We start from the raw sequence: 57,848 nt of genomic DNA on the forward strand, positions 1-57,848 counted from the left end.
TTCAATAAAATATATTTATAATTATAAATTAATTAATATCAAATGATTAGATAATAGTTAACCTAAATAGTGTGCCAATAAATAAAAAAATGGATATTGTATAGTAGCATAATTATCTTTAATATGTCTTGTCACTGTAGCAACCAAATAAATTAGTTATAATCAATCCTTCAAATTAATGGGTGTAAAGGAAAATATTAGTGCCATTTACTAGCCTATGTCCAAATATAACTAATTCCATGACTTATAAATTATTTACATAAAGTTTAGCCTCATATTTTGTAACTAAAATATAAACACACATAGATGAGTCTTTAACTTGTTTAGGAGAGTAATCACAGAGCTAGTTGTATTTGGACCACTTAAAAAAATTAGTTGATACAATGTCATGTGAAGTAGAATATATATATATATATATATATATATATATATATATATATATATATATATAGTCGGTTGATATCCATTAGTTAACCAAATAGAGCCATCTTAAAATCAACATGTATTGTATAGCTTACAGTAAAAAGAAACTACTCAAATATATGATCCAATAATAAGATATTGTTGCTTACACATACACTATACATCCCATTATAGTTGCATATATGAAATTAAGAGGGAGTGTATGACAAACATGTATATTAGATAAATACTAGTTATAAATCTTGACCTCATATAATTATAATTATAGTTCAACTGTAAATTAGGATTATTCATTATAAAATTATGTGATGGGATAATCTGTAACCATAATATGATTAACCTAAACAATTCTAACATACAAAGCAAGGGTAATTGTTAACCTTTATAATTTATTTTGACAAGTAAAATATGTACATAATTAAAATAAAGCCTCCATCAATAAAATAATAATACAAATGATTCACAGTAATTATTTGACCGATCCAAATCCATCTGGCAACAAAATCTCTAGTGTATAACCGTTCTATTTAGATAGATGCATGAATAGCCATTTGCTAGACTAAACCACATAGTAGCCAGATACGTATCTCATTCATACTACATTGGCTAGCTCCTAAATAGACCACCATGATAACAGAAAGATTAAGAAACTTTAGCCCTTAGCATGTTGGAACCCATTAGCAAGCGCGAATAATATGAGCAACCTTAGGTTCAACCTCAACAAATATATTTTGTTTGTGTATATTTGATTGTTGCTTGAATATTGGTTTTTCTCGCGTATTATAGACTTTGTGTATTGGTTAGTCGTGAGGCAATATCAGCAACTTCCAGGAGGTGAAGGTTGATCAAGAATTATATCAAGAATAAGGACTATCCTGAGCAAGGCAAGTCATCACTATTCCTTGAACATGTTGATCCCAATTGCGAAATTGTTTTGTTTACAAATAAAATTGCATGCAATGATGAACATCCCACTTGTGATTATGCCATGCCTTGATTATTGTTTACCCTTAAATCTTTGTAACCATGTTTACGTATGAGTCCCTAGTCAACTATGACAATTGCTTAGAAATGCTATTCTAGAATCATGCATACTCATATTTATCAAATGCTATATGCTTGGGCAATTACCTTTGGGAAGGTAATTGAGATGCGGCATGTGGAGACATGAGCGCCACATTGCCATGATGTTGATGACATGATTTGTGAAAGGAGAAATAAAATTAAACAACTGTTTTCGACTGGGGCGGACGGAGGATTTGGGTGGTATCTGGAAAAGGCTAGTACCGTCCCCGGTCAATTAAGGACCGAGCCATGAAGTTAAGCATGAAACGACCCCCGTACAACCGCACTTCTCGTATGGGTATAGACCTAGCGGATTAGATAGCCGAGCGGAGGCAGTATCCCTGCATAGATGGTTCACCCCTGAGTGAGGCAGGTGCGCTACGGTGGGACAGCCGTTGAGGTAGGGCCGAGAGGCGTGCCCTACATCGGTGTCGCCATTGGTAGGACTGCCATGAGTGTGTGAGAGAGAGAACTTAACTTGAACCATAATTTAATATGTGTGTGAGACTTCTCTTTCCCGGGAGCGCCAAAACTCCTCTCACTGCTAGAAACATGGACGCCTAGAGTGCATGAGGATTTAAGTTCATGGAGCGGGTACTGCCAATGCGAGGTTATCGAAAAGCTTTGCCGTGACGCGTCTCATGTGTTGGGACGAGGCTCATGTGTTGGGCAGTCGCGGAGTGCGGGTAAAGTGTACATCCACTGCAGTGTGAGTAAACCAAATCTATTCGAATAGCCGTGCTCGCGGTTATTGAGCACCGGGACATGTATTACACTTGGCTAGACTCTAAATTCTTAACTTGTGGGGGATGGGATATTGCATGATGAATTTTATGCTGATGGAGCCACTTCCCGAGAGGAGGGAAGGTGGACATCCTCAGAAAACCATGACGATTCAATGGCGGGAAGCTATCCTTGGAATCACAATGGATGGTAGACAGAACCGTCGTTGTTTAAAGTGAACACTGGTACTAAAATTTGATTAGTCTATGCTAGGTTTTAGGCTTGTGAAAAGAATTGTAAAATTAGCTTTATGCAAAAGAATCTGAAGCCATTCCTTGAAATACCCTCTATCATACGCATTGTTGTTGTGGTGGCTTGCTGAGTACGGTTGGTACTCACCCTTGCTATTCATATATCTTTTAGGAGAGTGTTGAAGAGAAGCCCTTGTCGGTACGCTTGCGTATCCAACAAGATGATCGGAGTGCGGTCTTGTTCTAGGTCTCGTTCCCCGGTCGACTGCCTGTGGCATGTTAACCGGGCCCTTATATTATTTTGTCTTCCGCTGTTGTTCTCTGATAGTTGTTGGCCTACCTGGCCCTAATGTAAGTATTTAACTTTTTTAGCCTGAATTCATTCGTGATATGTTGTGATTCAACTATGTATGTGTGTACCAACTACTGATCTAGAGATTGGTACGGATAAACACAGATGATTTCCGATTTCCAAAATCGGGGGTCCACAGTTTGTTAGCCTTGCAAGGAAACGAAACAAAGGTAGTCCCAAGTTTTGGAGCCACACTGTTTTCTGTTTGGAAGATCGTTTGTATCATGCGCTTCGTGCTCTTCGTTTCCTTTGCATTCATCCGGTGCTCCCATCATGCTATGAGATTCTCAGAAAGGTTTTGAACAGATGAGAATTTACGCGTTTGTGAACTCGCCCCGTTCCTTCACACTCCCTCCGTCCTGAAATATAAAAGATTTTGGTTAGATAGGATATATCTCATTCAATCAGAATCCCTTATATTTTGGAGGAGAAATTGACACCATTAGCCACAAAACTATTGCAACTTTGATAACCAATAATTTTTAATGATTAGATTATAGTAAATAAATGTTTAGTGCTTATGTATAGTATGTATACACAGATAATATGACACTTATTTTTAAGTATTTAGATTTTTTTAAAAAAAATACAATGGTTAAGAGTTTAAATATAAATAATGCTTGGTGACAAATTATAAAGAAACGGAGGGAGTAATTAGCAATCTTTACTGTTCTTGATATATTCAATTGAGATGCCAAGGAAAATTGTTGTTATACTATCTTAATATATTCTACCCCTGTTCGGGAAAAATGGTGGCAATACAAATTCAATTGAGCACACATCGCGTGACCTCAAATAAAACCTTCAATTGAGCGCACACGTGGACTCCGAGTAGCGTTTGCAAGTTGGGAGAAGAAACTATAATGTTCATCAACATTTATATGCGTTTTCATCAGCGAGAAATTTTGACTGAACTTTTTAAAAAACAAAATAAGCAAGGGCACTAGTTTCACGGAAACAAGTATTTGCCAGCCAGCTGCCAGCTTGAGAAGGTAAACAAACAGAGCTGGCTCTCATATATTCCAGAGACATGGATGATCATATGCAATCTAACTGGTACACCAAATGGATTTGAGAATCTCTTATCTGGGCACAGATAGATCTGATTCGTGCAATCCATTTAGACCTCACTGACATCTTTTCAATGACAACTAGCTAATGCAATAATGACAGTTTAGACGGCCCATGAGAGGAGGGGCTTAACGTCTCCAGCAATTTTTTCATGGACATGCTTGCCGTGCCAAAAAGCAATACACAGATTTGCGACAAAGTTCAGGAGATTCTCACCTTGGTCTGCTTCAACAACCAACATGGCATGTCGATGCGTTTCGGAAAAGCTTTGTCTGAGGTTTTCTGAAACAGAAAAAGGGGAATTGCAAGGCATGTCCCACAAATTTTTGAGGCGCAAGTCACTTTATTCCCATCACTAGAGATTTGACAGCCCAATGTTAAGACTACTATTACACTAGAAAAAATATATACGCATACACAGAAACCTGATAGTCTATAATGCTATCTCAGTGAGTTCTTATATGGTATCCACGGTGCAATCTATCTTCTTTTGCTAAAGTTTTATATGACAAAAGTAACGAAATTCAATGTGAAAATAAACAGGCTAAAATTCAAGGTGAAAACAGAAGACATAGAGGGTGCGCGTACTACCTTGATCGCCAGTCGCCAGCTCTCTGGCTCATTCAGGACAGCAGCTTGGAGCATCTCCTCATTTGCTCTTTACAGGCTTACTCTGGTTCAACTTTATCCCTGCACTCCAGGTAACGGCTGCAAGAATCCTTGCAGGGCACAATGAGCTCCGCTATCTGTTTCCGCAAACCCAAAGAGAATGCAAGAATTCATTTTCAGCTTGCTGTAATTCAAGTTCACGAGTTTGCCATCATGGAGTACTCAGATACTGATCAGGTCTAGCAATGCAATTCCTGTTGTGTTTTGCTTCAGTTCAAGTGAAACCTTCGTCTGAGGCTCTGAGCACACCTGCAATATGAATGAACTTAGACTTGAGACAAATAATGGCAATTGGCAAAAGCAAACAAAGTAATTTCCTGTTCAGTTGTCTAAGATCTGACAGTTATTCTTTTTTATTTCAAGTCTATTCTGTACTACCACCTAAAACTGTGAATTGAAATATATTTATGGTACATTCCTTGTAAGCCACTAGAATTTTGCTCAATGCCTTATTTGCCAATTTAGCTCAGGTCATATCAGTGGCAAATAAGATGGTAGCGTGAAAGCAACTCTACTAAACAAGAATTGGTCCACATATATTCTATGCTGTTGAAAGCATAACCCTCTCAGTCTCAGGTGAAACCTCCATCTGAGAAGGCCTGCAATATGAATGAAATTAGACTTGTGACAAATAATGCTAATTGGCAAAAAAAAAAAGCAACCAAAGTAATTTCCTGTCAGGTGCTCGGGTTGTCTAAGATCTGACAAGCTCTTCTTTTATGACAGACTATATAGCACATCTGAAATTGTGGAAATATATTCACGATAAATTCCTCGTGAGCCACAAAAATTTTGCTCAATGCCTTCTTTGCCAATCTATTCTCAGGTTATAATGGTTATCATGCATGTCTTGCCCACAATAATTGCTACTTCTCAAAATGTTTTTTCTTAATGTAACAATTAGTCCACAGAGAATGCAACTGCATCCTAGAGATAAAAGATCTTATTTGAGGACACTACAGTTGTATGAATTGTGATGAAGATAATTTTGTAGGATCAAAGTAAATTTCCAGGCTTCCAACCAAAGAAAAAGAGTGCGTTTTGAATAGTGAGCAATAAAAGCTTTTCCAGTTTCTCTATGCTCCAATATACTCCATGACAACACTAGATCAACAGGAGAAACCCAGGAAATAACAGTCAAACTCAACATGTTCTATTTCAGCCTTTGTTTTTTACAGGAAAGGGGGAATTCTAATGCATAAAGTGGAAACTAACATATCAGCTTAGCATCTAGGGAGGCACTCGAGAATTAAGACATCCTACATTGACTTCTCTTCTAAGTCTCAACATATATATGAAAAAATTGTGCTCCCTGTATTACATTGTATCCCTTATCTATTACGGGCTTTATGGTAACAACCAAAACACATGTCCAACAGAATATCTCGCTAACAGTCTGAAACTTGACACCCCCAAAATGATTCAACCATGACAATAAAGCAATGGTAATAAAATTTATAGGTGGTACTGAAGTAACATAGAATCCCTTTTGCAAGAATCAGTTTATCCTGCACGTAACAAATAAAGATCACCATCTAGCAACAAGGCAAAAAGAAAAGGCACGATTTCCAAGGGAGGTTACCATTCTGAAGTCGGAAACACAAGAGAAAAAAACAACTGTGTCATGTAATTTATTGAGGAGTGCTGCAGCAAATAGTGTGTACATCAGCTGTAAGGTGAAACAGGCTAGTGCTAAATGTCTGAGTCAGCAATGCACTCATCTTCACACAAGTATCTGAAACATCATTTGATGTCATAAAACTAAGAGAACATGCAGTTAATGACACCTGATAAGCGATACTGCATATGGTTGCAGAAAAAAATGCACATATATACTTCTGCTTTAAATACTGAGTTCTGACACAGTCTGAGTTACTACGGCAGGGGTCAACTGTTTATTGGACTAATGGCTTCGATAAAGAGATGTCAAAACTAAAGATGACAGTATAAGAGGACAGATATAGCACAGTTTTTAAATATCTTTGATCCACATAACATGATACTCCAATATATTCTGTATTTTCTTTAAAATCGCTCACTGAAAATAGTGGCAGTCATACCAGTAGTGTCAAGTAATGTGAATCCAATTAAGAGGTATTCCACCACATTCATGTCAACATTTCTTGATGTGGTCAACAACCATTCTGTGCTTTCATGTTTGTTTAAATGGGAATAAAAGAGCATGGGACCTGACACCACACAAATTGAAGCTCCACACACATAACTTTCTGATCACGGAAAGTGCAGTAATACAAACACAAAACGTAGTTCTAATTCAAAGTTTCTCTTATATCTATTGAAGAGGGGTTATGTCCCTTTAGGTATGTCAAAGAGACATGTCCAGTGGAAAGTTGACAGTAATACCAATAAGCAGCAACTACCAAATATAATTGCTAGAAGTAAACCCAGGAGCACAATACCTGGTACAACTAACATGTGCAAGGGCGCTGTTCCAAACTTTGTCCTGAAAAAAAAATGTGAAAGTAAAGGTTGTGAAGAAAGGAAAATATTAAGTAGAGCGAAGAGGAAATTTCACCGAAAGGATGTCATCCACTGAAGTCCAGAGAGGTTCAAACGGCCAATCCGATACACTCCACTGAACTGTGTACTGAGAGTCACGCATTTTTGTCTCCAGGATGCACAAACCAGTTAACCACTTCGACAGAAGGCACTTGGATGGTACAAAAATGCCAATGAAAGGCAGAAACATAAATAGATATCCACAAGCTTCAGTTCAAAATTAATTGATTGATCATGTTTAAATGGACCTCATACAGGCATAATGTCCATTGAAAAAAGAGTGCAACGAGGGGGGAAGTAAATATAATAAATAAAAAAAGAACAGCCATAAAGCTGTAAAACAGTGATTGTGATCTACTACCGATATAAATATTTACAAACGAAAAGAAGAAAATTGTAAAGTTAATCTGCAAATCCCTCCCAAGTGCACGATTTCAGCTTTTCTGTGGCTTGAGCACAGATGCAGAAGCAGAACAACAAGCAATGCTGTCAAGGTAATCCTGTGTCAAATAGCAGTGAGCCTTATGATTCAATTCCAGGCTTCCAGCATGGGTTTGCTTTCCCATTCAATCATATCTGAAAGGATTTTTATTATCTTCTTTAGTTCCACGAGGCAAATCCACACCCAGCTGCCTCCCGAAGCCCCTGTCAAATCTCCGAGGGCTTCCCCTTCTTTGGGGTTCTGGGGATCTGGGAGCCGAAATACATGGACGAAGTTTATCTCCTGTATGATTTCTGAACTGCTTTGTGGCACCATTCCTGTCATATGGCTTGGCAGAATGAGTTTCATATCTATCAGCATACTCCCTTTGATCATCACCATTCCCATCATGCCTATTTCCCCTCCCCCTTTCGAAGCCATAAGGAAGTCTTCCCTGTGTTGGGCGATACAACTCTCCAGACCTTGGCCGTCCATGGGAGTCCACATCAAACCTGTCATTTCTTGAGGTAACTCTCAGGGGTGGGCTCCTCCTTGAATATCGCTTTTTATGATCAGGAAGATCAACAGTTGAGCAGTTCCTCCCATCAGCCCATGTAGAAGCATGTTGAGAGTAAGCACGATCTCTTGATGAAGGGCTATAACGCATAACTCGATCACCAAATCCAGGTTGTCTAGAAGGCGAAGTCATTCTTCCCATTCTAACTTCAGTCATGTAATTAGGCGGAGATCTACTTCTACTATGCCTCCATAAACTTGAACTACCATTCACCATAACTTCCCTTCTGTTCCTAGGTGATGTCCAAGCATGCGGAGATCGAGACCTTGAACCAGAAGGGGATCGGCTGTGAGCACGTGATAGGTTAAGTGAGGCTCTATGTTGCGGGAACCTCCTTTGTCTACTGGCCAGTGAGCAACGAGCTGAGCTCATATTTACATTAGCATGATCTTTATCCATATCAGGCCCATATCTAACAGATCGATTACCACTAGTACTGAAGCGTCTTTCTGGGGATGCTTCCCTAGCATGTGCAGGACCTCTAGACACCCCACAACCTCCATCTCTGTCAATTGGAGAACCACGTCCAGATAAAGGGCGGTATGAGCTACTCAAAGTGTTGTTTCTCACCCTCCTAGCCATTTTACTAGCATTTGCAGTATCAACCGCCTTTACCAAGGTGCCATCAGGTGCAACAACAAAGCCATTGCTCTGCATCTTTGCAACAGCAGCTTCTGCAGCATTCCTTGGACCAGGCAGTCCGTAATTATAATAATCAGGTGATTTGCGCCAGGTAGTGCGAGAATTGTTTGAATTTTCCACCCACTGTTCCACCCGGCTGCTACCTTGAATATGTCGTGATGCTCCACCTCTTTCATGTGATTTACGAATATCAATGGTTCTTTCAGCCTTTGAACCTGAGCCATAACCATCATCAGATCTGGATGAAAAAAGAAAAGGGGTCATAAGATTAGTAATTGGGGACATGATAATGGATCATCAGTGTCGAATTACCAGCAAGATGACAGCTAAAAAAGTTCACCAGTAACTTACCTGCATAACTCATTTATGTGGGCTCTGTCAAATGATCTTGGCCGATCAGCTCGTGGTTGCATATCTCCACTTGATAACTCCATATGGCGCAATGATTCACCACCTCCAGCTGTATCTGATGTGCTCAAAACACACCGGTTAGATGAATCAACTGTGTCCCTTGAATCATGTTGAGAATGCCGCTGATCTTCAGGTAACATATCCCATCCTGTGGGCTTTGTTCTCAGACTTGAAAGATCGTCCCCTAAACCATCATTGACCCTTTCAGACTGGTTGACTGTTGCGGAAGATCCAGCTATTACATGGCCTGGATTCATCTCATACATTCGAGTCTCCCCATTAACTCTCAAGTGAACACTAAGAGCCTTTTCACCAGTGCTTCCAGCACACATCGTTCCAGATCCATCATCTATGCAGGTAGTTGACCATGAACACTTCAATGCGGCTGGTGAAACATCACCACCTCCATTCCTGGAATGTTTTCCATTGAAATTAGCAACTCGATCACCTGTATTCTTTGACATGGAGCCAAGAGGGAAGGGAGAAATGCCTGGGGCATCACTCTTGCAATCTAACACCTGGTAATTGGCAGGTTTAACTTCTTCATAACAATCATCTCCCCAATACTCGCCAGATTCCCTTAGTTCCCCATCCTCATATTGAGAATCATCCTCTTCAGCAACAATATTTCCAGTCCCAGCAAGATCTTTAATAATATGAGGTGCCTCCGTTTCATTACAGTGCTCCATAAAATTATTCGATAGAACCTTCCCGAGGTAGCTTTGTTCTGCAGATTGTGAATCGGCAATGCTGTCCATGTCAGTAGTTGATGGTTTTATGCATTCTGAATTGATAGGGGGAGCTACACAGGCACCATCTATACGACATATTAATGCATTGCTACTGTCAGTACAGGTGAGATTATTACTAATAGTTGCATCAGCACCCTCTTCTTCATGGGCATGGGACATACCACGATCAGAAGAACCTGGGTTGTCATTCATATGAGAATCGGAGAGGTCCAAATCATCATCTACATCTGCAGCTTTCTTGGAGATGCTCAATTCATTGGTGACATGTTCAACTTTGTCGTGACCTGACTGTCCAATTTTACTAGTTCCAGAATCAACATCCAAAAGATCCTGGTTCTTCAATTCAGATATGCTTTGTTGAGATGTTTGCCCAAGTTTATCATTGCTCCAGCCAAGATCAGTAGAACTTTTATTGAAAACAGTTACTGTTGCAAGGTTTGTGCTTTCCTCAGAAACTAACCTACTTGTGAAAGGCTTCACTCTGGATCCCAGTTCACTCATTTGAACTGAATTGATCCCATCACAGCCATCTGTAGAAACCATCTGGGACAAACCTACACAATCAAGGGCTGAGGCATGTGAAACATCAAGTTTCTCCTCAATTACGGTCAAAGCAAAACGTTCAGTCATAGGAGGCAAAGAGCTGCAATCAGGATCAGACCCTAGCTGTGATTTTACTTTGGAGATATCATTGTTATCAGGCAACTCCTTTGTTCCTGCAGATAAACCATCGCATTCTAGCGGTCTCGATTCTAATACTGGTACATTTTGCGGAGACAGGCTGCACAAAGGTTGAGATGAACCGTCACCAGCAAAATCACTTTCGCTCTTTGTAGAAGCATCTTTTGGTGCATCAATCACAGGAGTTTTGTCCTCTGAAAGATCAGGAATGTTACCAGCAATTGTTGAGTCAAAAGGAGCTTGACACACCTGCAGCTTGTTCAACACATTTTCAGCATCACTACAACTGCTTATAGCAAAAGCAACAGGATCAGGATCAGCCGCATCAGGAACATCATCACCACCACAGTCAGTGTCCCATGCCTCCATTGCAACATTAAGATCCCAGTGCAATCTTGAGTCACGGGTGCCATTGGAATGCTTAGTTTCCACAACTGCATCCTGCAAGCCGCCTACAGATTTGTCTGGATTACTTGCGTTGATTGACATGGTAACACCTGAAGACTTCGTGTCAGAAGCAGTTGAAGAATCATCTGCTTTGTTTGCACTGCTCAATGCAGAAAAAGACGCGGAACAGTCCTTCTGAGTGTGTGTAGATTCAACAAGATTTTCACAGTTCAATCTAGTGGCAACCACAGGCTTCGTATCAGGAACAGATTCAGACGACTCCAGCAGCGGGTCTGATTTGCAATTTGAAGCATCCAGACTATTTAGCATGTCCTCCTTGATGTTATTTAGGAAATTCAATTCAGAACTACCAGTGATATTTTCTGGTTTCCTTTCAACACAGTGGGCTGACTTCGAACATTCGACATTCAACGTGTCATCATCCAACTCGCTCGTGCAGGCAGCAGCCGCAAGTATTGATATGCCAGAAAAATCATCTACGCCAAAATGCTCTTTTGTTTCCTCCATGTAATCAAGTCTAGGTGTTTTAACCTTATGATGCTTTCCATGTGACGAGATACCTCCACAGGATCTGCTCAACAGTTTTTCATATGGATCCACTAGCAATGGAGTGGGTGGAGGTGATGGAGAACAATCCATAAGAAATCTTCTCTTTTTTATTGGAACATTTCCCACAGGATCACTAAAGCGCCGACCAAGAATAGATACCCCAAACTGCAAAGATGTCATTAAATAGTTCATAAAATTGGCATTCAAGAATTGAATTGACTCTTACTTCATTGTACTCTAAAGGAGAAAAATAAGAACCTTCTCAGACTCAGAAACAGGAGCATCATCTTGTGCCAATTCTTGATTAGTAGCATTGCCACATGCATAGAAAGATCTAATTTCATCCCTTATTCTGTCTTCTCCAGAGAAAGAGGTCCTTGCTCTCCTTGCAGCTCTTTGCCTTCTGTTTACGGTCTTCCATCTCACCTCAGGATCTATAGGCCTTGGAAGCTCCAAGCCCATGGTGTTGAGCTTGCTGCTACACGACGGCCCAGCTCTGTCTGTTGTTGATTCACCACCACAGCCTTTGCAGGTCATTGAAACACCTGAGTTATTAAGATTACGAAGTGATGATGGCCTTCCAGTACAGGTGCACAATCGAATCTGCCAAGAGAACCAAACTAGTCAAAAGATCCATATCCAGTACAGTATCAGTAAAAAAAAGTTTAGGCGGAACATCAACCCATAGCAAACTGAACACAATGATAGGCTTTCAACTTGGTTGGGAATACAAGCAGAGCATGAACAACATAAGCATACCATGAAACCAGGCCTTCTTCCTGTTGCTCCCAAAGAAACAAGAGACTGTTTCACATCAACTGCACCCTCAGGTCCAATAGATCCCTTAAAATCCTCTGGAAAACAAAAACAACATAAGGTTCCGGTTGAGCACCACACCACCAAAGCGTACGATACTGCTTGAAGAATAATAGCATCACAATCCACATAGCATGTTCGAAAGCAATAGGAAAAAACTAAACGACGCTTCTGCAGCCATGCCGCCACCGCGCGCCAATTATATCAGAAAATAACTTGAACCCCTCCTGTAGCAAAATTTTTAGGAAAAACTTTGAACTCCCCCGCTCCAAGGCTACTTGAGCACATATGGGAGTGGAGCACCAGAAATAATGGAAAACCAGAAGGCTTTTACTTCCAGGACTGAATCCCCTATGGCATCAACACGGAACAACAGCTCAGTCAACTGCCCTCTTCCATCAGCATCCGCACCAACGAGAACATCTCCTTCCTAGAAAATCGATCCCCATGAAAAAGAAGAAAAGCAGGCAGATCTGGGGAGCTGGACGAATTCCTGGCGAGCACCGCACGACCACCTCCATCCCAGATTCCACAACACGCAGAGAGAGAACCAGATTGGTTGATTGACCCCGAGAAGTCCAAATCCTTCAGACAAGGCAGATCTGACAACCGAACCTGTTCCTCCGTACCCCAGGCGCCAACACGGCGAAACACACGGCGATCTCCCCAGCGGCGACTGGCGGCGGAGGCCAAGCAGAGACTACTAAGTCAGATTTCTTAAGATCTAGGGTTGCGTATACCTTTTGCTCCTCCGGCCTTCCTCATCAAACCCCAAGGGCAAAATCTCTCCCTCCTCTCTTCCCACCTGCGCGCGCGCCGCCGCCGGGGCTCAGCTTTTTCAGTAGAAATCGCGCCGCCCCATCCGCTCTTCCGCTTGCCCTTCTCCTCCTCCCCTTCCTCGACGGGGATTCCTTGCGTGCGCTGCTCTCCTGCGCGAAGAAGGAATTCTTCCCCCCCCCCCCCCCCCCCCCAACACGGCTGTGGCTGATGCTGCTCCTGCTGCTGCCTTTTCCCTTCCCCCTCGCCTTTTGACTCCCGCCCTCGCCGGGGCGGGACCCGATCGGTGGGCGGCGCCGCCTCCCCCTGCCTTCCGTCCGTCCGGTCGCCGCGAGCCGCGTCGCCGCTGCCGCCGCCGCCGATTTTTTTTTTTTTTTTTGGTTTTGGACCCTTTCCTTGTGCTACTTCGCCGCCTGCGGAGGCTGGGAGGGGGAGAAGACCAAGACCATATTTTTCCGTGATTTTTAGGGTGCGCTCGATTTACTTATATATAATAATACTCCTATATATATATAAGTATTTTTTTTCTCTTCTCTCCATGGTGGTGGTGGTGGGTGTGGAGCTATATAGGGACGGGAATCAAAGCCTTTGGTCGATTTACGGGATTGCCCCTGGTGTGCGGTGTGTTGGGGATGAGAGAGGTGGAGGCTGGTTTTGCTTTTACTCCTAGATTGTTTTAGCTGGGGTGGATCTCGGCCGTCGGATCGCATCGGGATTGACCATAATCAGCTTCAGCGGTAGTCTCTCCTTTCCAAATTAATCATCATATATGTTTTTTTTCGAGGAATCATTATATATGTTTATTATGCACCAACACCAAGATAATTTAAATAACATCAATCAAGATATCATACACATATTCTCCCACAATGAATATATCATTCTATTACATGATGATTAATTTGGGAAAGAGGGAGTAGTTTTTTAAAAGAATTAAAACAAGGGTACCTTTAATGGAATTGTAAAGTTTTAGGCCACTTCTAAAAATAAGTTGTGAATCGGTACTTATAGTATGAGAACATGTATGATGATATTAGACAATAGTGTACTCTTTTTGTTCCATAAAAACCCGGATATGACGCATTCTAGTATTACGAATTTATAGAATGGAGAGAGCAACAGTGCATGATTTTCTCGATATGGGCTTTGTACTTAGACCATGATAGGCCAATGAATGAAGTTTGTGGCAAATAATTGGGTTGGACTCAGGCTTTTGAATTTATGAACCCATAAAACTTTGCCTAACCTAAGAGATAACATATATGCCTCATTAATAGGTCAACATCGAAGACCCAATGATCTTAACATAGGTGGTGTTTGAATCTTCTGAAGATGAAGATAAAAATTAAGTGTTTCATGTAAAACGAGGTGGTAATAATGAATTAATATGATATTTTAGAGCAACTTTCATATAGAATTGTTTCGCACAAAACACACCGTTTAGCAGTTTGAATAGTGTGCCATGAGTATCCAAAATTTAATCCAACTTTTGTTGGAGAAAAGAAGAGGGCCTAGTTTCTTCTTAATAAATCTACTTGTTGCACGGTGCTACTTGTTGTGTTCTTTCCCATTAGTTCCCAACTCATATCCATCGTTTTCCGCGTGCACGCTTTTCAAACTGCTAAACGGTACGCATTTTACAAAAAGGTTATGGATGTGTTTAGTTCCACGCCATAATTGGAAGTTTAAATAAATTAGAACGATATGATGGAAAAGTTGGAAGTTTATGTGTGTAGGAAAGTTCGGTGTGACGGAAAAGTTGGAAGTTTGAAGAAAAAAATTAGAATCTAAACAGGGCCTATATAGGAAAGTTGCTTTAAAAAATCATATTAATTTATTTTTCAAGTTTTTTATAGCTAATACTTAATTAATCATGTGTTAATCTATCGCACCGATTTGCGTGCATAGGGGAGGGGTTCCCAACCCCTCCAAAAGCACTAGCCCATGGCCCACTGCTCTCCCACCACATCGGCCATGCCCCACGACTCTCCCCTGTGTGGTTCTACCCATCAACTAATAACCCAACATAAGCCTCCGTTGGCTGTAGCTTTGTAGCTTCTTGTACCCCTACTATTGGGAGGATGCTACGCGTCGGACGTCCAATTTTTCGTAAATATCGGACGCCCAACCCCTGACTGCCGCACGCCTACGCATGCATGCACAATCTCTACCGTTTCTACTCTAGTTGATTAGCACATGTAAAAAGTCTATATGCTTGCGCATGCATGACTGCATGGTTCAGCACTTATCTCAACCCCACTTTTTATTTCTTTAAATTAAATTTCCTTCTAAATTAATTATCCGATTTATGATTCGATTTCACCATTAAACTCCTTGCAATTAAATCTTCACAACAAGATCTCGCACGGTTATATTTTGATGAGAAAAATCGAACTTTGTTTCACCACTTATAAAAAAAATGTTTCACCACTAGGTCAAAATGTTCCAACTCACTCTAAAAAATGTTTCAGAGAAATGCAACATTCAAGTAATACTAAATGCAACACCGATAATATCGGTATGAAACATTGACTCTCAATGAGTGAGACATAAAAATCTTGCTCAAATGTTTCAACTCAGTCTATAAAAATATTTCAGAGAAATGTAACATTCAAGAAATACTAACTGCAACACCGATAATCACAATTAAATCTTTACGACAAGATCTCACATGATTATTTTTATAATTTAATCATAAGGTATTAACAATTGAAACATCATATAATATTTGCTGAAACATGATACCGTGTGCAATATTTTTAATTAATTAATGAATACTTATTGAAACACTCAATCAACACATATGCAACATTTATAAATAAACTAGTGAAACATAATAAACTACTTACTGAAACATACAAATAGCACCATGTGATGCATTAAAGAAAGATATATACATTGCGACAATAATTAAATATGTGCAACATAATAGAATTTCAGTTGAAACATCTTATTCTCACATGTGAAACATTAAATTTAATTGGTTGAGACATATGTGTGTTTTTTATTATAATATAGTCATGTGAGATCTTGCTGTAAAAATTTAATTGTAACGAATACAATGGTGTAAACATATCGTAGATTGGATGAGTAATCTGGAAGAAAAATCATTTTCAAGTTTGCTAAAAGGGTGTTATGTACATGCAAATAATCTTGTATCCTCTCTCCTCCATGCATGCCAATGCTAAGTAAGGGAGCATATGTAACAGGTGTGAAAAGAAAGTATCTGACAAAAAGAATACGAGGCTGCATGCAGCAAAACCACAATGAGACGCGTCCGATTTTTTTCAGGAGATTAGACAACCGGGTGGAAGCATTTTCCCTACTATTGGCCACATTTGCCCATGGCTTCACCATTCACCAACTTTGCATGTGGTTGTGTCCTAATTTTTTATACTTGCAATTTGATCTCTGGGATTTATAAAACTAAGTTATGCCAAGTTTTTAGTGTAGACTTCAAGCTTTTGGTCCATTGTGCAAGCCAGGTTCACATATAGAAAATGCAACCAAAAAAAAGCATGGCTAAAGCCGGTCTCAATTTGGTTCAAAGATCCCATTTTCTTATAGAACTTGCTTGGAATTTGAACATGTCAACCTAGCACCTAACAATAAGATAGGTGAATGTATGATTTAAGGAGGTTTGAGGATTTGAGGGTGTGAAAGTCTCATGTATTACTAACAGCTATATGTTTTAACCAAGAAACTATGACAAGTATCTATCTTGAAAACAAGAAGAGCTGGATATGTTTTGATCATCTAGCTTTTCCTTGTATCATAGCAACCATGAAGAGAATGTGTAGAAGTAGAAGTGATCTATACTTTTTGATTTCAAACCATGTCATGTCAGTGTATTGGTAAATAACATAATTTAACAATGAGCATGGTTATTTAATCCTGTAGTAGCTTGTTGCCAATTTCACTAGTTCAAATTTGTTGTCTCGTAAAATCTTTGACGATATCAAATTAGTTCCACAACTTCGTTCAAAAATCTGTTCCAAAACCAACGCTGACTTTATTGGCTAGCCATGGATGACAGGCCAACTGTTTCGCTTATTTATATACTCCCTCCATTTCAAAATATTTGACACCGTTGACTTTTTAGCACATATTTGACCGTTCGTCTTATTCAAAAATATTTGTGAAATATGTAAAACTATATGTGTACATGAAAGTATATTTAACAATGAATCAAATGATATAAAAAGAATAAATAATTACTTAAATTTTTTGAATAAGACAAATGGTCAAACACGTACTAAAAAGTCAACGGTGTCAAACATTTTGAAACGGAGGGAGTACTTATTTGAATCGCTAATTAGTAAATAAAAATATTTATAAGTAAAACTTTTATATGCGTATTCTTAGTGACTCAAGAACAAGAACAAATGTTATAAAATAAACTATGATAAAAAATCAAATTATAAAATTTAAAATTTCACTATATAAGCCTAATCACCATGAGCGAAACAAGTTTGCGGACCAAGTGGACCGTCGAATGAATTTTACCGACCAAAATGTACCCTTAAGTACGGATGTAACTGGGTCGATCTACGAACCCACTTGTAAACAAAACTTAGTGGGTAACCTATTAATTTGGTATATATTACCTCCTTTTTTAATATATGATGCCATTGACTTTTTGTCACATGTTTGACCATCTATCTTATTTAAAAAAATTACATAATTATAATTTATTTTGTTGTGAGTTGTTTATCACTCAAAGTATTTTAAGCATGATTTATATCTTATACATTTGCATAAAATTTTTGAATAAAACGAATGGTCAAATGTTTGTTTAAAAGTCAACTACGTCATCTATTAAAAAACGAAACGAAGGGAGCAAGTGGATTCACGGGTTGACCCACTTATATCCTTAAGTACGACAAACCGGGCCATAACGCGGGAACCAACGAGTTACCTACTTATTTAACCTGTAAGAACAAGTTTTGTAATAGAGGTGATTGTCACATAAAATATTATCCATATCATCGACTAATTTATAGTGGGCATCTCATACACCACATTACCTCTAATGTACTAACCCTAATGCAACATAACTATTTATTTTATCCACTCTCATGCAATCAACCTCATTCTTTTCTCTTTCTTCCTTAAAGTTTGTGATGAGATTACCCTTGCATGATGGTGGCTCATCCTGTTAGTGATATGCCCTAAAGGCAATCATAGAGATGATTGTATCACATACTATGTTTACATATTGATCCGACTTTGTTCCTTGAAATGGACAACTCATTATTGGTTAATGAATATGTGATTCTTTCATGAGACTCTTTATGTTGTTTGTTACTATTTCTAAAGGATCCCTGATCAAATATCATATATGGAACAAATATGTTTAAATGATCAACACATGTATTAATTGATGATCATGTCTCATGGATCATGGTATATGTCAGGGTTATGGATATTACATACCCAATAGTAATCGACTAAGCTCGGCAGGGCCCACCACATACCATGTCTTATACGGAAACAAACCTCGTATATAGAGGGAGTTCCGGATAAGGAAGGACAAGAAGAGTTATATATGGAAATGATAAGGACTACTCGGATTGTATCCATATTTATCTCCCTAGTCTTACTTGGACAAGGGGGCAACTATGAGTATAAATACAAGCTCCCCTAGGAGGAGAGGGGACACACCCACCACAATATACAAAGCCATAAGCCAATACAAGCCAATACGCCGCCGTATATTGACATCAGAGATTAGCCTAGGCATACACCATCCGGCACCTATAGGGGCCGGCAAGAGGGATCTAGCACCATCTCTGATCTCGCCGAGTACGGATTCAAGGAGGAAGACTACCTTGTCGTCGACTATGAGTTAATTATTTAGTCGTCAAGTCGACGACGGATAGATAGATTATCCCAGATATTATATTTGTGTGATCCAGATGAATAAAGAGCAACACCGGCTTCGGCCAACAGGATGTAGGGCTATTACCTGTAAGATAAGGGGCCCAAACCTGTATAAAAATCCATGTCTCCATCTTTTTTATCTCAATCTCGCATATACCCTGGTACCAATGATCCCCATACCATCCAAATATCGTAGTCGTGATATCAAACGTCGACAGTATAGAGATACCAAATTAATAATGTGGACACATGTTGGGGAACATGTTATTGGATAGACCCAACATGAGACACTTCAAAAGCTATATGTGTTGTGTCATCAGTGATCTCATTTAGTGCTGGTGTTGAATCCTTAGACCTAAGATTATCATGATTCCCAACATGTGTAGTAGCTTACCTAGGGACTGCTAAATGCTACTCCGTAATTGGGTAGTTATAAAAGTAGTTTTCGGGTATGTTGTGAAACATGTAGTGGGATATGAATAATCAAGATGGGATGTGGTGGGCCCCTTGATGTTGTAGATTATGGAAGTGCATGGCCATGCCAAAGGTGATTGAGGAGTCAATCACAAGTTATATAATCTATACAGGTTCGAGTGAACGATTGAGCTATTAGAGGATGGCACATATCTAACCTTGAGCTTAATCGATATCGTGAGGCAAAGGGGTTCATACAAGTATACACTAGAGGTTCAGCCGATATGATCTTTATGTATGCTCGGTGGGTCAATACGTTCTGCTAGGGGCCGTTGTTGACACGTGGACCGAAAATGAGTTTTCGGGTTACAGCCGAGTGTACATGAACCTCCAGGATCGTACGCTTAATGGGCCGGAATAAGGGGATTGGATGGAGATCCAATATGAGCTTAATTCGGATAGGGATCCGAATAGGAGTCCTATGGGCCTTGGAGGCTCGAGTCATAGATCCTATATATTCGTGAGAGGTGTGATTGGCGGAGGTATTGCATCACGAGCAAAACCCTAGCCGTCACTCCCCTCCCCGAGCAAAACCCTAGTCACGCACGGGTGCTAGCACATCTACGCGTGGCGTTCCGTCCCTGTACGTGTGGATACCGGTAGAGGCGCCACTACTTTGCGGTGCTGATCGGCGTGGGAATACGGCGAGGGGAACGCACGAGGAGGAGAAGGTCGAGCCGGTGCGATCGACTACTTCCTCTACATCGACGTGCGCTACTTCGCGGGAGTTTCTTCGACTTCTTAGCGCATTCTTCCGCTGCGCAGCGCGTCGAGTGGTAACGATCTATGATCTAATACTTGCATGGTTCCTGGTTTACATGATAGAAAATTTTGATTTATGCTATCGTAGCCTACGCGTATTCCATCACATCCCCTATCCTCTATTCTTTCCTCCACCTTATCATTTAAGCTTAAGGGCCCCTTTGAATCGTAGGAATGAAAAAAATGAAGGAATAGGAAAAACACAGGATCCTAACATGAATGAAAGTATAAAATAGAGGATTGCAAAACACAGGAAAAACATAGAAATTACCGTTTGCTCGGACCGTAGGAAAAAACACAAGAATCATATGAGGGAGATATGCCCCGTTTGGCACAGCTCTAGCTCCCAACTCAACTTACCTGGAGCCGGAGTTGTGCCAAACGGTCCAGATCCTCTGTTTTTTTGGAGTGGAGCTAGTAGAGGTACTCCTAAAAACTGAACTACGGGGGTGGAGCTGGGTTTTTCTGCTCCACAGCTCCACTCCACCCCCACAAACCACTACCCTTTAATTTTGTAGTCTATTTACACAAAAATACCACTCAACTACCCTTCAGTCATCCTCTCATCCTGTTCTCTCTCCTCCCCATCTCCTCCCGATCCCAACCGAGCTGCGGGGGCGGCGGCAGGGGCAGCGGCGTCGGTGGCGTGAGGCGGCGAAAGCGGCGGGCGGTGACGACGGGCAGGCGGCGCGCGGCCGACGAAGCACCTAGGGACGGCGAACGTTCGGTGGGCTGGCGGCGCGCGGCCGGCAGCCGACGACGCGCCTGGGCCGATGGCTATTTTTTTTCTTTTTTTTCCAGATCTGGAGCTGAAACGTATCCAAACACTTTTCAACGAGTCTTCAACTCCAATAGGAGCTAGCTCTCACTGGAGTTGGAGTTTGGAGCCCTTCAAAAAGGAAATTTTCTAAGAGCTTTGAGCTCTGGCTAAGTTTTCTCCAAGATCTCTATAGGATTCCATTCCATAGGAATTTCAAAGGATTTTATATGATCCAATCATTTGATTCAAAGACATTCATAAGAATTTTTCATATATAGTATTGTAATTCAAAATTCTCTAAAAAAATTGTTTTTCCTCGAAATCAAGATCCTACCAAGATGCTTGTGCTTAGATACTCTCTCCGTCCTAGAATATAAACATTTTTAGAGTTGGACACGGTTATTAAGAAAATAGGTAGAAGCGAATGGTAGAGGGTTGTGATTGATTAAGTAGTGGAGGTAGGTGAGAAAAGTGAATGATAGAGAGTTGTGATTGGTTGAAAAGAGAATGTTAGTGAATAAATTGTTATATTTTAGGATAAATCTTATGTGATAAAAAGTTGTTATATTTTGGGACGAATGGAGTATTTATCGACCAACTTGCATTCTTGCCCAAAGCCCTCTCTCCCTGTGTTTCCTTCACATCCACTCTCCCATCCAAATTCCCAAGCCCATCTCTCTCTCTCTCTCTCTCTCTCTCTCTCTCTCCACTCCAGTCGAGGCACGGCCGGCTCCCCCCGCGTCGCCGGCGAGCAGGGCACGGGCGTGTCGCGCTCGCGGACGGCCTCCCCTCCCCTCCCCTCGTCCTAGCCTTCTCCTCCGTGCGGCGCACGGCCGGCGAGGCCACCCAGGGTTGGTGACCCAAGGGGGGCGAGAGCGCGGAGACGCGGCCCCCCCATCCATCTCCGTCTCCCCCGTCCGGATCGAATCCGAGGTATCCGCTCTTCTTTCTCTCTTGTAGCGCTCGCTCGTCGTCCTCCGCGCATGCCATCCCCATGAGTGAGCCGGCGTGCGCGTGGGTTGGAGATCCATCAGTAATTAGAATATCTAGATTGGTTTGTATCATCCCCAATTAACCTGTCCACGCAGCGAACCGTCTTCCGGAGAATTGGTGAGCGGAGTGGTGCTGCTGATATCAAATCATATAGTTGCGTGTAATTTTTGTATGTGTTGCTGCAGGATTGATGTAGAGGTGTGGAATCACCGTACCATGTTGGCACATAGTATTTGTCGATATGGCCGTATGGGGTTTATTTAGCGTGAAACCGATTGGCATTACTTGGATCATGTCAACATAGTGTTTTTTTGTTCAGATATAGCCTTTTACTGATCGGTCTGTGATTGTGTGCCTACCTTTGAAGTTACTTCCTTCATTTTTTTTTCTGCTTTCATATGCTGATGCAGCTTCTCACTAAAGCAACTTCTGCAAATATTTTCTGTTGGATGTAAATGCACACTTTTTTCGTCGAAATAAATCTTCCATAAAAGAGGAGCACGGTATTAGGTGTACCCCTGACACTCACTACAACTTAAGTGTGCTTCTGAGATTCTTCCTTTTCTCGCAATTTCATAATATACATACCAACTACTATTGTGCTACAAAGATCTATTGTAACTCTAGCATTACACGGTGGGACTTGCTACCTTTTTCTTTAACATAAACGGTATACATCGTTGGACAATTCCACTAATAAGGGATTTTCTCTTCACCTTGCATAATGTTTTTGGTTGTATTGACAAGCACTGTTTTAATCCTAAAACTCTCTCTCTCTCTCTCTCTCTCTCTCTCTCTCTCTGGGGTCTTATATGTCCTGCTGTTTTGTTGCCTGCTATAGCATTAGGCATCAAGTTCCTTCCAGTTACTATGTGCTGGTCCTTTTGTTAGGTTTGTAAAATCATAGTTAGTTAACTAGCCAGATGGACATATTGCACATTATCTCTCTTTTTCCCCACTTTCTGATATATTACAGCTGGTATATGCTCATCCATGCCACACGTTATTGTATAAGTAAAACACACTGTGGTGAACAAAAATGCCATTCTATAACGCGCAGCTGTGAACATTTTTTATTGGTGATTTTTTTTTTGGAAAATTTATACAGAACCAGAGCAAGCAGAAATATGCCATGTTTTTCCTTCTTTATTCTACTGAAGAACAGGACAAAATTGTGTATATATGTTCTGGTCACACAAAATTATATTGAAATCCTTTGAACACATTGGTTGCTTTTCATTTGTCAAGTCTAAGGATGATCAAGCTGGTCTTTTGTTTCACAAAGTCACTTGTATGCTTCTTCCATGAGAAGTCCTTTTTATTAGTTTTATCAGTTATCACATCACGATAAACTCATAGGCAGTGAAGTCATGTTTGTGTGGTTTTGACTGGCCCCAGATGACACACCCTTTTTGTCATCTTGGATCGCACGTTTGTTATTGTGGACTTGTGGTATTGTCTGTGCGTGCTACCCATTATTCCCTTTGGCTCTTTATTTTCTAAACCACCCCAAGTTTGTGCTAGCAGGCTAGCATTGACTTACATATCTTTTCTAGCATTATTATTAATATAACCATGGTGAACAAGGTTTCTGAAAAGTTTAAATGCAAACATGATGATAAAATGCCTTGTTAATAAATTCAGTCTAATCTAATGGCTAAAGAAATTACCTTCACTGAAGATATTAAGCATGTGAATGTGTGTACATGTTCTGCAGAGTGAACACATGAACCTATGGAAACCAATGACATTGCCAACAAACAAACTTTATGAAGTTCCCTATTGTAGTACTACCTCCGTCCCAAAATATAAGCATTTTTAGCTATGAATCTGGACAACTGTGTGTCCAGATTCATAGCCAAAAGTTGCTATATGTTGGGACGGAGGTAGTATATATTATGAGAAAGTGACTATGGTACATATGATGTAAAATACTACCTCTGTTTTTTAATATATGACGCCGTTGACATTTTGAGATACGTTTTTTGTAATTATCATTTATTTTTTATGACTTAATTTATTATTAAAGGTTATTTAAGCATGACTTATATTTTTATATGTTGGCACAAAAGTTTTGAATAAGACGAATGATCAAACATATGTTTAAAAGTGAACGGCATCATACATTAAAAAGCGGAGGGTGTATGTGCTACATGACCTTTTTCCTCCATACGGTAATTATTTCTTAGAAGTGGAAGTGGTTAGGAGTGGAAAATATCAAGTGAGAGAACTTTCTTTTAGCTGAAAAATGTGTGTAAGAGCCTTGTTTGCTTTTCTGTGAGATTTTCCTTAATTCACACTACGTTCCTTTTTTTTTTTGTCACCGTGTATGAATTTCAAAAGAGGGGTCCTATTCATGTTCTAATGTGTGACATTCTTGAGTAGGTCTATAAATGGCAGGAAGACACCGCATACCTCGTGAATACTATGATGAACGTCGAGGATTTCGTGATGGCCCCCCACCTCCACTTGCTCGAGCAAGGCCCATCTCTCCACGTCGCTTGGAGGAGGAGCTGTCTAGCCGCCGTGCTGAGATGCGCAGAATCCATGATGACAATCAGCGCCTAGCTGATGAAATTGTTGGTCTCAGGCAGGCAATGCCTCGTCTGAAGGAAGATCTCCATGCCGCAAGTCAAGCTATACCCAAGCTTCGTGCAGAAAAAGAACTTGAGTCAAGGGAGCTGACTCAGAGGAATCTGAAGTTGGAAGCTGAACTACGTTCCTTAGAACCCCTCAGGCAAGATGCCTTACAGCTACGGTCCGAGGCCGGGAAACTACAGTCAATAAGGCAAGAGATGACTGCAAAGGTGCAGGGGTTGTTAAAAGAGCTTGAGCATCAGAATTCTGAGAACCAGAAAATACCTGTCATGATAGCTGAACGTGATGCTCTTCGGCAGGAACTAGTCCGAATGAGGTACTGAACTATTCTGCATCATATTTCGTGTAAAATGATTGCTTCTTATTGCTTTTCTTGATGGATCAAGTGTTAGTTCTAAGTTGCTGCTTGAAGGAGCGCATTTAGGATCCTTTCCTACAGTTTCAATTCTAAAGAAAAAAAGTGGGGTACTTGAGTATCATCTTCCTCTTTTCACCAGGTGGAAGATCAAACTGATTAATATCACTGTAGGGGAACCCTTGAGTACGAGAAGAAGGCAAGGCCTGATCTGACAGCACAGGTGCAGGCAATGGAGAAGGATCTTGTTTCTATGGCTCAGGAATCTGAGAAGCTGAGGGCTGAGATTAAGAAGAGAAATGCACCCAGTAGGTTTCTTTTCTTTTGCTAGCTTGAAAGTTATGGAAATCAATGGCGCTGACCCACAACAACATACTATGTTTGATTTTAGGTTTCAGCGGCCATGGAGCTTATGGACCACCAATGGCGACTCCAGGGATGGGCCTGCAAGGCGTCTATGATGATGGCTATCCTTCCATAGGCAGCCGCTATGGCACTGGATCTTGGGCACCACATGATCCCCATGGTTATCCACAACTGTGACTGGGCTTCTGATCGTTCTTCCCTGGGCAGTGCTTTATCTTCGTAATATCGCTTGATGGTTGATACTGATCGTGACAAAGCTTTTCTCTTAGTAGAACTTGTGGTGCACAGTAGATGGTCTTTTGGGGGTGCACTTCAAGTGTTGTTAGTTTAGCATATGTAGCAATATACCAGCTATGGTTGCCTTGGTACCTCTCCAAAAAATGTAATCAATGATGACTGTAAGAGGGAATTCAGTGCAACGAAGAAGAAAAATAGGAACTTAAGCTTTACAAGATGCAAGTTTGCGTATGAATATAACAAGGTGGAATCAGTCAGGGCTGGATGTTGCTCAGAAGTTTGTCCCTACCAAATTGCAATAGCAAAAATTACTTATTCATGAGCGATATCTGCAATGCGCAGCATCATGAGCTGTGTTTCCTGAGCAGATGCATATTATTTGCTCCAGGATAATTAATTTAATTTTGTAAATGAGTATCTATTCGCAACAAGCAGTGCAAATTTAAATGATTCTGCTATTACTTGTGTGAAGTTTATACAGTAGTCGTACCTGAAGTTTCTGTGATGTTGGTGTGGGTGCCTAACCCGACGAGGCGCAAATGGCTTCTCTATGCAACGATTAGTAATTCTGAGCGATATGATTCTTTTTCCCCCAATCTCCATTTTTTGGAGTCGAATCCAAGGTGTGACCTTGAGAGAGACATTTGTCCGTGAAAAGCACGAGACAAGTGGCTTGAAGAAGATTGAAGGCATCCTAAAAGCACCAGACAAAATGGAAGATCGAAGAGAGACGGCAGTCAAGATCACTTGCTTGCAGTTGCAGACAACATTCCATCAATTATCTTTCTTTTTTATCAGTTTATTAGATATTGCAAACAAGTCTATCAAGCACAGGTCAGCAAATTATCGAATCCCTTCAACTTTGGAGTAACCGAGCAAATACTGATACCAAGACAAGGATCCAGCTATTTGGTGGGGGTGGGGGTGGGGGGTTGTTTTTTTTTTTGTTTGAACTATCCGGCTAGGGTTAGATTCGAAAATGAATTCGGACTTTTTCCCTTCGGTCACAGAAACTTATACAAAAGTGCTAATATACAGTGTAAACAAATACGGTCCTAACTCCTAACCTATTAGGATAGTTTTGGAAACAAAGACCTAAAAGCATCTCCAACAACCTCTTCAAATTTGACCTTAGATATCCATTTTGTCAGCTTGTTAAAAATTTAGATAGCCAATTTATCTTTCACTCCATCGGCCTTTCTATTTACCCTATCCAATATGATAGTAGGTCTCACATGTCGATCTATATATACTTCTTCCTCCCTCTATTGTTTCCTCTTCCCATCGTTTTCGTCCATTCCCCTACCCCTACCTCTCGTTGCCTCAGCCCAAGTCGCCAGTGCAACCCATCCTTGCTGCCTCCACCCAAGCTGATTTAGCAAGTGATTTGGCTTGGCTAATGGCAAATCTGTTGGATACTGGTTTTTCTCCAAGTTTACTAAAATTTGACTTGGCAAGCTAGATAAGTAGTTTGTTGGAGATGCTCTAACTCATTACTTTAATTTTTAGGCCCATCTCTAGCTCTACTTGTTCATAGTATTTTTTTTATACAAAGCATGGCATCTAGCTATAAATGTATGCCTTATGCACTTGTTTTTTTTTTCTCATTCCTTTTTACAATCTAATTATAAAATATTAAATTGAGGTTTAAGATGGACACCATCAGGGTTCACGATTCCAAAGAAAACCGGTTGAATTCCGTGGAAAACCGAGGTTTCGACATGGCTCGGAAGTAGAGGAAATCTGGAATTTCGATGGGTTTTATCAAAATTCAAATTTGAATTGATAAAAAAGAAAAAAAACAAATAAAATCCTATAAACAGTATGATATTCATATAGTCTATTTGAGTATAAATTTTCCAGAAATTTGGTGTATTCCATGTATTTCTTGAACTTTATAGTAGGAAAGAAAAGAATAACGATTTAAAGAAAAGGAAAACACTTTCCTCAGCCGAATTCCAAGGAGTAGGCCCACTTAGTACTTAGCCCAGTTAATAGAATAGAAAGGTGATGTGGTCCCGCACCTGATTTCGCTCAGAATTTCGCCAAAGTCAACCGGTTTTCGCGAGCATATTGGTAAACTCAGTGAATTTGTAGTTAAATTTTGGTTTATGAAATTTGTTCAAAATCTACCTGTTTTCCACCGGATTTCATGAAAATTGTCATACCGCCAGAGCCTGGAACGGAAAGTCATCTCAGAATTGTAAACCTTGGACACCATTAGTTTGTACGTGTTTATACGATATCGTTATACACATATACAGTTGCTATTTTTTTTTAAAAAAAAGTAGTCTACTCTTTTATATAGAATAACAATTGATATTTTCAGGCAATTTTTCATAAGTCCGTCAGACAAGTATTTTAACCGTATTCGTTTCATGTCTATATTCGATAATATTTATCTTCGTATTGAGGATATTCATCATTTATATGTTTCCAAATCCAAATCCAAAACGAAAACGAGAAACAAATACGGTACGCGTAGTCGAGTTTTGTTTGTGATGAGTTTGAGTTGTGACTGGGCTTCTCTCCCGTTAACAGTGAGAGAGACCTTTTTGGTACACAAAAAATCCTCATCATCAGAGGGACCCTGCCCGAAAAAGGTCTCTCCCTCTTTTTACACACATATATTACGCGACACTACCCCTCTCCTCTTTCGTTTCTTTCCCCTTCTCCGCTCCTCCTCCCCCTCGCGAGCTCGGCGGCGGGCGGCGGCGGCGGCGCGATGAAGGTCTCCATCAAAACGCTCAAGGGCTCCAGCTTCGAGATCGACGTCGAGCCCACCAGCAAGGTACGCCGCGGCGGCCTCCCCCCTCCCCTCCTCTGATCTGTGATGTGATGCCCTGTGTGTGTGAATCTACCCCGTCGCCGCGGCGGCGGCGGGTTTGCAGATGGTGGGGGTGTTTGGATGGATCGGGTTGGTCTAGAGCGCCACGGGGGTTAGCAGCAGCGTGGATGCAGTGGGGGGCGGGGATGGGGCTCTAGGGTTGCGGGATTTGGGGGTGAGGGGGATTGGGGAGTGGTAATGGAGGGCGGATTCATCGTCTAGGGGCGTGGCTTTTGTGCTGGTTAGGTAGGTGGGGCTCTGTTCGTCGCCGCTGCGAGTTGGGGGAGCTGCTATTGAGTATTGAGTGTTCTGGTGTAGTATATGATGGTTGGAAGCAATATTAGGTTTTGTTATGGCTTTGTATGTATGCGTGTATCTGCTTGATGATGTATTGATTAGCGTAGTCCGCGATTCAGTACCGTGTCTTTATCTTCCATCGCTTTTATTGATATTATTGCATACTGGAGCTTGGTTGCTATGTGTTCAGCTTGTTGTGAGCGGATCGCGGGATTACGGATATATCTTTATATAGGTGTGTGTGCACGAGTAAGCTGTATTTAATGACCGTTGGAACAGGCAGGCCATGAATTTGTACTTATACGCGCTGGTATCGTTGTGTTATTATGGCTCGTGTGATGAGGACTGTTTCTTCCAGTAATGTTATATATATGACTAGACCATGGAACGATAACTGTAGCGTCATTATGCAATATTTGTTTGAATCTAAGATTTGGACTAGGGATAGCCACTCTAGCAAAGCTCTTAAACCTTTGATCATAGCGCTTAGGCTCTTCAGCACATAACTTAATACGGTATGTTTTCTCATTCGTTTTCTATATTGTTTTGATGATCAAAGGGAGGACAATTTCTGTTTATGCATATAGTTCCAACTAGTTTGGAATATATATTAACGTGTGATAAATGCTGCTTAGTTATTCCACATGAGTATGTACACATAGTAACTATTGTAAAAATTGCCCATCAGTTACCATTAACTATGGTCAGGTGGTTTTACTGGAGTGATGTTAACGGTTAGTCGGTTACGTTACAATCCATGATTGGAATCTTAATATGTAGTACTCATTACTGCACTTTTTCATGACTCGCCTCCCCAGATACATCAAAGCAATGTTTTCTTGCCACGTGAACACCATATTAAATTGATTAATACAAATACATTCTGTTTGACTATGATTGTTTTATGCAGGTCAGTGATGTTAAAAAGCTCATCGAGGTTACGCAAGGAGATAATGTCTACCCCGCTGATCAGCAAATGCTGATCCATCAAGGGAATGTCCTTAAAAACGACACAACACTTGAAGAGAACAAAGTTGTTGAGAACAACTTCATTGTGATAATGTTATCTAAGGTGCGTTAAATTTTTATCATTATTATAGTAGAGAGCTTAATGCTATCTAAGGTGCCTCAGTATGCAACATATTTGTGAAATAGCACAAATATGGGTCATGCCTCGTTATGAACGTATGATGCAAATATTTTCCTTTCAGGATTTTGTGATTTATCTATGCTATAATTTTTATTAAATAGAACTTGGACAATTCTATTTGCAGAAGGGATCATCAAGTGCTGCTTCAAGTACAGCTAAGGAGCCCACAAAACAGGTGCGGTAGAATAGCCATGTTTCATTATATCATTGAATCTGTTTCTCAGTATTATTTTTCCCATTTTTTTAATTAGTGTTCTATGTGGTTTCTTAGAATATCACTGATCAATAAAGTAAATGTGCTAAGTCTTATTCAACTGATCTGGAAATTTTATTGACTCACTCAAGAGGAAATCTGCTCTGTCCTATATATTTAAGGAGAACTACCATTGACAATTCAAGATTTCTACTTGTTGTATACCTGATATGAGATTGTACTATTTCTTTTATACGCTTTTCCTGTAAGGTTTTTGGTTTAATAATATCATCTCCTGGATACATGATGCCCATCCAAGTATATGATTTAAGGAGAACTACCATTGACAATTCAAGATTTCTACATGTTGTATACCTGATATGAGATTGTACTATTTCTTTTATATGCTTATGGTTGTTGGCTTGTAGAATTGTTATTCTCTTTTTGTAATTTGACACTGAACTCAAAATTTCGCTTGTTGTACAATCAAATTAATATGTATGTCTTGCAGCCCTCAGTTGACCGGGCGATACCCACTGCGCCTGCAACCCAACCACCTGCTCCACCAGCACCTGTGTAAGTATCCACCCATATTGGCCTGACTGAAATCATTGAGCACTTATGTGCTCAAGGATCCATTTTTCTCAGTCCTTAAATTGTCTTTCTTTAACAATAACTGTAGTTAGTAACTAATGTTCTCTTGGCCATTATATCCATCATGGTGATATTTAGGTCCACATCTTAATTTGCAAATTGAGTTCTTTTGTTGCCACCTAATTGCAACGTTTTGCTTTTCCCAGTAGCGAGCCTGTGACTGCACCAGTTCCAACTGCAACAACTGCTTCAGCTCCAGCAGCTGCTGTCACCGCTGCATCGTGAGTTGTTACATGTTTCCTTTGAATTTAAGAATCTGATCAATCACCCTCTTTTGCTTTTGTTCCTTTGTTTGGCATTGTTTTATTTGGCAAGATATGAAAGGCCACTTTGACAATACTATCTGATAATTTGATTTTACCAGCACCGAAGCAGATAATTATGGTCAAGCTGCGTCGAACCTTGTTGCTGGAAGCAATTTAGAAGGGACTGTTCAGTCAATTCTTGAAATGGGTGGAGGAGCTTGGGACCGTGACACTGTTATGCGTGCTCTGCGAGCTGCATACAACAATCCAGAACGGGCTGTGGAGTATTTGTACACCGTAAGAATCATTTCTGCTTACCTCCCATGTTTTCCGTGTCTTGTTGCTTGGACTTCCTGACGTGCTATTATGTCGTCAAAACTTTTAAAACAAATAGGGAGTCTCAAAATATTAAACTAATAGAAAGATGTTGTTAATCTGTGTTATTTAAGTTTTTGCAATGCCTTGTTGAAAATAATAAATAAACAGATCAAAAAACAATTTTAACGACATAGGCACTTTCTTGTCATGCATGCTTTGGTATGTGCCCTTGGGCAACAGGAAACCACTTATTTCAAACAATGGTTGCACCCTTTTCTCTCCTTTGAACTTATTTCTGCCACTTCTGCTGCTTTTCGGGCACAATTTTATCATGTGACTAATCTATTGCACTTTGTGTATTTGATATAGGGGGTTCCTGAGCAAGCTGAGGCCCCTGCTGCAGTTCAAGCACTTCCTGTCCCTGCTGCAGTTCAAGCACTTCCTGTCCCTGCTGCAGTTCAACCAGTTGACCCAAGCCAGGCTCCCCAATCAGCTCAACTTTCAATTCCATCATCTGGACCCAATGCCAATCCATTGGACCTGTTTCCTCAGGTTCTGCCTCCACAACTCACACAACCACATACACACGCACACAAAAAGTACTAGTTCTGAATTCTTTCAATTTTTTTTTCAGGTCCTTCCAAATGCTTCTGCAAATGCTGGTGGTGGAAATCTTGATGTTCTGCGAAACAATTCACAGTTCCGTGGCTTGCTTTCTTTGGTGCAGGCTAACCCTCAAATTCTGCAGGTTACTTTTTCATCTTTTTCTTCTAGTTGTTGTACTCTATACGACATATGCACTGATGTACAAATTCTGGCATGCAGCCTTTGCTTCAAGAGTTGGGGAAACAAAATCCACAGATTTTGCAACTGATTCAGGAAAACCAGGCTGAGTTCCTGCGCTTAATCAACGAACCTGCAGAGGGAGCTGAAGGGTATGCATTGCAAGTTTGCCACTAGTGATGTCAGTATTTGTATATTTCAACATTCGTTTTTGTGCTTGACGCTTGATACCGTAAACCAGGAACTTGCTAGACCAGTTTGCTGCGGGAATGCCTCAAACAGTGGCTGTCACACCTGAGGAGAACGAAGCCATACAACGTGTAAGCACTATATGTGTTCTTCTGCAGTACCACAAAACCGAGCCACTTGTTTCATGCCATCTTGTTGCTTTTATCCACGTTTTTTGCACCTGCAAGTTGTAACATCACGTCACTTTGTTCTTTTGTGCAGCTGGAACAAATGGGGTTTGATCGCGATCTGGTCCTGGAGGTATTCTTCGCGTGCAACAAGGATGAGCTGTTGGCCGCAAACTATCTCTTGGACCACATGAACGAGTTCGACGACGACGCCCCTGAACCACCGCAATAAGATGACTGACCCGTTTTTAATGATACATGCCAGTCACACAAGAGACATTGGGTTGCAAACAGTGGTCACCAAGACTGGTGATTATCCCCGTTTTAGAACATCCAAATCCACCCATCCATCCAGGCGTGAGAAAAATGTTTTTGAGCTTCTCTCATCATCATTCTTTTTTCTGCTTTGGGATTTTTATGATGATTAGTACATACTCTAGATGACATTTACAGACTACATATAACCAAATGTTTCAAGTCTTCAGTGTCGGTTAACTGCATTGAGGGAGAATGAGTTGAAGTTAGAGAAATCCATGTGTTCAACTTCTTATGCTCTTGTTTTTTTGGAGGTCGTTGTGCACGCTCAAAACGTGCTTTTGACGGTATGATGCATACCTTGACAGCACGTGATATGGGCCGAGCCCTTTACCGACCCACATAATATGGCCCGCACGGATGCCACAATCCATATAGTATGGGCCGATCTTCTGTTGCATCTAATGGGCCGGGTCGCAGGTTCCCAAGGGGTCGGACGCAGGGGGGTTTGCTTCATCTGATGTTCTGACGCAGCCACGCAGGGTGGTTCGCTTTTCGGATTTGGAGATTTCAAATTCATACAAATTTTGCTGTTACATGGAGACACGCCGTTCTAACTTCCAACCTGTTTAACCGCCACCAAGCTCATGCAATCCGGCAAAACTGTATACAACGATTTCACGTTCATACACAACTGATCTCAAAATTGTCTGATCAGACACAAGGAAATTCGAATTTTAGCAATTAATTTTGAGGCTGTTCAAATTGATGTCATTTTCAACCATACTGTTTTTTTTTGAGAAAGTTGTCAAAAAAAATGTCTACATTTAGTTTATTGTCAAATTTAGTAAATACATAATAAATCCTGCCAAAATTTTGGCAATATTACCAACTTGCCAAAATTTGGTAAGGTTTATTTTGGTTATAATCTGAACATGCCCTTTTAAGTCAAATTTAGGGGTTTCTTCATTGTAGACTATTTTTTTCACCATGGATTTTTAATGGACTGCTAATAGCACATGTATAGAAGTTTTACACATTATTTTTGGTTGCTTCATTCATTTTCTACATCTGTCATTCAAACGATCAGCCGTAGAATAAAAAAAAGGCATGAATTTTTATATCAAATCAATAAGTTAGCAGTACTATTATCATTTAAATGCACTAGCAAACATGACTAATTAATTGAGCGTAAACTGTTTCCAATCTATGCACACCACGATGAATTGATTGAATTCACATGATACTATATCACATGGTAACGCCGGCTTCATCGCCACTCCCATCGTCGAACAAGGTCCTCTTCCCTGCAAGATGGCCAAATCATCATCATCATCTACTAACCAAAGCCAGAAATGTTATAACATTAACCAAGATTGACTGCACAGCAAGTCATCACATCAGCTACAAATTAAGGCAAGAGCAGCACCTATGATGATGGTTAAACAATTAAAGATCAGCAACCTCTGCATATTACCTGTGCTAGGCGTGTGCCACTTAGGAGTGTCGTCCTGATCTGGCACTGCCAATCCTGCGTCGTCCTTGTCACAACCAGCTCTCCCTATTCTTCGTTTCTTGCACCATGAAAAATCAGGCCATTTTGTGACGCGCAGAATGCGGCCTCCAATCTCGGACACGCCGTCACAGTGGAGCGCACCATTGTAGCTGCTCGCAACATCGTATCTTATGTATGCTTTCCTGTGAAATTTGGAAGAGCAGAGGTAAAATGGTAATGGAAGTCAAAAGGATAGTTGAAACAGGTAGAAAAGATATGCATGCAGGAACAGGTTTTTCTGACTTACCCTGTGCTTGTGCCATCTAGATTCACGGGAGTTACAAGTTTTTTCATATGATCGTTCGCGAAAATTTCTTCAAGTGCGTGCCTAATCTGAAATGGGCAAATTGTCGAGGGGAATTCCCTAGGGCCCATCACTCCAAAAGGCAAGCCAACGCAAGAAGGTTAAAAGGAAAGTATTCATCCGTTTCATATTATAAGATTTTCTAGCATTGTTCACATTCATATATATGTCTAGATTCATTAATATCTATATAAATGTGGGCAATGTTAGAAAGTTTTATAATATGAAACGGAGGGAGTAGTTAGCAACAGTATAGTTACCGTTCCAATCTCGAGGGATGAATCAAAGCCGGTCACACATACAGTCTGCATTAAATAATTAGGCATTCTCTCCCCACGAGTAGGTATATCTCTGAACAATTCGGAAGAATTTGTGCAATGTTAATGAGGCAAAAACAATAGCATAGCGATAAAGCTGATGAAGTCACAGTTAACAGACATATACCTGAGAACAGCAAAGTCCTTGGGATCGAACCATGCAAGTTTTAAAGGGCGTCCCATCAGATGATATCCCATAAAATGGTAGAGTGCCTGAAAATCAATATAAACAGTGTTGTCATCCTCAAACATTGCAACATGAATCATGAGAAAATAAAAACTGTGCAGTGCTACACCAGGTATACAACACAAACAACAGAGATAAGGCTTTACACTCTCAGCAGCTTGTTCTGTAGAAAAATCAACAACTGCGAGATGCCTCGTGCTACTGAAATAAATACCAACAATCTCACCAATCTCCTGAAAAATGTTCTTCCTATAAACCAACAGTTGGAAATTTACAATCAATGGTTTAATTTTCAGAAAGAAAAGCAGTTATAATTTCAAAAGCCTTACACTTGATTATATTCAACATAATTGGCCATGCCCCAGCTAGCAATCATGGTCTGCTGTGGTACTTTCTCTTGGACTTTGTCTTTTGCGGGTGCTTTCGGCTGTACAGAACATCAGACCAGGATTACATGAAGTAACAAGGATTGATTTCTAGAAAGAACATTTAGATTTCGTGGAGGAGTCTGGAGTTTAAGAACATGAATTAAAAACATGATAATGTCCATCAAGGAAAAAAACATTGAGTACTTAACTTGTATTGGTTTTTCCCCAAAAATTTTGCAATTCCATGAAAGAACAACTTTTATGGTAGTTCTGACTGAACACAAGCACATTGGCAGATAGCGCCAATAGCAACATAGAAGGATTAGTCCTTAGGAAATTTTAACTGGCATCGTAAGACCAGGTCAATAATAGGAACTCAATTACATACTAGTATCTACTATATAAATGGGCACCAAAAGAAAAAAAAAATCCATATATGCGGTATTAATAAACCATTAGTTAGTGAAAGATAAACAATTGGCCATCAGCCCAACATATACCATGATCCATGTCATTATGGCCATTTTCTTTGAAAGATTAATCAGATTGAATTGGAGGTAACAGTGATTAGGTCTGATTAGAACTATAATGGGTGTATATCCATCAGTTGCAGATCAGCTCCTCTGTTGAGAAAGTAGACATGGATATGAACAAGCCTGCCTGCCTGCCTCAATCATCACAAAGATACAAGTCCCTAGTAAAACGAGAGCCGTTCACCTATCCTCTTCTCCAACGTATGCAACGCAGGCGAAAAATTAATCACGGGAAATCGTTGCAGAGCAGACATGGGATGAGATGAGGGGAATAGATGGCATTCCGATATTATATTTGGATAAAATTTCACCTTCTTGGGGTGGCGATAAGGGCAACCGAAGATGATGTAGCGGCGGAAGTCTCTCGGGGGAGGGCGATGCCGGAGCGGGAGGCGGGGGCTGCTGGCCTCTCCTGCGCTGCAGCTGTAACCCGCCCAATGGTGGCCTGAGGACTCGCTCCCCGCTCGAGTCGTCTTCTCCCCCGTCGCCATTGTTGACGATCCCGATTCTTGTTTATGCGCTGAGCCCTTGGGAGGATTAGACATTAGGGCTTGTTCGTTTAATCCTCGCAAGGAAAAAATTGGAGGGGATTGATAAGAAAAAAATAATTTTCATATCATAATAGATATAAAATAAATTCTCTATAAATCTCCCTCAATCATCTTGTGAGAGGGATTAACTGAAACCGTATGGTGAGACGCCTGTTAGCATATTTCAACATGTACGAATACTAGTCAATAGTTTCAATCTATATTTTTTTTTTCTTTTCTCATTCGCAGTGTACGCTGCACATGTCATGTCTATTCATACATGTCCACATGTAATTTTTTTTTACTCATCTGCACCCTTTTCTCCGCCTTTAAATATTTTTTTCTCCTAAAATAATTATCTAATCTACAATATGATTACATCATTGTATTCCTTACAATTAAATCTTTACAATAAGATATCACACGATTATATTTTGATAAAAAATCAAACGATGTTTCACTCATTACAAAAATTTGTTTCAATTCACTCTATAAAATGTTTCAGAGAAATACAACATTTAAAAATATGGGCTGCAACACTAGCAACCACTTATATGAAACACTGAGTCCTAAATGAGTGAAAAAAAATCATATAAGAGATACAATATATTTATAAAAACCTGATATTGTTGAAATATTTTTATATCGCATATGAACACTAAACTATAATTATTGAAACATTATAAAATACTTGCTAAAACATTCCAAGAACACCACGTGCAATATTTGCAAATTAAATAGTAAAACATCATATGAATACTAGCCGAAACATTTAAATATAATAGGTGCAACATTTGCAAATTAAAATAGTAAAACATCATATGAATACTAGCTGAAACATTTAAATGTAATAGGTGCAACATTTAAAAAATTCATGAATAAAGCTAAATATTTTTTTCATCGGATTATAGCCATGTTTGGTCATGTTTTAAAGATTTAATTGTAACGAATTTAGTGGTGCAATCGAATCATGAATTGGAGAAGTAATTTAAGAGAAAAAATAGTTTAAAGTTTGCTCAAAGAAACTTAAACCAACCTAACTTTTGTTTTCTAGTATGGATGCATGGCTTCTGATGTTTGCAGTGGGCTTCACCTGGTCCTGGTGTGTCTTCATGCGTTGGCGGAGGCTGAGGTGGGCATCCGATTTTTAACTAAAAAATCGAACGTCCGATCCGTAGTCATCCCCTAATTGTCATGCATTAGACCTTGCAAGGCTCATTTGGATTGAACGATTTCCCCAGGGAGAATTGAAGGAATTCAATTCGGAATATTTTCTATCTGGCTCATTTGGTTTGAAGGAAGCTTCAAAGGATATTCGTAGGATAAGAAAAATTCATCCACATTTTAGAGAAATTCTAGCGTAGCATGAGAGGGTTATAAGTTATAACCTCACGTTTTCCAGTTTCTTTGATCTCTCTCTTTCTCTCTCTAACCAACATATAATCTCAAATTTCATCTCTCTCTATTAAACCAATATATAATCTCGAATTTCCTATGATGCATTCCAACGTATGATGCACATTAGACCATGTCTTTTTTATCCATATTGTACTTTGGACTAGGGTTAAACTACTTTATTGTGGGAATAAGATGATGGGGTTGTTTATATTGTAGCAAAAAATATACCTTACCAAATTTTAGCAATGCCAAAATTTTGTTAAGTTGGCAATATTACCATAATTTTGACGAGATTTCATATGTATTCACCAAAGTTTCGTTAAAAACTAAATGTAGACATATCTTTGGCAATTTTCAAAAAAAATGAAAATGACATCAATCTAAACAGGCTCGATATCATCCTTCCCAGGACCAAGGCTCCAACTCCTTTGCTGCCCTGAGCTTGAGCATCACGCTCATGCTTGTCCCTTGCTGCCTTTGGTACTATGCCCAAGCTGAGCTCAACCTCTATACCTCATCCATCCACCTTCGGATCCACCTCTTCTCCCAAATTTAGTACTCCCTCTATCCCACTATAGTGGCCATCCCATGAATGCTGACACAAATTAGCTTTGGGAGAAAATTACCCAAACACCCCCAAATCATTAGCTGCAGGTAGTCATTTCAAGATGCAGGGAATTGTCACACAAGCACCAACCACGTCCACAGAAGGGATAATTTAAACATATACAATTACTCCGTAATGGTGGCATGCACATAATTTGAATGCTCATGCGGTAAAATTACAAGGGGCAAGTAACCTAGCTAGACCCACTAATTCAAAATACTCCATTGATGGTGTTTTGCTGCCAAGGTGTACCCTTTCATGTCCTATAAATTCTGAAGGAACCAAGCAGACAACCTTTTTCCATTGCATTCATCAAACTGTGTGGTAAACCAACTCAATGTCCAGACATCACAATCGCTATAGATCTAGACATTTGGAAGGCCTTTGCCTGACCTTAGGGCTGTCAACGAGCCAAGCTCGAGCTCGAGCTCGAGCCAAGCCTATAAAATGTTCGAACTTTTAGACAGGCTTGGTTCGAGCTCGATCAAGCTCAAGCTCGACTACCGAGCTTGATTTTTAAGTACAATAATGCATATTTCAAGGATAATATTTTAAAAAATAATTATTTTCTAGTTCATCATATTAATAGAAGAAGAAAAAAGAATAAAATAAGTATATGACACCAATACAAGGCATACAAGTAACATATTTGATATCCTAATTTATTACATAAAAAAATCATATATTACTAGACTCGTTGGAAGCTCGAGCTCGGCTTGACAAAGCCCACAAGCTTTGGGAGAGGCTCGGGCTTGGCTCGTTTGGAGCCCGAGACGAGCTCGAATCGAGCCTAGGATGAGTCGAGCTCTAGCAGCTTGCGAGCCTCGAGCTTTTTTGACAGCCCTACCTAACCTCAATGAAGCAAAAGACAATATAGAAGAAGGAAGGGTTGTTTCCCGGGCAGCTTACCTTGCTAGAGTTGCTTGGCATGGAAATGAACATGTTGTACTCCCTTTTGATCTGAACTTGCAAACTTTTGATCTCAACATGGAAGCTGCATGGAAGCTGCAGAAGAAGGAATGGATCTAGGTTATTTTTACGTCATCTATTTTTTCTCAATGCATCACATGGATCTTTATCAGTGCATTAAATGTTGTTTGCAATACTTGATGATGATTGCATTATTCAATCTAGTTTAGAAAAAAATATATGGTATTCTATGACATGTGCAGCACACTCTACTCCCTCTGCCCCTCATGATCAGCACACACACATGATGTTAACAAAACAAAAGATTGGTACTACGATAATTTGACAGTTTAGCTCATCTACTTCCATTTTCTCCTAAATAATGTTAAATATTTAAGATTTTTGATTCATCAACACAACCACATCGACAAAGCAAGATTTGTGCATAATTTGATTAGCAATTCAGCCTACAAATTTTCAAGTTATCATAAAAGAGAGAAGTACAAGGTAATTCAATGATCACTTTGTTGCACCCCCATCCATGAAGTTTCCCATCTGCATGAACTGCCATTGTATGCCTTCACCACCTGATTCATCACAGAAAAAAGGACCAGATAAATGACATATTCCTCCTCAAAAGGTTGTGTAAAATAGAATTATGACAGATAGCTACATTAAAAAATCATAGAAAGGGCAACTAATCTTTCACAATGCATAAAAGAAAATCAACATATAGACATGAAGCCACAACATAACATTGTTGATTACGCTACATCAATACAAGCATAGGGTAGTACTGGAATCAATACTAAAAAAAGAGTGTAAACTTCAGTTGCATAGTTGTATGCCTAAGTCATGGATAATATATGGAATAGATAATATTGTTCTAACGTACAGTATGAGTCATGACATTGCATATCCTAAACATATACAATGTGCTTTGTGGCTAGGTAAAGGGTACTGACTAGCAAGTTGTTTTTTTCAGACAATGATCACCAACTCAAGGAGCACACCCTTCATGTTAATGCAAACGCAAATGAGAAACAAGGTATTGAACTAGGTAAAGTTCATGACTTTTTAATTAGTTAAGAATATGTTCATGTCCTTGATTTCGGTTGTGAATAAATCAGCATAATCTGATTAGCCACATTAACTTACCAAGTAAATAATTTTGTAGATGACGACGATGTTTTGCAACATGAGCTACAAGCCTTGGAGTATGACATTCAAGAGTATGGTGTGTACGCCGATGCTATCAATGTTGTGTTCAATGTAGACGAGTTGCTCGACTCAGATGAAGAAGAAAATGATGCAAATGCAAATGAGCCAATCAAGTCCAGAAAATTGACAAACCCACAAAGGCAAGGCATTTATGAATTGTTGCTTGCAAAAAGTATGGATGGAAAAGTAGAAACGGGCAGCACACATGTAGTTGTTGAAGTGTCCAATATGAGCATACGTACAGTCCAACGTATTTGGAAGAGAGCACAACTTTGCAGTGCACAGGGAGTACAAGTTAATGTTGACTGAAGGAAGCATTATAATTGTGGGCGCAAGAAGGTTGAAATAGACTTGTTAGTTGTAGCAGCAATTCCATTATAGCAAAGAAGCACTATACGGTCACCTGCTGAAGCGCTAGGTGTGTCAAAAAGCACATTTCATAGATTGTTCAAAGAAGGGCATCTACGACGTCACTCTAACTCATTGAAGCCTTATTTGAAGGAAGCCAATAGAAAAGAAAGGTTGTGGTGGTGTGTTGGTATGTTAGACCATTGTACATTGCCAAACAACCCCAAGTTTACTGAAATGGAAAACATTATCCACATAGGCCTTGTTTAGATCCCAAAAAATTTAGGACAAAAACGTCACATCAAATGTTTGGACACATGCATAGGGCATTACATGGGAAAAAAAAACCAATTGCACAGTTTGCATGTAAAATGCGAGACGAATCTTTTGAGCCTAATTACGCCATGATTTGACAATGTGATGCTACAGTCAACATTTGCTAATGATGGATTAATTAGGCTTAATAAATTCGTCTCGCAGTTTACAGGTAGAATCTGTAATTTGTTTTGTTATTACTCTACGTTTAATACTTCAAATGTGCATCCATATACTTCAAAAATTTTACACCCAAAGAACTAAACACACCCATAGATGAAAAATGGTTCAACGCCACCAAAAAGGACAAGACTTACTACCTACATCCTCTTGAGGAGGAGCTGTATAGGATTGTCCAAAACAAGAATGCAATTGAGAAAGTAATGTTCTTGTCGGTGGTTGTGAGACCTAGGTATAATGATGAAGGTAACTGCACTTTTGATGGAATGATAGGCATTTGGCCTTTTGTTAGAAAGGTAACACATCCTTCTTACATGTATTGTTTGCTTATATTTATTTTTGTTTTTCTGATGTACTAATAGAAACCCGCCCAAAGGAGTAGCCGTAACAAAGAAAGGGGGACACTTGTAACAAAGACTTAAGGTTGGTAGAGACACTATGAGATCATCCATGATCTCTAAAGTTCTCCCAGCTATTAGACCATGTTGGCCCCAAGAAGATGCAAGAATAACAATATTTATTTATCGGGATAATGCTAGAATGGATGTCCCAATCGATGATGAACAATTTGGTTTTGCAGTAGCTCTAATGGGTCTTGATATTCGCTTCGTGAATCAACCACCAAATTCTCCTGATATGAATTGTCTAGACCTTGGCTTCTTTGCCTCACTTCAGTCCTTAACATCTACTAGGGTCTCTAGCAACATGGAGGAGCTAGTAGAGAATGTTCACAAGGAATATAATGACTACAATCCAACCACTCTTAATAGAGTGTTCGTGGCACTACAAAGCTGCTACATCGTGGTAATGAAAGCTAGTAGAGGGAATAAGTACAAGATCCCTCACATGAACAAAGAGAGTCTAGAGGCACTTGGCATTCTTCCTAAAGCGCTTTTTTGTGATCATCCGCTCTATGAGAGAGCCATACAGCTTATAGTTTACTAATTGTGTACTTGTGTCATCTATGTACATGTGCATCTATGTAATTGTGGAAACTAAATATATAAGTTGTTTGCTTGTATTAATGCTTTATCCCATGTTATATTAACAAGTTGATTGTTCATATGCGCAATCACAAAAAAAAAGAATGAGTACTGATATCGAATAAAGATACATATGGCATTTCATTAAGATGTTTTCATAACCATAGTTCCAAAAGATGCCACCAAAAAAGAAACACACCACATATAGCATCATAGGATGAACTATGCACCCCAATCATTATGACTTCATATTTTAGACTAGTAACAAGCATAGTAGAAAAAAACGGACCAGTGGGTGACCTGGTCGACCTCTCGGTTTGACGGTCCGCTGGTCCAACCGTGAACCGAACGGTCGAACCGCAGTTTAATACATATATGTACAACGTATGTAATTGCTCAATCATAAGTGCTTGGATGGCTCGGTGGTTACCGCCACTTGCTTCTATCATGGAGACCTGAGATTGAACCCTCATAGGAGTATGTTTCCTCTGATTTTTACCAACCAAAACGCTGTTGGCAGGCTAATTGGGCCACATTAAGGCCCATCTCAATATTGGTGTGGTCTTGTTCGGTCGGACCGATGGCGGTTTAATGGCCGGTTCATAGAAAAACTACCCGGTTCAACCGGTTCAAAGCGAGTCACGTGCATGCCCGGTCCGGTTTAATGTTTTGAATCGAACGACGAAGATCTCTGGTTCCGGTTTTTTCCGGTTGAACCGCCGGTCCGGTTTTTTCCAATATGATAACAAGTTGTAGATATATGGCACATTATTCATGTCACACGGTACTAGATGGGCCCACTTCTTTTTTTTATGAGTACTTTCGCTGTTGGGGACTTGGGCATCAACCTTTCTGGGACAACTTCTACAACGTAAAACGACCACTAAAGTGGGACGGAAGGAGTAGCACACACTTGACTTAGGGAGGAAAGGAGGAAGAAAATGCTTTTGATGACCGACATATCACCAACTAGTCCAGTCCAAAATGCAATCTTCGGTAACAAAGCATATGATCCAGCTTCTCTCCATGTGGGCTAGAGCAATTAGCAGCTAAGCGCTGGTACAAATCGTACGTATAGTGATTTTCAAAGTGAAAATACGTACAACTACCTATTCCAATATGCAACATAGGTAACAAACACTAGCCCAAGGTGCAATTCACTCTTTCAGAAATCCTGATGTCCAAATAAGCTCTCAAGATCTTTTTTTTCTTATTATAATAAAAATTAAAAAGATTAGGTGTCCCGTTCCAAATAAAATAACTCCGCAACGCATAAACGTATCGGTTCGGCTCATTTTGGGTCTTTTGTTTCAAACCACTCGAAGTTGGAACAATATTTTCGAGCCCACCGAAAGGCAATCGACGACATCGCAATTCAACAACGCACAAGGGCAGACAAACAACATCGAGGAGGTGGACGACAACTTTAAATATTGCTCAATAAAACACTATCTGGAGACAACACACACGAGAGTCATATCCAGAGGAAAACAATCAGCCCAGACGGACCACTAGCACCAAATGCAAAGCAATGGGAAGAACTAATTCGACCGCTACCACCCTAGTAAAAACCAGAGAAGAGAGAGGAAGGGGGGACAGGAAGAAAAACATTCTAGTAGAACAGGAGAAGAATCCATCCATCATGGTGACAGCAGCATGAGGCATCTAAATCGATGGTCTCCAATAACATGCGGAGCCATCGATCGATCGATCTTCCCATTTTACTGGCCCTCGCAGGCGTCGCCCTTGGAGGCTTCTTTCACCTCATCACCACCGTCCTCCTGCCACAGATAGTTTCACAAGGTAAAATTAGCAAGTTGCTCATTAGGTCGATGGATTTTGCAGAAGGGAGCTTATGATGTGTTGAGAGGTACCGTGAGGTCAGAGGTCCAGAGGGTCAAGTTGTCCCTCAGGAGCTGCATGATCAAAGTGCTGTCCTTGTAAGACTCCTCCCCGAGGGTATCCAACTCGGAGATGGCTTCGTCAAACGCCTGTAGCAAACGGTTCATCAGTCACATTTATTTAGAGTTGATATAGCGACAAACGTCCAGATGGCAAAAAAGTCAGGGTTCATACAACAAGCACAGACACATCAAGGACCAGCGATTCAACAATGCATAAAACAAAATAGTTTGTTCAGATTTGACAAACCTATATTTATCATGCTTACTTTTTTGTTGGCTTTGGCCCCATTAAAATAATTACCACACTATGAGCTATCACTAGGCAAATACTACCACGTGCACAAATACAAATTTAATCAACAATAAGCAGGGGAAGAATATCCAAGTTAAAGCAGGAAACTATAGAGTTTAATGACCAGCAAGTTAACTTCAAAGTATAAATTCAAATTAATATCATACAACATATCCTAAAGCACAGAAACCTCATACTAATGACACAATCATGATTATATTGAAGAGAAGAGCAAATGACCACCAACCTGCTTAGCAAGGTTGCAAGCCTTGTCTGGAGAGTTTAGAATCTCGTAGTAGAACACAGAGAAGTTAAGTGCCAGTCCAAGCCTTATGGGATGGGTGGGAGCAAGATCCGCCAGAGCAATATCCTACATAGAAAAACGTGGGACAGACAATTTCAGAAAGCATTGCCTGAATCGACTAAGCAGTCAATGAAATGCATTTATTACCAGATGGAGACATGTACTAATTAGTTGCTAGAGTAATAAAATGAGAAGTGAATCAGTGGTATAGCATATATGTTATCTCAGAATTAAAATAAATCAACCTACCTGAGCAGCCTTGTAAGCCACCATTGTGCTCTCAGCAGCTTCCTTTCTCTCGGCACCAGTCTTAAATTCCGCAAGGTACCTGCAAATTATAAACTAACCAAATTAGAATAGTCAATATAAACTAAGGATTCAGTTGTTTTTATGATAAGTGCTGCATCATTCCCAACCTGTGGTAATCACCCTTCATCTTGAGGTAAAACACCTTAGATTCTGCAGCAGTAGATGAGGGCACAAGGTGTGAGTCAAGCAACTTCAGGATACCATCGCAAATCTTGCTCAGCTCAGCTTCAATCTTGCCACGGTACTCCTTGATCAGAGTAACATGTTCCTCATTGCCACGACCCTCCTCCTTCTGTTCAATGGATGAGACAATACGCCAGGAGGCACGGCGGGCACCAATCACATTCTTGTAAGCAACAGACAAGAGGTTGCGCTCCTCAACAGTGAGCTCTTCCACATCTACAGTCTTTGCAACCTTCTCCATGTACTCAACCATCTCCTCATACCTTTCAGCCTGCTCGGCCAGCTTGGCCATGTAGACATTCTCCTCCCGAGACATTTTGACCAATTAAGGGATTACTGTAGCCAGATAAAAAGGTACTGATAAGCATTCACCAACATTAATAATCTGAAAGCCATGGGGTCTCTCCAGAAGGTATAATTGTACAAAACAGATCATGTTCCCATTCATATCAAGGATGTTCATTTGTTGAGAAATGAATAATTAAACAATTGTGAATAATACTACTGAATCCTACAAATTCCATCAAATATTTAATACTAACTCTTTTTAAAGGCTGTAACAAATGAATAAGCCAATATCATGTCCAAATTCAAAATATTTCATAATCTCAACTAAGTTGTATTTGTAATCACTAAAAATTGTTCAATACAGAAAGAACTAACAGAAACTCAATTACAGCCTTATAATGAGGGATATATCTAAACATTGCAGATCAATAAATCATAAACATGGCTAGGCTAGATCTAAACGTCGCATCAATCCACCCACGAGACAAACACTGATTTTCCACAAACCAAGACCACCTACCTCCCAATCCAGATAAAAAAATTATCACCCCAATACCGAGCAGGCGTGCACCTTTCACCGCTACATATATATAGATCCCCACACTATTAACAGATTAAACCTAGATCTAATCCGTGGATCAAACGCAGCTAATAACCGATACCATCAACATACTTCCACAATAAATAAATAAATAAATAAATAAATAAATAAATAAATAAATAAATCTGTCTAACTTTTCCAAATCCCCAACAGACGTTTGCTCAACTCAGAGATGATAATCCAAAAAAAGCAAAAAACAAAAATCCCCACTTCTAAACGAGACGAAGCTCGCCAAACCGAGCGGATCTACTCCCCTCGCGTGCACGGGATCGCAGATCTCACGAATCCAATCCCATCCAAATCACCCATCACCACCGAGCACACCAGATCTAGCCCAAAACCACATCCCACAGTCCAGAACCCACCACCCCAAAAAAATCGCCAAAAAAAAAAACATCGCCGCACGCCTTCCCGTGAGATCGAGCACGCCTAGAAATGCAACCGCGAGAGGAAGAGGAAGAGAAAAAATTCCGGCAACCCTAACCTTCGGTGGCGGCGGCGGCGAGGCGGGTCGGGTTCGAGTGGTCTCGTGGATGCGAATGCTTTTTGTTCGGCGGAGAGGAGGGGTTGGGAAGACGGGTGCTTTTATAGCAGGGAGGCTTGGCACGGGAGCCAATGGTGTGGCGCCACGTGTGCGGCGAGCCAGGCTGGACAGCGGATGACATGTGGGGGACGGGTCGCGCCTGGGCCCACGTGTCAGTGGGGGGTATAGTTGGCGGGTCTGGTTGGCCTCGGTGCGCGCGGTCGGTGGGGGATATACCCTTCCTCCTCCTAGCTCGTGAGATACGCGTTTTTTCGTATGATGACATGTGGGCCCTGGAGTTGGTGGGGCCGACGTGTCTGTGTGATGACCTGATAATGTGCTGAAAAAGAATGTTTTTTTTTTAGTTTTATTTTAGGGGCTGATATAAGTGGAAGCGCACCATGGGTGATGCAAATTGCAAAATGACCTGTGATCTCAACTCAAAAGGGGAAAAAATAAACAACTCTGGCAAAAAAACATTATAATGTTCATGGAATGGGAGTTATAAATTAACAAATTAACAGTTATAAAATCTATTATAATAAATAATAATTTTATAATGTTTCCTAAGCTGTATTGCACGGCATATAGTAATGGCTTTTGCTGACTTCAGAATTCTGACCCCCCCCCCCCCCTTCATCTGTTGTTTCAAGGTCTAGAGAAGAAAAGGTCAGAGAAAAGCTGTTTACCAAATACCTTTTCTTATTTCCTAAAAGGATTCTTTTGATGTTGAACTGCTTAGTGGTCTAAAAGTCTTCCTACAAGGAAAAATTTGTCACCGAGAACAAGTGGAGATTTTGCATCTATATATATTTTTTATAATTCTAAGTCTTAAATGTATTGTATTAGCTATCTAAAACCTGGGACGGACCTAGAGCAAGGAAATAATGTACAGTTGTACTTCCAAAATTTTTGACAAACAATATGTGATTTAATAGGTAGAAGTATAATAGTACATGTATATACCATTAGGTGGGTCAATAAGAGCATTGTTAAGCCCAAATTCATCCTTTCCAGAATTTTATAGTTTGCCTCGTACCAACCACCCCAGCTAGAAAACCAAAATGAACTTGTGAACCTAAAAAATCATAAATGTGGCTTGGTGAATTATGGGCATTGTCTAGCTGGCATGCGTTTAAACTAGACAGGACAAATATGGACAGTTTGATTTTCTGACAGAAAAAAACAGAGGCCTCTCGTCTTTCTGACGATCCTTAAAAAAAGTTACAATGAAAAATAGAAACAGGAGACGTGCCTAAACAAATTATTTCACCCGTACATGTTCTTGTCAAAGAAAACACTAAAATCCCTCATATCCAAGTTGCAGCCATTGCCCATTGCTGTCAATCTTCTCTTTCAAACTCCTTACGTGTCCCTGTCCAGAGACAGGCACAGCACAGTCAGCTCGAAAATATCAGGTTAGTTTCCATCTTAATGGCAGAAAAGGATGCCATTTCCACCGAAGCAAATCTGGAAAGCAATGTGTATGATGCAAATCCAGAATTGACACGTAATTGACAGCATCCATACGGCAAGATCTCAGATAAGCATCGAGACTCATGTCATATGCAGCATTGAAATCAAATGGAAAATAATTCTTGCATGAGGCTACAGGGCACACACACAAAGACAATGGCTGGTGGCAACAGACTAACTACCCTGAATTAACATGCACAGAAGAATCAACTCTCTTAACCGGTCAACTAGCAAGAGGATACATATGCTGTTGGCACAAGAACAGAAATCTTCTCGGACTACTGAATTTATTTCAAATAATTGCTTGTACTACAGCTTAAACTTATCAGTTCTGGCTTAAACTTAGCAGTAGTAACATACAGCTGAATCATTGGGGAAAGGAAGCCAGCCAAGAAACAGGACCAGCTGACCTCCATATCAGAAGAATCACAAGCATTTTAGCGCAGCCATAAATGTGGAGATCTGTTCAGAAGTCAGATGATACTGCAAACCCCGCTGAGCTGCAGACAGTACAGAAGATGTGGGAGGCCATAAACATCAATAACGCTTCCAGCATTTACATGAGAAAAAACAAAAGGCTCTAATGACAACGTTCAAGCAGAGAAACAGGATACACAGCTATTCCTCATTTCCAGTGATCCTTTTCTTTAGAGCATCAAAGCCATTGGCCAGTTCTTCCCGGTTTTCCTGCCAGAAACAATACAGGCTGTAAGGGAAACAAACATTTGAGTACAACTAAAACATGAAGTAGATCTGGGTCATACTCAGACAAATAAAAAAGGCACAGCCACGTATTTATCTACGTGCGACAGTAAGTTGCACCAAATCATATTTGACATTCAAATGGTAAGTAGTAGGAGTATAACTTTTCTCTAGGATAAAAACAAACGGAATTGACTTGGGATGGAGCTGTGATAGACATGGCAAAGCTAGGTATGTCAGGCATGGACAATTGTCAATTGGACCGACGTGATCTGTACTACTGACCCCATCAATACCAAGTTGTGCATCCTCCACGGTTCAACCAACAGCCTTTTAGGTTTGCACAGCTAAGTTAAATGGACAAGACTCAAGAAACTCGTGCTGAATAGCTCAAAAGCAGCTTCACTGACAGCCCACATGATTCAAGATTACCTTGAAGAGCAGGTAGCGGTACACAAACCATCCCGAGTAGCCAAGCCCAACTAGCTCCAGTATGTTCGGAAGCTACATGAAGGAAGAGTAGTTAGATAAACAAGTGACACCATGACTAGGACAGCATTTTGCAGCAGCTACAAGTAAATGGGGGAATAGCAATATAAGCTGGGCATATACCACTGGAACTGAATCGACAGCTTTGACAACAATCGAGGATAGCCAGACAGCGATGATTGCTCCGCCTCCGTAAAAGAGAACAGAGGACTTGTTCTCAATAGCATCCCACTGTGTTGTGGTCATAGCAATCATAAGATTACTGACTCAGTGAAATACATTGTGTTCTCCCAAGTGAACATACCTTCTCTTTGAGCTCAGAAAGGATCTCATCGTCCTCATCAGAACTACTCTCTTCTGAAGATCGCATGGCTTGTACCTGGAGTAGAGCGATCTTCGGGGAATCTGCTAAAATTTGATTTCTTAGTGTACTTGTACACTTTCTCAGCCACATAGTTTGGAGGGTGGCCATCAAACAGATGCCGCAATATTGCTAAACAACTTTGCCAAACAAGTCACAATCATTGTATAGATCTTCTACCCTTGTATACTAAGTGAAACGTATGCCTTCTTTTTCTCTCCTTGAGAAACAGGCTTCTCAATCTTTTTATTGAAAAGGCCAAGTTTTTTAAAGAACTAAAAGAAAACACATGATTCTTTAAATTGTATTTATATTTTGTCCCTACAGATTCAGCCGATGAGATACTTTTAGAACGTGGTTTGGTAGCTTGAGTTTTTGAATTGTCCACAACATAAACAACACAGATACACTGACTGTAAATAGAAAGAGCTAATTACAATCACCACTTGTTCATCAGTCTGAAAATATGATGTGGTGGCTCTCAATGAAAGTAATATAAGCATTTTGATATGCACTTGATAGTGCAGTGGCAAGGGATCCCATATACAGGGTTTCAACTTTCAACCCTGAGGTCCCATGTTCAATCCTCAACACGCTTACAATTTCTTCTTAAAAAATGTTTGGAGAGACAACTCTCCCTCCAAATCTTTTTTTTTTTTGTAATACAAGCATTTTGTCAAGCATTGACAATTCTCTCTTGTCAGAAATACTTAAACAGGTAGCAGTGATTTCATACCCTGAACATAGGAAATCAATGATAAATCACACTAGCCCAAAACTAGGACGTTCTTGGATGAGAGCACTTCTTTGAAAATTTATAGAGCAGAAAAGAAATATGTGGTAACCAAAACTATTAAGTAATTTTTCGCCGGGTAAAAACTATTAAGTAATTGGGTTGGGTGCACTCAGGTCAGTGAGAGGTTTTCTCATATGTTGTTGCTTAACTTGTACATTAATTCTTGATCTCTACAGTGAAGCGCAAAGGATTACATGTGCAAAGTGATTTTTGCAGTATTTTACTGTAAAGAGTACTGGTGGTTAGCAGCAAATACACTTCCAACATTAGAGCTATCATCAGTATATATGCTTTGCCCTTAGTGTTCGGCAACATGTCAACATAATACTAGACATTCAGGTTACCCTGAAGTCTTCTGTGAACAACTTGCCCTCCCACTTTGTAGAGTAATACTCAGCTTAACAAGGATCAGAAGCAAGAACTTCAATGTGGGTGGTTACTCACTTACTCTACACCAATCACAACCAAATGCTGCATTCTACTAGCCAGCCAAGGCGATTCTAATATCGAGTCCCAAAATGGAGCTCAACCGTTGTTGATCCAGTTTTATGCTTGCACTCCAGTATCCAATTTTTTCTAATCCCCTTTCCTAAGAACGATTTGACCTCGTGTGTGTCGATCTGGGATCCAAAGCATATGGCGAGAAGTGGTTACCTTCGCAGCGAAGGGAGGGCGTCGTCTTCACGCGGGGAGTGAGCCGGCGGCGGCGCATAGGAGCTCGGGGGACAGCAATCGGACGGCAAAGAGACGCCGGCGGCGCCGCGGCGGCGACCATCCCGGCCATCTCGGCAACCGCCACTACCTACCCTACCTTCAGTGGATGCAGGCGTCAGCGTCACGGATCGAGCAAACGCTGCGAGAGGGTTGAGAAGCGCGCTGCTGGAAGCTGCGGGAAGGAAGAACGCATACCGCACGGAGGTGGGGTGGCGGCGACGGCGTCGCCGGCGAGGTCGCTCCGGCGAGAATGGCTCTCGCTGGCACGCGCGGTGTGAACAAAGCAAACTCGATAAGCGCCGTCCGATCGGAGTTTGGCGGCCCAGATCGACCAAGGGCAAGAGGTGGTAGGTGTAGGGTAGGGACTAGGGAGTAGGGAGGATTTGTGGCTGACCGTTGCGCCCCCAATTTCCAATCCAAATTTCTCAACCCCTCAGGGTCAAAAATTTAAGATTATTTTTTGTTTGAATTTCGTCATCCAGATCCCGTAGCTCTAAAATCTAAACCGACCAGTTTCTGTTGAATGTAGTTCAATTGGGCTGTGTCTAGTTTCACGCCAAAATTGAAAGTTTAAAAAAAAAGTTACAAGTTTATATTTGTAGAAAAGTTTAGATGTGATAGAAAAGTTAGAAGTTTAAAGAAAAAGTTAGGAACTAAACAAGGCCTTGGTCAAATTTCACAAGGTCACGTGAAATTCATCATCTCATTCTAACTTGCATCTCGACCAAAAAAAAAAAACGAGATTGCAAGCCTTGCTCCTAAAAACATTGATTAAATAATATTAAGACAGTTTAGATGTACAGTGCATACAACTTTCAAACCTTAATAATTAACTTTGCGGGAGGATAAAAAATAATATTTAAAAATAAGTTTGGGAGGAAAGAAGAAAGGAACAGATTACGTCACAAAAGTTGTCATTTCTCAACTTTTGTTTTTCCTTCCCTAGGGTAATGAATTCACTTGGAAATCATTCATAGCGAGAAGATGAGATGGCCATGCTTATTTATCTCAGCAGAAAGAAAAATCCCGATTCTTTTATTCCTCCTTGTTTATTCATCACTCAGCTCATACATCTCAGAGATCATTTTAACATTAGCCTTGTCTTATTGCACGAAAAGTACTCGGTAGTATTATCTGTACCAGCTCCGGGATTTGGCTTTAAAAAACCAAGAGGCGATCGATTACTCGTCTGCCTCCGTCCATGTCGCGATGGCCAGCGTGTGCCTCCCGCCGCAGGCGACGTACCTCGCCTGCCATTGCCCGCCGGAGTCGCCGCCGCTGGTTCCCGGCGGCGGCAGGTCGATGGGGACTTCCATCGGGTGGCCCGTCGTGACCTTCCTGCCGTAGCCCAGACGGCCATGGTCACCTCTACCGTACTGCGAGAACAGAAGGGGAATACAATGTAAACACATTATAAGTGATTCCCTGGAGATCAAATTTTGTTCTTTTTAGATAACAAATCAGAATGGATTCCCTGTTTAAGCAAAACCTGTGGTTGTTCAGGGATTACAGGCTTACAGCCAGGCATGGTTAAAGAGGAATGCTGTTTTTAAAAGTTTTACTGAGATTCAAGTATCCAAAAACACCTATCAGTACTTCTCTGGTGAAAAAAATAATCTCTCTAAAATATGCAAGTGATCTGTATTAATGGAGAAATGTGGTGTCCTCGTCGCCAGCATTTCATAGACTAGAACTTTGGGTATGTTCTCAAGGGTGAGCAGAAAAAAATGTTGCATAGCTGCTCGGCAACATTGACTATCAAACTGCAAAAGGTTGTTTCATGATACGATACTCCAAAGCACAGAGGCATAATTGAGTGATTATGGACTTGCGAGTGCTTATAGCAGTTCTAATCAGCCATTATTTTGGTTCACTCAAATTTGTTTGAAATTTGAAATATTTGTCTATTTTCATTTGCATAATTTACAGGTGGTATTACACTCAAATGGGGTCAAGATGACAGGAATATGCACTCTTGGTACAAAGTAACTAGTAGCTGGAGAGAAAAACACTTACAGAAAACATTCGTCCATCACGAGTTAGCGCAACTGAATGGGTTCCTCCACATGATACCTGCACGCAAGAAAATGAGTACTGGTGCTCAACTTGGACAAAAAAAAATCCATTACCTCAGGCACAGCATAGGAGAATTACCTGAATAATATCCTCTCCAGCAAGAAGCTCAACCTTTTGGGGAACCATGTGACTACTTTTATCATCTCCAAATCCAAGCCTCCCATGCTCTCCTCTCCCCCAAGCATACACCTATAGAGGTCCAGAAAGTGAACAGCTATTAATCCCTTGTGCACAAAGCAATGTTTATTTGCCATCCTTCTGGTGGCTTGGCAGAAATAAGCTCAAACATGATGTTTCAGTTAAAGCCAAAGGAAGGAAATACCTCTCCCTCTTTAGTTAATGCAGTTGAATGCCAACCTCCAGCAGCAATGTCAACCTGCAAACAAATGTACAAATGAGCAATATGTATGAAACTATAAACAAGAAGGTAAGATACAAAGGCATGATCCAGAAAATTGTGCAGACGAATATTTATTTATCAGCATACAGTGGTAGCCTATAATCAGCACAAAGTTATATGTATAGCTAGAATCAAACATACTAGTGTAAATGGTTAGGAGTGGAGGTACTGAACACCATGGCTTGTGAGATGAACCGAGCACAACTGAAGTGACTGTAAGCAAACATAGTTTAACGCAGGATCCAAAAGACTAGGTTCTGTTTTGGGCTTTGTTAGTAATGTCTTGAGAAGACAACCACCCTGTTATAAACTTTATTTCACAAGTTATCAGAATTAGAAGAAACCAAATCAGTGTGGCTCACCAATGAAAGGTCAGATAATCCTTCAACACGGATTGGTTGCGATCTTGGTTGAGTATCTCCAGTGCCCAGTTGACCATACTCATTGTTACCCCATGCCCACAAAATTCCATCTTCTGTTAGAGCCAAATTATGGAATGCACCTACAGCAATCACCTTTACATTCTCAAGGCCTTGCACCCGCACTGGTGTAGATATTTGCTTGCTGAAAAAGGACTAATGGTCACCAGCACATATAGGGAGAAAAACAAATTTCAGCATAAAGCAATAAGGCACTATACATATCGCCTGGAGGCCATGGTTGTCCCCATGTCCAAACATGGCCATCTTGTGTCAAGACGACCGAGTGTGTCCCTCCAGCAGCAACCTACAATTAACGGGAACGATTAGAAAACCCATGCTAAGAAATAAAAGGTGGAAGTGCATGACAAAATATTATCATTATGGAAAAGTGGAGTGCACGACAAAATGTTATAGCATTATTCTGTTACGATAAAAATCCATTTCGGGAGTGCATGACAAAACATTATAGCATTATTCTGTTACGATAAAAATCCATTTTGGGAGTGCATGACAAAACATTATAGCATTATTCTGTTACAATAACAAACCATTTTGGGAGTGCATGACAAAACGTTACAGCATTATTATGTGACAATAACCATTCATTTTGGATATAATACGTTATCACAGTTGCAAAACATATATCCTGGCGACCCTTCAAGCGATTTACGACCTAAGAAATGTGTTCCACAACCTAACACTTGTTGGGCAAGTAGCAGATGCCAAGGTGATAGTGCACAATTTGTTGGATTCCCATTATCCGGTTATCCCCTACAACCATGCTGCATCAACAAAGACGTGATAAAATTCCAGCATTCTCATGGGGACAAATTGTAGGACAAGTCAGGAATCGATTCCACTCACTTGCCGGACTTTCAGCTTGGGGGCACACCCCTGCGGGATCGGAATGTCCCTCCTGAGAGCCCTGGTTCCATCTTCCTTCCTCTCAGCCTCCTCCCCACACTGCCCATACTCGTTGCCCCCTGCAACAACCCATCCACACGCTCACATTGCATCAAATCCAACCAAATCGGGTCACAGAATTGACAGAAAACCAAGCAAGGCGAGCCGAGCTCCCCGTCCCCGTACCCCAAGCGTATGCTCTCCCCTTGTCGTCCACCGCGAGGCAATGCCATCCGCCGATCGCCGCCTGGTAATTAGCAGGACACACACTCGCATTCGTTAGTGCTCACTACTACTGCAGGTAGCTCAAATCGCGATTGGAAGAGGAATGATCTGCGGTGACCTGCACGATGCTGACGCCGGCGAGGGCATCGACGGGGGCCGGGGAGCTCTCCGTCTTGGTCTCCGGCGGGTGCCCGAGCGTGCCGCGCTGGTTCCACCCCCACGTGAAGAGCTGCAGCAGAGCAGTACACGATCGAATCAGATCAGAAACCCAGCGAAGGCCTCGATCGAGAGATGGAGGGAGAGAGAGGGAGAGAGCGTACGCGGCCATCGGCGCAGATGGCGAGGGAGTTGCGGCTGCCGGCGACGACGGCGGAGACGGCGAGCGCGTCGAGCGCGGCGACTCCCCGCGCCCAGTCCTCCTCCTCGTAGCCGCCCATGCCCAGCTGCCCGTCCTCCCCCGAACCCCTACACACAAAACACAGAGAGAGAGAGAGAAGGCGCCATCAGCGCCGCCGCCGGCCGCGGGAGCGAAGCAGCAGGTCGGAGCACTCCACTCACCATGCGAGGACGGCCGTGGGGAGGGAGGAAGCCGGTGGGGGCGCCATGGGTGGGAGAGGAGAGGAGGCCGCCGAGCAGGGGCGCGCGGAGGCGGAGGAGGTGCGGGTTTTCGTGCGCCGCGCACGGCGGAAGAAACAGTGTGTGCTTCCCTCGTGTCCGAGCCCGAGCACCGAGAGCGAGAGAGGGAGGAGGGGGCTATCTTTCGGGGCGCGTGTCCGCCGTGGCGTGGGTTTTCTCCCTTTCTCTCTCTGTGCGCCGCGGTCGGCGGTAGGGTTTTTGGGGTTTGGGTGGCCCACCAAACGTGAGGTGGATTCCATTTCCATCCACACCCCCTTGGTGACTCTGACTCACCCCCGGCCAAATCAGTCCATTTGAGCGAGGATAATAATGCTCCTATTGTTTCAATCAGTCGCTGCTAAAATTTGAATTTTCAAACTCAAATTTAAAGTTGATTTTCATTCAAATTTATTTTTTAGCATTGGTATTTAAATCGCTAAAAACACACACACATAAGTCTTGCATATAAATTATTATTGCTTTCCTAATACGTATTGGCTAAACGACGGGGGTCTAAGCTAACTATAAACTTATATGAAAAAAAAGATAAAGAAAAATAAGAAGTATTGGTTATAATGCAAGAGCTAGTTAAAAACGAGATTTTGAGGGACATATGTCCCTCTAAATATTTTTTTTAAAAAAATATGAGTGTTCTAGGGATTAAACACGGAAACTCGAAGTTGAAATCACACACCCCTGCCACTGCACTACCAAGTATATCTCAATGCAAGAGTTAGTTATATACATGTTTGTTCAAGATATTTACATTAAATTTATAGTGGGAGAAAAGGAGTGGAGAAAAAAATATAGTCAATTGTTAACATATTATACATGTTAGTTGCAATATAGGCTAAGGTTGTGTTCTTCCCCTACCTTTTCCAGTGTACCTTTCTCGTTTTCCACGCTTCCTAAATTACTAAACGGTGTGTATTTTGAAAAAAAAATATAGAAAAGTTGCCTTTAAAAAATTATATTAATCTCTTTTTCAAGTTTATTTTAACTAATACTTAATAAATCAAGCACTAGCTGCCGCTCCATTTTGCTTGTTGCGAGTGAGGTTCCCGAATTCAGTCTAATAGTCAATATTTAGCTTTACTATTAAACTTGTTGTTAGAGAGAGGATTAGTGGGGGACACGGATGCTTGCTATAGGTATAAAGCGTGTGTGTTTTTTTAGGGAAGCATGTGTTTATATTAGGAAGTGTATTATTGCGGTGCCGTGATTAATGGTTGGATGTTTTATGATGTATGGGTGGAAATTAAGTCGAGAAAAAAAATGGTGTTTGCTGCGTAATGATTAAGGCCATGTTTGTTTCATTCTAAGATTATTATAATCTAGATTACTGAGCCAAATGAATGTAAGCTGAATTATAATATGCCGATATATAATAAGTTGTGAGCTGTTTGTTTCTCTGGATTATAAGCTGTTTGTTAAATGTTAGCCACCCAATAATTTTAAAAAAACACCTTTAGCGTGGATTACTGGATTATAGTAATCTGGCTTATAGATTGTAATAATCTATCATAATATGCTATATGTTTGTTTCAGCTTATTCCTAATAATCCAAATTATAATAATCATAAGCTGAATCAAACAGGGCCTAAACTCATGTGCCACGATGGTAAAAGACGGTATGGTTGGGTTTAGTTCGCAATTTTTTTCCCAAAAATATCACATCGAATCTTTGGACACATGCATGGAACATTAAATGTAGATAAAAACAAAAAACTAATTGCACAGTTTGCATGGAAATCGCGAGATGAATCTTTTGAGTCTAATTAGTCCATGATTAGCCATAAGTGCTACAGTAATCCATATGTGCTAATGACGGCTTAATTAGGCTCAAAAGATTCGTCTCGCGGTTTCCAGGCGAGTTATGAAATTAGTTTTTTCATT

General features: G+C 40.7%; 7 protein-coding genes and 1 long non-coding RNA gene across 10 annotated transcripts; 2 read left to right on the plus strand and 6 right to left on the minus strand.

Annotated features, from left to right (window-relative positions):
* Nucleotides 1–2,900: 2,900 nt before the first annotated feature.
* Nucleotides 2,901–7,092, minus strand: LOC136351400 (uncharacterized). The gene is made up of 3 exons (XR_010734482.1): nucleotides 6,975–7,092; nucleotides 4,477–4,803; nucleotides 2,901–3,173 (listed from the first exon to the last, which is right to left on the minus strand). It is a non-coding gene; the product is annotated as an uncharacterized lncRNA (long non-coding RNA).
* A 179-nt stretch (nucleotides 7,093–7,271) lies between these two features.
* LOC4345630 (uncharacterized) lies at nucleotides 7,272–13,567 on the minus strand. Its single transcript, XM_015794472.3, has 5 exons — nucleotides 13,072–13,567; nucleotides 12,275–12,369; nucleotides 11,774–12,118; nucleotides 9,066–11,680; nucleotides 7,272–8,952 (listed from the first exon to the last, which is right to left on the minus strand). The coding sequence occupies exons 1-5, from the start codon at nucleotides 13,094–13,096 to the stop codon at nucleotides 7,641–7,643; spliced, it is 4,392 nt and encodes a 1,463-aa protein (XP_015649958.1). The 5' UTR covers nucleotides 13,097–13,567; the 3' UTR covers nucleotides 7,272–7,640.
* An 8,086-nt stretch (nucleotides 13,568–21,653) lies between these two features.
* On the plus strand, nucleotides 21,654–25,813 carry LOC4345631 (protein FLX-like 3). The gene is made up of 4 exons (XM_015792712.3): nucleotides 21,654–21,920; nucleotides 24,366–24,894; nucleotides 25,108–25,241; nucleotides 25,325–25,813. Exons 2-4 carry the CDS (start codon nucleotides 24,374–24,376, stop codon nucleotides 25,474–25,476), a joined length of 807 nt encoding a protein of 268 aa, XP_015648198.1. The 5' UTR covers nucleotides 21,654–21,920; nucleotides 24,366–24,373; the 3' UTR covers nucleotides 25,477–25,813.
* Nucleotides 25,814–28,132: 2,319 nt separating this feature from the next.
* Nucleotides 28,133–32,889, plus strand: LOC4345632 (probable ubiquitin receptor RAD23). Of its 2 annotated transcripts, none has more exons than XM_015795390.3 (11): nucleotides 28,133–28,327; nucleotides 29,571–29,732; nucleotides 29,935–29,985; nucleotides 30,515–30,579; nucleotides 30,804–30,878; nucleotides 31,022–31,199; nucleotides 31,590–31,772; nucleotides 31,855–31,968; nucleotides 32,046–32,155; nucleotides 32,245–32,323; nucleotides 32,454–32,889. In XM_015795390.3, exons 1-11 carry the CDS (start codon nucleotides 28,262–28,264, stop codon nucleotides 32,589–32,591), a joined length of 1,221 nt encoding a protein of 406 aa, XP_015650876.1. In that variant the 5' UTR covers nucleotides 28,133–28,261; the 3' UTR covers nucleotides 32,592–32,889. The 2 variants fall into 2 exon arrangements, with proteins under 2 accessions (XP_015650876.1, XP_015650878.1); XM_015795392.3 differs by having other exon boundaries at nucleotides 30,807–30,878.
* Nucleotides 32,890–33,712: 823 nt separating this feature from the next.
* Nucleotides 33,713–36,408, minus strand: LOC4345633 (nucleolin 2-like). The gene is made up of 8 exons (XM_015793301.3): nucleotides 36,190–36,408; nucleotides 35,307–35,404; nucleotides 35,124–35,226; nucleotides 34,918–35,003; nucleotides 34,734–34,824; nucleotides 34,417–34,502; nucleotides 34,092–34,312; nucleotides 33,713–33,921 (listed from the first exon to the last, which is right to left on the minus strand). Exons 1-8 carry the CDS (start codon nucleotides 36,367–36,369, stop codon nucleotides 33,866–33,868), a joined length of 921 nt encoding a protein of 306 aa, XP_015648787.2. The 5' UTR covers nucleotides 36,370–36,408; the 3' UTR covers nucleotides 33,713–33,865.
* A 7,272-nt stretch (nucleotides 36,409–43,680) lies between these two features.
* LOC4345634 (14-3-3-like protein GF14-C) lies at nucleotides 43,681–46,805 on the minus strand. Its single transcript, NM_001403626.1, has 6 exons — nucleotides 46,735–46,805; nucleotides 45,286–45,697; nucleotides 45,119–45,197; nucleotides 44,813–44,935; nucleotides 44,244–44,360; nucleotides 43,681–44,150 (listed from the first exon to the last, which is right to left on the minus strand). Exons 2-6 carry the CDS (start codon nucleotides 45,675–45,677, stop codon nucleotides 44,091–44,093), a joined length of 771 nt encoding a protein of 256 aa, NP_001390555.1. The 5' UTR covers nucleotides 45,678–45,697; nucleotides 46,735–46,805; the 3' UTR covers nucleotides 43,681–44,090.
* A 1,606-nt stretch (nucleotides 46,806–48,411) lies between these two features.
* Nucleotides 48,412–51,622, minus strand: LOC4345635 (protein CURVATURE THYLAKOID 1A, chloroplastic). 2 transcript variants are annotated; one of them, NM_001403624.1, is made up of 6 exons: nucleotides 51,507–51,622; nucleotides 51,252–51,408; nucleotides 49,745–49,845; nucleotides 49,564–49,671; nucleotides 49,384–49,455; nucleotides 48,412–48,936 (listed from the first exon to the last, which is right to left on the minus strand). In NM_001403624.1, exons 2-6 carry the CDS (start codon nucleotides 51,379–51,381, stop codon nucleotides 48,868–48,870), a joined length of 480 nt encoding a protein of 159 aa, NP_001390553.1. In that variant the 5' UTR covers nucleotides 51,382–51,408; nucleotides 51,507–51,622; the 3' UTR covers nucleotides 48,412–48,867. The 2 variants fall into 2 exon arrangements, with proteins under 2 accessions (NP_001390553.1, NP_001390554.1); NM_001403625.1 differs by having other exon boundaries at nucleotides 48,514–48,936; nucleotides 51,252–51,404; nucleotides 51,507–51,587.
* Nucleotides 51,623–52,285: 663 nt separating this feature from the next.
* Nucleotides 52,286–56,099, minus strand: LOC4345636 (ultraviolet-B receptor UVR8). Its single transcript, XM_015795144.3, has 11 exons — nucleotides 55,896–56,099; nucleotides 55,658–55,802; nucleotides 55,456–55,566; nucleotides 55,299–55,359; nucleotides 55,074–55,192; nucleotides 54,428–54,513; nucleotides 54,150–54,351; nucleotides 53,710–53,763; nucleotides 53,466–53,576; nucleotides 53,328–53,384; nucleotides 52,286–52,687 (listed from the first exon to the last, which is right to left on the minus strand). Exons 1-11 carry the CDS (start codon nucleotides 55,940–55,942, stop codon nucleotides 52,493–52,495), a joined length of 1,188 nt encoding a protein of 395 aa, XP_015650630.1. The 5' UTR covers nucleotides 55,943–56,099; the 3' UTR covers nucleotides 52,286–52,492.
* Between the last annotated feature and the right edge of the window lie 1,749 nt (nucleotides 56,100–57,848).

Source organism: Oryza sativa, chromosome 8 (assembly GCF_034140825.1).
Source record: "Oryza sativa Japonica Group chromosome 8, ASM3414082v1".
NCBI lineage: Eukaryota > Viridiplantae > Streptophyta > Magnoliopsida > Poales > Poaceae > Oryza > Oryza sativa.

Bases quoted from the DNA above. Each gene is read 5' to 3' on its own strand.
- LOC4345630 (XM_015794472.3), bottom strand. From the start codon at position 13,096: ATGAGGAAGGCCGGAGGAGCAAAAG. The intron at 11,681-11,773 runs GTTCTTATTTTT...ACATCTTTGCAG, and splicing joins CTGTTTCTGAGTCTGAGAAG to TTTGGGGTATCTATTCTTGG. The intron at 8,953-9,065 runs GTAAGTTACTGG...TTTTTCATCCAG, and splicing joins CACATAAATGAGTTATGCAG to ATCTGATGATGGTTATGGCT.
- LOC4345631 (XM_015792712.3), top strand. From the start codon at position 24,374: ATGGCAGGAAGACACCGCATACCTCGTGAATACTATGATGAACGTCGA. The intron at 24,895-25,107 runs GTACTGAACTAT...ATATCACTGTAG, and splicing joins CAGGAACTAGTCCGAATGAG to GGGAACCCTTGAGTACGAGA. The intron at 25,242-25,324 runs GTAGGTTTCTTT...GTTTGATTTTAG, and splicing joins TAAGAAGAGAAATGCACCCA to GTTTCAGCGGCCATGGAGCT.
- LOC4345632 (XM_015795390.3), top strand. From the start codon at position 28,262: ATGAAGGTCTCCATCAAAACGCTCAAGGGCTCCAGCTTCGAGATCGAC. The intron at 31,773-31,854 runs GTTCTGCCTCCA...TTTTTTTTTCAG, and splicing joins CATTGGACCTGTTTCCTCAG to GTCCTTCCAAATGCTTCTGC. The intron at 31,969-32,045 runs GTTACTTTTTCA...TCTGGCATGCAG, and splicing joins CTAACCCTCAAATTCTGCAG to CCTTTGCTTCAAGAGTTGGG.
- LOC4345633 (XM_015793301.3), bottom strand. From the start codon at position 36,369: ATGGCGACGGGGGAGAAGACGACTCGAGCGGGGAGCGAGTCCTCAGGC. The intron at 35,227-35,306 runs GTAAGGCTTTTG...GTTGGTTTATAG, and splicing joins TATGTTGAATATAATCAAGT to GAAGAACATTTTTCAGGAGA. The intron at 34,313-34,416 runs GTAAGTCAGAAA...CAAATTTCACAG, and splicing joins CTAGATGGCACAAGCACAGG to GAAAGCATACATAAGATACG.
- LOC4345634 (NM_001403626.1), bottom strand. From the start codon at position 45,677: ATGTCTCGGGAGGAGAATGTCTACATGGCCAAGCTGGCCGAGCAGGCT. The intron at 44,361-44,812 runs GTTGGTGGTCAT...CGTTTGCTACAG, and splicing joins CTTGCAACCTTGCTAAGCAG to GCGTTTGACGAAGCCATCTC. The intron at 44,151-44,243 runs GTACCTCTCAAC...TATCTGTGGCAG, and splicing joins TCTGGACCTCTGACCTCACG to GAGGACGGTGGTGATGAGGT.
- LOC4345635 (NM_001403624.1), bottom strand. From the start codon at position 51,381: ATGGCCGGGATGGTCGCCGCCGCGGCGCCGCCGGCGTCTCTTTGCCGT. The intron at 49,846-51,251 runs GTAACCACTTCT...AAATTTTAGCAG, and splicing joins GCCCTCCCTTCGCTGCGAAG to ATTCCCCGAAGATCGCTCTA. The intron at 49,456-49,563 runs GTATATGCCCAG...TCCTTCATGTAG, and splicing joins CTGTCGATTCAGTTCCAGTG to CTTCCGAACATACTGGAGCT.
- LOC4345636 (XM_015795144.3), bottom strand. From the start codon at position 55,942: ATGGCGCCCCCACCGGCTTCCTCCCTCCCCACGGCCGTCCTCGCATG. The intron at 55,360-55,455 runs GTCACCGCAGAT...GCTAATTACCAG, and splicing joins CCGGCGTCAGCATCGTGCAG to GCGGCGATCGGCGGATGGCA. The intron at 53,385-53,465 runs GTAATTCTCCTA...TCTTGCGTGCAG, and splicing joins CTGGAGAGGATATTATTCAG to GTATCATGTGGAGGAACCCA.